Source organism: Triturus cristatus, chromosome 7, assembly GCF_964204655.1.
Source record: "Triturus cristatus chromosome 7, aTriCri1.1, whole genome shotgun sequence".
NCBI lineage: Eukaryota > Metazoa > Chordata > Amphibia > Caudata > Salamandridae > Triturus > Triturus cristatus.
In genome coordinates this window covers 2,563,126-2,635,214 of record NC_140590.1, presented here as the reverse complement: position 1 = coordinate 2,635,214, position 72,089 = coordinate 2,563,126, and the positions used below count along the sequence as shown (strand labels likewise).

General features: G+C 46.2%; 2 long non-coding RNA genes across 2 annotated transcripts; one reads left to right on the top strand and one right to left on the bottom strand.

The window, feature by feature from the left end:
* Nucleotides 1-24,627: 24,627 nt before the first annotated feature.
* Nucleotides 24,628-30,643, bottom strand: LOC146808663 (uncharacterized). Its single transcript, XR_014965479.1, has 3 exons — nt 30,432-30,643; nt 26,983-27,130; nt 24,628-25,289 (listed from the first exon to the last, which is right to left on the bottom strand). It is a non-coding gene; the product is annotated as an uncharacterized LOC146808663 (long non-coding RNA).
* LOC146808662 (uncharacterized) lies at nt 30,275-63,211 on the top strand. The gene is made up of 3 exons (XR_014965480.1): nt 30,275-30,350; nt 32,538-32,679; nt 62,136-63,211. It is a non-coding gene; the product is annotated as an uncharacterized LOC146808662 (long non-coding RNA).
* The last annotated feature ends 8,878 nt before the right edge of the window (nt 63,212-72,089 follow it).

Genomic DNA, 72,089 nt, shown 5'->3' with positions numbered 1-72,089 from the left:
TTTCCTAGCTCCCTGATGGCTTCACTGATTCCTAAGGCGTTTGGTACCAAACATCTTGTCTTAATAAATCCTCACTGATGCCAGTGTAGAATTTCAAAAAGTACAATAACACAAGAGACCTTTTTAGAGGGTCCCCAGAAAATCTACCAAGCATTGGTGTGGTTCTTGGCTTTGTTTTGCCAGCCTGCTACTATCAGACATGTTCCTAACCCCTTGGGGTCAGAGCCAATGCTCTCAGAGGACAGAAAAAATCTTGCTCTGAGTGTAGGTGCTTCACACCGCCTCCATGAAAGGTTGGCCTTCCTAAACAGGAAGCTTCAAAGGCGATGCTGCCTTTGAAATCCAACCCAGGAACCTCCAGATTGTGGGGGAGGCCAAGCCCCCTTTCCTGCTCCACTTTGGTGCAAAGAAAGGTGGGTAAATGAATTTGATTGGGAGAAAGGTCCCCACTTAGCCTGCACCACTTTTAAAGCGGGGCAGGGGATGTGAACCCCACTCCTGAAATTCCACCAACTTGAGATGGTGAGAAAACCTCCTATCAGCCCAGCTATCCGAAAGAGGCGAAGTGAGCTCTCTCCAGGGAGTCTGATCTCTAGGAAGGTCTGAGTCTCCCAGCGGGGTCCCTTTGTTTTAGCCATGCTCTGCAGTACATGTCTATCCCAGTTCCTCAAACTGGTTATAAATACCCTTGGACTTTCGTGATAGCACATGGTGTGTTAATGATACATGCACCGTTTCTTTTCAGAGCGGTGCCCCCTTCCTGAGCGGTTGCCAGGTTGAGGTGTGGTTGGTGCAGATCGGAGCTTCCGAATCCCCTCTACTTCCACGGACGGAGTGATCTCACAGTCACACACGCTTACACACATCACACACTGGTGGGGCCCATTACACCAACATTCATCCTACCACTCTTATCCGTGCCATGTATAAGGGGAAACACTTTCAGATACCTATCCAATCTGCATGTACTTTGAGGTCAATGGCATCTACTAGTTGCTTATAAATCTGACAAAAACATTTCAAATAATACGGAAATAAATTCAATAAACATGACAAGAAATAACCACCCGACACAGAGATTCAAACAGAATTATTTGTTTATCTAAAATTATAAGAAAAGCCAATTAAATGCAAATTCATTTCTCTCATATTTACCTATTCTGTCTAAATGTCAGATCCTAAGTCAGAACCGGTCCTCAGTAATTCCATCAGAGTTTCTATCCGTCATGTAGAGTCACCGTCCTCTCCGTCAGCATAGGAACCTCGGATCATCAGTTCGGGAAGAAGTGGCGCTAGACCTCTCTAGTCTACTAATAATTATACTAAAATTTACATTCTGTAATGTTACAATTTATTGTTCAGAGCGGATGAATGGCGGAAATAATGTCATCTTGGTACATTTACGATACTGTGCAAGATTTTCTCACACTTAGATTGTCCCACATAATGAATAGAAAAATTAGATGTCCATAACTAATTCGATACTTCTACGGATGTCTCTTTTAGATAATTTGTATCCCAGTTGTGGGATCATCAGTTCATAAGTTCAGTATTCGTATTTGTAACAAACTTCATGTTCAGGGGCTCTTGGCATCCGTCCTGGATTTGTCGTCATGATCATGGCTTTTCAGTTTTGTCGAGTGGGCAAGGTCACAGGCAGCGCGAAGCTTCCTTGCAAAAATTTCCATCTACTCGAATGCAGGCTGCGGGTGGTAGCCATCTTTTGGTAGGCCACATTGGTCAACTTAAATGAAATAAGACATAAAACAGAATTACTACACGGAAATGATTATACAGTGTTACTCCCCTGCTAATACCCTTATGTGTATGTATTTATCTAGCCATTTGCGACATCAAAAGCCATTAATGCATATTAATTATATGCACAAAACACAATAACATCACATAAGCAACATCTATTTCTGTCAGTTTGCTCACCAACTTAGTTCATTTATTATTTTAGCCATGCAATAGCATTCCCACATGTAATTCTCTTGTTAATAAGGTTGGTTAGACAAGACTCGACAAACTTTTAATAATTAATAATTAATCAGTAGTACTTTTAATTATAACATGCGAAAATGAAACAGGTATTCGGTTTTAAAGAAAAAACCCTGCTCCATCAATCCCCCCTTTGGTGATATCTTATCACCACAAAGATCAAACACCCAAAATTAATTTAATTCCCCTTTTGGAAGAAATTCAAAATATCTTCTTGTTCATTTTTCAAACCCTTGTTTCCAACTCATCTTCTTTCTTAGTTTCTATATACATGCTTTCTCTTAGCTCTTCTAATTCTATTTCTTGTGGATCTCTTTCTGGTTTCTTTTGTCTCCGTTTAACATTTTCTTTTGTGATTTTCTTTTTATTTCTTCTATATGTACAACACATACACCCTAATCTAAGAATCAATAATGCAACAATTAAAGAGGTTAATGGAAATAATATCTTACCAAAAAAGGTACTACCTATTTTAGCTATAAAATTCTTAATAGCAATCATCTTATTAGCCATTCTAGTCCAGATACTTCCAGCTTCCAGTGGTACTAATTCTTCATGCAAATCAGTAATATTTTTTATATAAACTTTTAGATCTTTACTTTCGTCAGGAATGTAAGTGCAACAATGTTGAACTTTCAGCATTTCACAGACTCCACCCTCTTTTGCCAAAAGAATGTCAAGGGCAAGTCGATTTTGCATCGCCATAGCACGCAAAGCAACCATTTCTGTATTAACCCAAAGAAAGCCTCCAGCGGTGCTTGTTGACAAGCGATCCACCACTGTTGACAGCTTCCGAATGCCAAATGCATTCAAAGTAATTCCCACTGCTGGAATTAAAGCTCCAAAAATATCTCCTACAATTTCTGTCCATGTTTCTCTTCTATAACGTGTTAATGGATTAGTATGTTCAGTATCATCTACTCTATCCATGTGAAAAATCTTTGGAAAGACCTGGCCAACATAACATGTACCAAACCTGTGGTAAATATTTCGTTACCGGTACTATTTTTTATGCGGTAAAGTCTACTAAAAATAACTCAGTAAAATGAGAGGCAGAATCCGTGGTATTAGAGGTTTAAAAAGGCTTTATTCCTATACAAAGGAATACAATTTAAATTGTAGGCGTTCTATTCCATCACCACGAAAGTTCAGGAAGGAAGGGCATATTTTATTGACAGGTAATCATTTTTATAGAAAAGGCATTACAGTACAACAGATGCAGTAGGCGTATCAACTGATAAGAAAAATAAACTATGCATGCGTAACTAGGATAGGCGTAACTAGACAACGTCATCATACATGGTGTCATGAGTGGGTGGATCCACAAGAGAATCCTGCAATGTCAGCAGAAATATTTGGCAGAGATGCGTGCGCAGCCGCATGACGTGTGATTGACGTGCAACTAGAGGGAGAAAGGGACTTGACATTTAGCTCTACATGTGGAGACAGAAGTCTGGGGTTATGTCAACCTAATCCCAAATCATATCTAATATCCTATGTTTAAAGAACTGTGTTATCCAAAAAGAGAGGTCTCTTAGGATAGAATCTTATTCTATACTGACTATACTGACTAGTGCGTGTACAAGCGTCTAAGTGTCTACACTATATGCGAGGGGGTAGGAATATTCCATGGTAACAGGGCTATGAATTACTTGCATGAGGACAGCGAGGCCTGGCCTCTTTGCACGGTAGCTGGAGGAATGTTTACCTAAACTGCTAGACAGGAATGCATCGGATGAGGGGCGGAGGAGATAATCTTGAAGGTGAAATACAGTTCTTGGCAGGCGACGGGCTGGATCAGGCACCGTTAGCCGCGCAGGGAGTGAGACAAAGTTCATGGTCACAGATGCAGGCTCAGACTGGAGCTTTCAGAGGCAGAAGGCAGGAAAAGGCTTGATGACAGAATTCGGGCCTACTCGCCTGAATCTGTAAAAATGTGGAAAGTGAACCACATAAAGTCGGTGGCCTTTCATACTTAGAAAAGGAATATCTGACCCATTCATGGTGGATCTGAAAGAGGACATGTTGACGGTGGACGCACATATATTTGCGTCTTCAAAACTGGAGCAGGAGGGAACATACATGTACGTATAGCATGTACATGGAGCCGTTGGGGTCTACGATAGGGGACATAACTGATCACAAAATTCATATTTCCTCAAACCAATGGTCAGGCAAATGGTAATAAGCCTTGTTCCCACAAATATAATACACTCCCGGGAAAACTGGATCTTCTCCTCCTCTAAATCCCCATCCGGTTGCAATGAAGTATGTATCATGGCACTCACTAGTCCCTATGAAATAATAATCATACTGGGATCTCTTCCTGGTAATGCACAGTTTGCCTTTCTGTGGGGCATCTATAGCCATAGTTGGACTGGCTCCATTTTTCAACTCCTTTTCTTTCTCAATATCCCACATTGTGTCACTCATTTTATGCCCTTCTGCTTTCTTGGGCATGTTCAACCTTCTTCTCTCAACCATGTCTAGAAAATTCTTCTCTTCTCCCTTCAAACTGCAAGTGAAATTGTTTCTAAAAACATATTCTAAGGTTAATTCTTTGGTTTCTAAAAAAATCTCACCTAAAGTGTTAGCTTCTTTTACAGGATTCAGTGCATTATTCATAGGCAGTTGCCCAAGAATATTATCTACATTAGACATATTATAAGCTAATTTCCCCAACTGGTAAAATATACTAATCAACACACTACAGGAAATTCCATACGTAGCCGGAAGATGATGATAAGTCACTCCTTCCGAAACAGAGGCAGGTAATTGCATGCAAACATAGCAATCCCTTACTTCCATTGTCTTTACGTATTCATACAACAATTTTGAAAAAACATTTCTAGAAAAATCATTAATTGACCTATCCTTATGTATATGTACATTGCTAGTTCTAGTCGGTACTATTTTCTGTGAACTTTTCCCTATATTAGTCTTGTTCTCAGTATGACCTTCTAAAGTGTCTATAGTGACTCTAAATGAAGTCAATAGAGCAAGCACGCTCCAAAGCAGCATTAATAAACCTGTACAGCAGCAGCACATTTTGCACCATCTTTTCAGAAAGGTACATCTACTTTTATTATTCTCAGTGTTAGCCATTTTGTTAATTTGACCGTGTCTTTAGACTTAGCCTCTTCTACTCCTCTACCGAACTTAAGGGCAGCAAGTACCCAACAGATTTTTACAATCTACTAATTTTAATATCGCTTCTTTTCTTTTCTTCTCCAAGACTTCCTTGGATTTACTCAATTTGGATTTTCATCACTTTTCACTATCTCTTCATCATCATCAAATTGTATCAGGTCCTGAACATCCGTCTCTTCTCCAATGTCGGACAAGATAACTCTCAGGATTCCCACAGCTTCTTCTTCAGCAACCTCTTTCAATAAAGCCTCCTCTGGACTTCCTTGACTTTCTGCCTCTTCTCCTTGTTCAGGCAGTGCCACATACGTCCATTCCGGTGACTTGTATCTCTGGTTTGGTTTTCTTATTCTTTTAGTTCTCTCAGGTATCTTTGTTTCTTCTTCTTTAGTTGGATTTTGACTTGACACTTCGTTCACTTGTTCAGCTTTCGAAGAGTTAACTCGTGTCAGTCTATACCTTAGTCTCTTTATCTTATTCGGCCAAAGATCTCCTTTAGCATTTCTCTTTTGTTTTCCTTCTTTATTGTTTCTTTCTCCAAGCCAAGTTCTCTTTCTCAGAACTCGTCCTCCATGTATCTCATTGTCGCTTTCATCAGACTCTGTTTCAGTTGCCTCTTGTTCATCAACAGCTTTCTTTTCTCCAACAACTTCCTTTTCTCCAACAGTCTCTTTTTCCACCAATTGAGATTTCCCTACTTTTGTCCCTCCTCGGGTCTCCGACACGCAATCTTCTTGCTGTCTACTTGTCCCTTCACCTAGCTTGTTGTTGATGTTCCCTACACCTCCTCTGGGTTTTTCCGCAATCTGTCCCTCTCTATCTTTGTCTGTCCCTTCTTTTTCTATATTTATCTAAGGCGGAACTTGTCCAATTTCCTCATTTGATTCAGATGTCACTTCTGTTGGAATGTTCTTTTCTTTCCTTTCTTTCTTTTTGTGTTGGTCACTGTTAATTGGAACCTCAGGTACTTCTTCAGAATCTGAACTTGCCTCTGCGATTTGCACTGTTCTTTTCAGAACTTCTTCTGGTGGGATGAAAATTTCTCTTGACTCACTTTCCCCACTTTCAGGATTCTTTTTCCTTCTTACTGTCTCGCTGTCTGCATCATCACTGGAATCCGATTCTTCAAAGTATTCTTTTCCAGTGCCATCTCTTGGATTTGGAACTCTCAGTGTGTGACTTGCATGTATCCAATTTTTCACTCCAGCACACTTCACAGCAGTCGTTGTGGTCGGAATGACTTGTCTTGGCCTTCCCCACCTTGGAACCAGGCAATTCCTTCTTCTGTGGACTTGTATCCTTACCCAGTCCCCTGGGCTCAGATCATGGGCTGGTTTCTTTTCAAGTGTGGTGGCGTCTTCTCCAACCTGGTGAAACACAGAATGAACTGCGTCAGCCAGGCCCTTACAGTAATCCAAAATCATGTCATCAGTTATAGTCATCAGCTTGTTGACTGGTACAAATGCATGTCTCATAGCACGTCCCATGATAATTTCATGTGGACTCAAACCTGTTGTTCTGTCTGGAGTAGACCTAATGGTCATCAGGACTAGAGGCAAGACATCGGGCCATTTCATTCCTGTGGCTAGGCACATTTTTCCAATTCTATTTTTGATGGTACCATTCATTTGTTCAACTACACCAGAAGCCTCTGGTCGGTAAGCACAATGTAGCTTCTGCTGTACACTCAATGCTTCACAAATTAGACCCATGATTTCATTATAAAGATGTCCTCCTCTGTCTGATTCAATGGTTACTGGGAACCCGTACCTTGGGATGAACTCTCTTAACATTAATTTGGCCACTGTTATCCCATCATTTCTTCTTGGTGGATATGCCTCCACCCACCTAGAGAACAAACAGACCACCACCAGGACATACCTCAGTCTGTTGACTGGGGGCATTTCAATGAAGTCTATCTGCATTCTTGTGAAGGGTCCTCCCTCTCTGCCTATTGTTCCTGGGCTCACCACTGTTTTCTTTGCAGGATTGAATTGCTGACATATCAGACATCTCTGACAGAGACTTTCTGCTATCAGCCTGAACTTTGGACTGTACCAGGTTTGCTTAAAGGCCCTTATCATAGCATCCCTCCCCAGGTGTCCCTGGCCATGATACATCCTTGCCATTGTTGATAGCATGCTATTTGGCATGACTGGTCTTCCATCCCTATAGGCCCATACATGATCTTTTTCTCTAGGTGCACAACCTGCTTTCACCAAATCTTTCATTTCCTCATCTCCTGCCTCATCCTGCAACTGTTTCACCTCCTTCCATGTTCCCACCTCATTAGTAAACATCAAGGAACAAGAAGATATTTCTCTCTCTTTACTCCGGTTAATGGAATGATTGTTTCTTGCACAGTATTGTGCTATGTGATTGGCGAATTTATTTCCCACAGTAACAAAATCATCACCTTGACCATGAGCAGCACATTTTACAACTGCTAGTTCTTTAGGCAGCTGTATCGCCTCTAGCAATTTTCCAACCACTTCAGCATTCTTTATGGGAGTTCCACTTGAGGTCAGGAAACCTCTTTGCAGCCATAGCTGGCCAAAATCAAGGACAACTCCGAAGCCATACTGGCTGTCAGTCATCACAGTCACTCTCACATTTCTTCCAATCTTGCAAGCTTTCGTTAGGGCTACCAATTCTGCCACCTGAGCGGATTTAACTCCTTTTAAAGGTGATGCTTCCACAACTTCTGAAACTGTACACACAGCATAAGCAGCACTCAGTGTTCCTTCATCCGTTCTCAAGCAAGATCCATCCACAAACAACACATGATCACTTTCAGGCAGTTGCAGATCTCTTATGTCTGGTCTTGGTTTTGTAATCAAGCACATCCAGGCAGTCATGATCAACTTCATTTCTTATTCCCACACATTCAGCATCAGGCAACAGTGTCGCTGGATTCACATTCACACATCTCTCCAGGCTCACATTGGTTGCACCAAGAATGACTTTCTCATATTTAGTCAGCCGACTATGAGACATGAACTGTGTCCGGCTCCTTGTTAAAAGGATTGCCACATCATGAGGTACGAATACCCGTACAGGATATCCCATTATGGTTCCCTCACTTTGTTCCAGACTTTTACAGGTAGCAGCTACTGCTTTTAGGCAACCTGGTAAACCCACAGCTTCTGGGTCAAGTGTTGATGAGAAGTATGCAATTGGCCTTCTCAGGCGTCCATGTTTCTGGATTAACACTGAAAGTGCACATCCATTTCTCTCACTACAATACAGCTCAAATTCTTTTTCATAATCGGGCATTCCTAGGGCAGGAGCTTCACATAGTCTGTCCTTTAACTCTCTAAATGCAGCCATTTCTTCTGGGTTTAGTTCTAATGGGTCTTTCACCTCACTTTTGGTCAATTTAATCAATGCTTTGGCAATCAGGGAAAAGTTACTTATCCACTGACGACAGTAACCCACCATTCCCAGGAACATTCTCACTTCTCTCTGTGTCATTGGGGCTCTCATCCCTCTAATGATTTTAATCCTGTCAATGGTCACTTTTCTCAGACCTTTCTCAATGTTATGTCCCAAGTACTGGACTTCTTTCTTGCAGAATTGCAATTTGGCTGGAGATACTTTTAATCCTCCATCTGCCAAGTGATTCAGTAATGCAATGGTGTCTACTTCACAGGCTTCACGGGTTTTTGATGCCACAAGCAGGTCATCAATATATTGGACCAAAACTGAATTTTCAGGCACTGTTAGACTTTCCAGAGATTTCTTCAGCAATTGATTAAATATTGAAGGGCTCTCTGTATACCCCTGTGGAATTCGGCACCATGCCAAAATCTGCTCTCCAAATCTAAAAGAAAATATTGGCTGGCTGTCATGATGCAACAGAATTGAAAAGAAAGCATGACACAAATCAATTACAGTATACCTCTCTGCATCATGGGGAATCTGATACAAAATCACTGATGGATTTGGCACAATGGGACAACATGACACAACAATCTTGTTAATTTTTCTCAAATCCTGTACTATTCTGAACTTTACGTTAGGTTTCTTCAGTCCCATTATTGGTGAATTACATGGGCTGCTCAATATTTCTCTCAACACCCCCTGCTGAATCTTCTTCTCAATTATGGGTGTTATTCCTTCAATTATTTCAGGTGTCAGTCTGTATTGCGGTATGTTTGGGTAAACCACTCCCTCTTTTACAGTAATCTTTACTGGATCTACGTTTCTCATCAGACCTACATCTTCTCCAGTAAAATCCCAAACTGCTGCTTTCACTGTCTGTTTCAATTCTGGGGGTAATGCATCTGGATTAAATATAGCATATGTTCCCAAAGCCTCACATTCCCTGTTATCCATGGTCATTCTGTATAGGACATCCTCATCTGGTGTTTCAAAGGTTATTCCATCTGGAGTACAGAAAATAGTGCAATTCATCTTGCACAGCAGGTCCCTGCCTAGCAAGTTCACAGGACTAGTGTCACACACCACAAATCGGTGCATTTCTGAGAATTTCCCTATTTTAACCCTTACTCGTTCAGTAAGTAGAGTTTTAATCTGTGTGTTGGACACACCAACTACTTGGATTGCTTCGTCCGAGAGAGGAAGGTTCTTTATATCAGCTGACCTGACAGTCGATCGCGTGGCTCCTGTGTCAACTAAAAAAGTAACACTTTCACCATTAACTTTCCCATCTACAAAAGGCCCTGCCTGGTCTATTTCTAGAGTTGTGCCAAGTACGCACTCCTCCTCCTCTCTTCGGCACCGTCAGAAGTCTCCCTCAGAGTCGCTGTGAGAAGTTGGCCTGATATGTAGTGCTCACGATTCTAGTGATCACTGTGTATCATTCCAAACGACCCTTATTGATGATTGGTTGTAAGTCAACCTTATAGACCAGCTATCCTAGTAGCGTGGATACGAGCAGTCTTTAGGCTAAACTCTAGAGGGCGTGTTAAGCCAGCTGTTTACCATCACATATACCCCTTGAACACCAAGTGAAAGGACACCACACAAGTTGTTATGAAAATAAAGGATATTTATTTATAACAAGACTACCCTGGCTCTTTATGAGTCAGGGAGCTAAGCACACTACAAAACTCTTATGAAAATACTTCTGGTTGCACAATTTACACAAGGGCCCGAAGGGCACGAAACCATTTACACTGCAAGTGGAATGGGAAAGGTTGGATAGTTTAAAGTTACTGATTCCGGAGGAATCCGATCAGTGGGACTAAACGAAAAAGGAACTGGACACTTGTTGAGCGAACCTGCGATGGAGCACCGAAATGCTCGAGTTACCTAGCCCAGAGGCTGCGGCTGCGTGAAGTTCGGCAAGATGTCGGGAGTCCTTGTTGTAGTCTCAGGAGCCTGAAAGAAGAAGTTGCTGGCAGGCGACCAGTGTCGATGTTCAGCGAGATCCAAGCCTGGATCGGGGATGAAGGAAAACCTGAAAGCAGAGGGGACTCAGTTCTCAACCGCTAGCCAGCGATCGTGTGGGTACCAGGAAGGTACCGGCTGAAGTCACCTCGACCAGGTGGGTGGATGACGTCGGACTCGGCTGTTCCTTGGACCAGGAGGCGCAGCGGCGACCCGGAGGGAGGGCGAGCTGTCCCACGAAGGTGTCTGCTGTCGATGATGCTGGGCCCAGGAATGGGGCAGCAGGTCTTGGCAGTGGCAAGCCCACGTGGGGGAGTCAAGATGACGTCTGGAGTGGACCAGGAGGGTCCGGGGTACTCCTCTGTTGAAGGGGAGCAAGAGCCAGTCTGGAGCAACCAGACCAGTGATGAAAGTCTGTCGTGGTGCGTCGTGAAGAGGGCCACAAGCCGGTCGGCGGGTGGTCGGACAACGCGGTGAGCAGTAAGGAGCAGAAGGGCCCCCACGCAGATCCTGTGGATGCTGGGGAGACAGACTTCGGTGCTGGAGCTGCTCAGGGTTAGGGCTTCTCAAACCCTAGGGGCACTCACTCGAGGGTCCCTCGGTGGGCGTGCTAGATAAGCGTCGTGCAGGTTCTGAAGATGGCCGGTCCCGTAGGTCTCGTCACACCTACGAATCTCAGCTGAGCTGATGATGTAGGTAGAGGTCAGAGATGGCAGGGACTCGGGTCTCGTCGAGCTGGGCAGTCTTGATCCGTAGGAGAGACGTACAGCAAACCGCAAGCGCTTAGGTGGTGCCTGCTGGTGCAGGGTGGCTACTCCTTAGCCACAAGGGAGAGTCTTCAGAAATAGTCAAGAGTTCCTTTCGTGGAAAGTAGTTCAAGATTCAGAATTATCCAATTTGGGAAGGGGACTCGCTCCTACCTTTATTCTAAGAAAAGGGGCTGGCCCGTGACTAGGTCCTACCTATGGGTGGGGCCAGGAGGGGGGTGGTTACACCCCTATCCTTTGTCCGGCTTCGCCCCAGCTCAGGGGCAGGGTTGCCCCCGAAACTGGTTTGAGCCGGGCTATGCACAGTGAGCACCGGGGTGCCACTTGCAATCACCTTCCTTTCAGCCCTGCCTACCTGGGATACACAAACCCTGTCTGGGATGGTGCTAACACCGCCCTCGACAGGAAACCCTTTGTCCAAGCTCCCTCCGCTGGAAGGTCTCCCAGCAGCAGGAGGTCAGACTTGTGTCTGGTGGCAGCATCCATTTTGTGATGCTGAGGCTTGAGTCAACTTCTAACCGGGGTTCAAGGTTACGTCCATGTCGTGCCCCTCTAAAAGGGGGGAATGCTAACCTCGTCGCCAGAATTGGCGAGGGGTTCGTATCCCAATTCGTATGACACCTTACTCGACATGTGTGGGTGATGCGATGCCAAAGTTAGCAAATAACCGCAAGGATTATAATGCATGTTAAAGTAGTTGGCCCGCGTCACCATGGAACGGCTATTAGGACTTGGTTCCGCAAGCCGTCGACGGGCTCAGCTCGCGCCAGAGCACCGTCCCACATGATTCCCAGCACTCTGCCTTCAGGATTGATAAGGCCTGCCATAGGAGTGACTGATAGGAATCCATGTGCCCATTTTAGGGTTAGGTGTAGGAATACTACACCTACAGCAACGGGTGATTACACCACTTTGCCCCAGCTGTCGTGCAGCCAGTTGTGTCAGATTTGGACGGCCATCCAAGGGTGGCATAATACATGCTGCAGCCCCTGGTAGGCCCTGGGTACACCGATGCCCTGGATACCTGTGGTATGCTGAGACAGGGACTGACAAGGCGGCCCAGTTCCAATTAGTGGATGCACCTAACGTACATGTGTGTTAATTTCGAGAGAGAACAGCTAGGCTGTGGGTCTGATTGGCAGGCCCACAGCCAGGGAAAGTCGTAAACCAATGAAGCAAAAGCAAAAATCTGGGTGATCATAGGATTGCAGACCCTACTCTCCTACATGACCCCCCCCCAAACTTTGGGACAATAAGCTAACCTTGACCAGGTGAGTCTTCTTGCTCTAAGTGGAAATACCTGGAGAGCCCATCTGCATTGCCATGATCAGTGCCAGGTCTATGCTCCACTGTGAAGTCCATCCCCTGTAGGGAAATGGACCACCTAAGTAGTTTGGGGTTTTCACCCTTCATTTGATTTAGCCACAAGAGGGGCTTATGGTCGGTCTGAATCTTGAAGTGAGTGCCAAACAAGTATGGCCTCAACTTCTTCAGGGCCCAAACCACAACAAAGGCCTCCCTCTCAATAGCTGACCAATTCTTTTCTCTGGGGGTCAGCCTCCTGCTAATAAAAGCTATGGGCTGGTCATGACCATCAAAATTCAGTTGAGATAGAACAGCTCCCACACCCAACTCCGAAGCGTCTGTTTGGACAATGAATGGTTTGGAGTAGTCTGGACTCTTTAGGATAGGTGCTGTGCACATAGCCTGCTTTAGGTCATCGAATGCCTTCTGACAGCTTGCTGTCCACTGAACTTTTTTTGGCATCTTTTTACTTGTCAGGTCGTTTAGCGGGGTCACAATGGATCCATAATTTCTGACAAATTTCCGGTAATAACCAGTCAGGCCCAAGAAAGCTCGAACCTGAGTCTGGGTGGTTGGAGGAGCCCAGTCCTGGATGGCCTGTATTTTGCTCTCCAATGGCTGAACCTGGCCTCCACCTACAAGGTGGCCCAGGTATACAACCTGTGTCTGCCCTATCTGGCACTTAGTGGCCTTGATAGTGAGGCCTGCCTTTTGCAGGGCCTCTAACACTTTCCTCAGGTGGACCAGGTGATCCTCCCAAGTGGCGCTAAAGACAGCGATATCGTCCAGATACGCCGCACAGAAGTCGTCCAACCCAGTGAGAACTCGATTCACCAGCCTTTGGAAGGTGGCAGGTGCATTTTTCAAACCAAAGGGCATTACCACGAACTGATAATGCCCACCCGGGGTAGAAAATGCTGTTTTGGGCTTGGCCTCCTCAGCTAACCTGATTTGCCAATACCCAGCTGTCAGGTCAAACGTACTTAAGTAGTTGGCCGAAGCCAACCGGTCGATAAGTTCGTCTGCTCTTGGTATCGGGTGGGCGTCAGTCTTAGTGACTGCATTGAGACCTCTGTAGTCCACGCAAATCCTCATCTCTTTCTTACCGCCCTGGGTGTGAGGTTTCGGCACGAGAACTACGGGACTAGCCCAGGGGCTGTCTGAGGGTTCAATGACTCCCAGCTCCAACATTTTCTGCACCTCTGTCTTGATGCAGTCTCTGACATGATCAGGCTGTCGATAGATTTTGCTCTTTACGGGCAGACTGTCCCCAGTGTCGACCTCATGGGTACACCAATTGGTCTGACTGGGTGTCAGAGAGAACATATGTCGAAAGGATTGAAGAACCTGTTTACAATCCTTTTGTTGATGTCCAGAGAGGCTGCCACAAAAGACAACACCATCTACTGACCCATCGTCAGGGTTCTGAGAGAGCAGGTCTGGGAGAGGGTCACTCTCCTCCTCCTGTCCCTCATCTGTGGCCATGAGCAAGCCCATGCCCTCCCTGTCGACATATGCCTTGAGCCTGTTTACATGGAGCACCCGGTGGGGGCTCCGGGGAGTTCCCAGGTCTACCAGGTAGGTGACCTCTCCCTTTTGCTCAATGATCGTGTGGGGCCCAGACCATTTGTCTTTGAGTGCTGCTGGGGCCACTGGCTCCAGCACCCACACCTTCTGTCCAGGCTGGTACACAGTCAGGACAGCCTTTTGGTCGTGCCAAGTTTTTTGTAATTCTTGGCTCGCCTCAAGGTTTTTAGATGCCTTTTCCATGTACTCCGCCATCCGCGAGCGGAGACCGAGCACATAGTCCACAATGTTTGATGCCGGCTTTCTGAGAGGTCTCTCCCATCCTTCCTTTACCAAACAAAGGGGTCCCCTTACAGGATGTCCGAACAGAAGCTCAAAAGGGCTGTAGCCAACCCCTTTCTGCGGGACTTCTCTGTAGGCGAACAAGAGGCAGGGTATCAGGGCATCCCATCTCCGCCGAAGCTTTTCAGGTAGTCCGTGAATCATCCCTTTTAGGGTCCTGTTGAATCTCTCAACAAGCCCATTGCATTGTGGGTGATAGGGTGTGGTGAACTTGTAGTTGACACCACACTCCTTCCACATTGCAGTCAGATATCCCGACATAAAGTTTGCACCTCTGTCTGAGACGACCTCCTTAGGGAAGCCCACTCTGGAGAACACTCCAACTAGGGCCCGAGCCACCACAGGTGCTGTAGTGGTCCTAAGGGGAATAGCTTCAGGATACCTGGTGGCGTGGTCCACCACCACCAGTATAAACTTGTGCCCTGATGCTGTCTGGGGTTCCATTGGTCCGACAATGTCGATCCCCACTCGTTCAAAGGGTACCCCCACCACGGGTAGTGGTATGAGGGGGGCCTTTGTCGTGCCACCTGACTTACCACTGGCTTGGCAAGTGACACAGGAGCGGCAAAACTCCTTCGTATCTTCGGACATGTGGGGCCAGTGAAAGTGTGGAACAATTATGTCCCAAGTCTTATTCTGGCCTAAGTGACCTGCAAGGGGAATCTCGTGGGCCAAGGTAAGAAGGAAACCTCTCAGAGACAAGGGGATGACCAGCCTCCTGGTCGCGCCAGGTTTGGGGTCTCTTGCCTCGGAGTACAGGAGTCCATCGTCCCAGTACACTTTGTGGGTACCTGTGGCGTTCCCTGCAGCCTCAGCAGCAGCCTGCTGTCTGAGGGGTTCAAGGGAGGGGCAGTCTAACTGTGCCTTCCCCAGGTCTTCCCTGGAGGGTCCCCCTGAGCCCAGAAACTCAACCTGACCAGGTTCAAGCTCTTTCGGCTCAGTTTCCCTCAGTTCTTTAAGGTCAGCCTCCTCAGAGACTTGATCCACGACCTGGGGCAAGGGGGAAGGCGAAGCCTTACCCTTACTGCTCCTTTTCTTGGAAGGTGTCTGGTCCATTCTTCCAGGATCCAGCACCTGTTCAGTGGGGCATCTTTTGGCCTGTGACCTAGTCACAGCAAGGACATGTGCTGGCAAGCCTAACATTTCCATGTGAGTCCTCTGCTCCACTTCTGACCATTGTGACGTTTCCAAATCATTGCCCAACAGACATTCTACGGGGAGGTCTGAACTAACCACAACCTTTTTCGGGCACTTACCCCTCCCCAGGAGAAATCAACAACTGCCATACTGTGATTGGTAGTGACGTTGCTGGCTTTGGTCACTAGGTAATCGGTACCTAGCATGATCTGTCCAGGGTCCACAAAGTTAGGCGTCACCATGGTGACACTGGCATAAGTGTCCCTGTAGGCCTGAGCCACTTTTCCATTGATCAAAGGTGTCTGTCTGTATTTGCCCAAAGTATTGGGACTGGCATCAGGGGACATATCCATATCCCCTGTACAGACAAGGACGGCCTGAGTGAGCGTGCTGACTAAGTCGTCACTCCCCTCGGTTCCCAAGGTTAACCCAACTAATGCCTTGGGAGGCGCACTACCACTGCTGACTGTACTAGGGGGTGCAGGTGCCTTAGGGGCTGCAGTGGCAGGAGTTTGCCCTCCTTTCTTGGTGCACTCACTAAACCAGTGAGTCTTACTTTTACAGTATTTGCACCACCTTTTTGACTGGCCTTCTTGAGTCTTCTTCTTCTGTGAAGCCTGACCCCCACCCTCTTTGGTTTGTTGGGGACCTGTCGAAGACTTCTGGTCATTTTGTTCGTTCTTGTTACTACCCTTTTGGTCTGCTTTCTTCTGACCACCCTGGTTCTGATTCTGGTTCTGCTTGACCCTTGTTCTGACCCATCTGTCTGCCTTCTTTCCCAATTCTTGGGGAGAGGTCAGATCCGAGTCGACAAGGTGCTGATGCAACAGTTGGTTCTGACAGTTGTTTAAAATCTGTTCTCTCATGATAAGATTGTACAATCCTGTGTAATCAGTAACCTTGCTACCCAGCAACCAGCCTTCCAAAGCCTTAGTGGCACAATCGACAAAGTCAGTCCAATCCTGAGACTGAATTTTCTGGGTGTCCCGGAACAGCAACCTGTACTGTTCCGTGGTTAAGCCGAACCCATCAATCAGTGTGTTCTTCAGGACTTGGTAGTTGTTCGCATCCTCAGCTCTAGTAGTGAGGAGCTTGTCTCGCCCTTTACCTTCAAAGGAGAGCCACAGTATAGCTGCCCACTGACTTGGGGGGACGCACTGGACAGTGCAGGCCCTCTCCAAGGCAGTTATCCACTTGTGGATGTCGTCCCCTTGTTTAAAGGGGGGCACTATTTTACTCAGGTGTCTAGTATCTATACCCCTGTCTTTCTCTCTAATGAGAATGCTGCCACCAGTGGGATCTAACCCACTTAATTTCTGCTCTCGGGCTAAGGCAAGTCTTTCTTTGGCGAGGGCAAGTTCTTCCCGCTCGATCCTTAGATTGACTTCCCTCATCTTCGCTTCATGCTCCCTTCTCTGAGGGGACGTCATTCCTCTCTGAGAAGATGCCTGAGAGACATGTGTACGAACAGATCTGTTAGAGCCTCTGGAGAGAGACCTAGCTCGTTCGTTCCCAATGTTAGGCCTGCTTGAGCGTGGGGCCGGGGCTCCCCCGGTTCCATTCTCATGCCTGCTTAAGTTGGTCCTCGTAAGCCTGCCGACTACCACTGGACCTTTGTTTGCCTCGTCTCCTGATAACTCCTCCTCGTCTTCCTCCTCTGTATGGAGGTCGAGGTCTGGGTCACCAAGGGTTCCCTCTAAGGGAGGCATGTTCCCATCAGCATTGGGGGGACCTGTGTTAGAGGACCTCCTAGCATTGTACGTCTCTAAGAGACCTATCAGAAATGCGATGGTAGGGTTAGAACCCTGGTTTAGCTTCCTGGAGGCACACAGTTGTCTCATCTCCTTGAAGCTAAGAGCTGCATATCGTGACACGACCTGTGGAGGGTCACTGACCACTAAGGGAGTCTCCGCACACTCTCCGTGGACCGACATGCTTCTAGTGAGGTTTAAGCGATGCACCTACCTATACTAGTTGTTTACCTACTGATCCCTTGCTAAGAGTTGTAGTCAGGGTGTGCTAAGCCCTGTTACACTACAACAGCTGGTTCAGTAGAACTCAGAGTATTCTAAGTTAAGTTATATGTACCTGGGTACTTATGTGATCTTTCACTTCGATATTCTTAGGATACGTGTGTGGTAAAACAACAGCAAGCTCAAATCCCAACCGCTGCTCACCAATGTGAGAAGTTGGCCTGATATGTAGTGCTCACTATTCTAGTGATCACTGTGTATCATTCCAAACGACCCTTATTGATGATTGGTTGTAAGTCAACCTTATAGACCAGCTATCCTAGTAGCGTGGATACGAGCAGTCTTTAGGATAAACTCTAGAGGGCGTGTTAAGCCAGCTGTTTACCATCACATATACCCCTTGAATACCAAGTGAAAGGACACCACACAAGTTGTTATGAAAATAAAGGATATTTATTTATAACAAGACTACCCTGGCTCTTTATGAGTCAGGGAGCTAAGCACACTACAAAACTCTTATGAAAATACTTCTGGTTGCACAATTTACACAAGGGCCCGAAGGGCACGAAACCATTTACACTGCAAGTGGAATGGGAAAGGTTGGATAGTTTAAAGTTACTGATTCCGGAGGAATCCGATCAGTGGGACTAAACGAAAAAGGAACTGGACACTTGTTGAGCGAACCTGCGATGGAGCACCGAAATGCTCGAGTTACCTAGCCCAGAGGCTGCGGCTGCGTGAAGTTCGGCAAGATGTCGGGAGTCCTCGTTGTAGTCTCAGGAGCCTGAAAGAAGAAGTTGCTGGCAGGCGACCAGTGTCGATGTTCAGCGAGATCCAAGCCTGGATCGGGGATGAAGGAAAACCTGAAAGCAGAGGGGACTCAGTTCTCAACCGCTAGCCAGCGATCGTGTGGGTACCAGGAAGGTACCGGCTGAAGTCACCTCGACCAGGTGGGTGGATGACGTCGGACTCGGCTGTTCCTTGGACCAGGAGGCGCGGCGGCGACCCGGAGGGATGGCGAGCTGTCCCACGAAGGTGTCTGCTGTCGATGATGCTGGGCCCAGGAATGGGGCAGCAGGTCTTGGCAGTGGCAAGCCCACGTGGGGGAGTCAAGATGACGTCTGGAGTGGACCAGGAGGGTCCGGGGTACTCCTCTGTTGAAGGGGAGCAAGAGCCAGTCTGGAGCAACCAGACCAGTGATGAAAGTCTGTCGTGGTGCGTCGTGAAGAGGGCCACAAGCCGGTCGGCGGGTGGTCGGACAACGCGGTGAGCAGTAAGGAGCAGAAGGGCCCCCACGCAGATCCTGTGGATGCTGGGGAGACAGACTTCGGTGCTGGAGCTGCTCAGGGTTAGGGCTTCTCAAACCCTAGGGGCACTCACTCGAGGGTCCCTCGGTGGGCGTGCTAGATAAGCGTCGTGCAGGTTCTGAAGATGGCCGGTCCCGCAGGTCTCGTCACACCTACGAATCTCAGCTGAGCTGATGATGTAGGTAGAGGTCAGAGATGGCAGGGACTCGGGTCTCGTCGAGCTGGGCAGTCTTGATCCGTTGGAGAGACGTACAGCAAACCGCAAGCGCTTAGGTGGTGCCTGCTGGTGCAGGGTGGCTACTCCTTAGCCACAAGGGAGAGTCTTCAGAAATAGTCAAGAGTTCCTTTCGTGGAAAGTAGTTCAAGATTCAGAATTATCCAATTTGGGAAGGGGACTCGCTCCTACCTTTATTCTAAGAAAAGGGGCTGGCCCGTGACTAGGTCTACCTATGGGTGGGGCCAGGAGGGGGGTGGTTACACCCCTATCCTTTGTCCGGCTTCGCCCCAGCTCAGGGGCAGGGTTGCCCCCGAAACTGGTTTGAGCCGGGCTATGCACAGTGAGCACCGGGGTGCCACTTGCAATCACCTTCCTTTCAGCCCTGCCTACCTGGGATACACAAACCCTGTCTGGGATGGTGCTAACACCGCCCTCGACAGGAAACCCTTTGTCCAAGCTCCCTCAGCTGGAAGGTCTCCCAGCAGCAGGAGGTCAGACTTGTGTCTGGTGGCAGCATCCATTTTGTGATGCTGAGGCTTGAGTCAACTTCTAACCGGGGTTCAAGGTTACGTCCATGTCGTGCCCCTCTAAAAGGGGGGAATGCTAACCTCGTCGCCAGAATTGGCGAGGGGTTCGTATCCCAATTCGTATGACACCTTACTCGACATGTGTGGGTGATGCGATGCCAAAGTTAGCAAATAACCGCAAGGATTATAATGCATGTTAAAGTAGTTGGCCCGCGTCACCATGGAACGGCTATTAGGACTTGGTTCCGCAAGCCGTCGACGGGCTCAGCTCGCGCCAGAGCACCGTCCCACATGATTCCCAGCACTCTGCCTTCAGGATTGATAAGGCCTGCCATAGGAGTGACTGATAGGAATCCATGTGCCCATTTTAGGGTTAGATGTAGGAATACTACACCTACAGCAACGGGTGATTACACCACTTTGCCCCAGCTGTTGTGCAGCCAGTTGTGTCAGATTTGGACGGCCATCCAAGGGTGGCATAATACATGCTGCAGCCCCTGGTAGGCCCTGGGTACACCGATGCCCTGGATACCTGTGGTATGCTGAGACAGGGACTGACAAGGCGGCCCAGTTCCAATTAGTGGATGCACCTAACGTACATGTGTGTTAATTTCGAGAGAGAACAGCTAGGCTGTGGGTCTGATTGGCAGGCCCACAGCCAGGGAAAGTCGTAAACCAATGAAGCAAAAGCAAAAATCTGGGTGATCATAGGATTGCAGACCCTACTCTCCTACAGTCGCTTACCTCATTTTTCAGCAAGTACTGAGAAACAGCGCTTGCGCGTTTTGGCTTGATTACCTGCTCTTCATCGTAGAACCCCGACTCTTGACTGTACTTCTGGGATCCTCTTCTCTGCAGCAAGGGTGGTTTTGGCACCTGATTCTGCTGTTTAGCAGCCTTCTGCTGTTGCTGATGCTGACCACACCCCTCACTCTGCACCTGTGAATTCAATGATGGATTGTCATCATTAGTAGACGGTGGATTCTTACACTCGGATTTCCAGTGCCCTAATTTTCCACAGTTGTGACATGGGAACTTCTTCTTCGCTTCCTCTATGTTTCCTTTCCCTTTTCCTGGACCAAACCTGGATTTATTTCCTGGGTTATTTGCTTGTTCAACCAACTGAGCTTCCTGTCTTTCTGCAACTTTCACCTGTGCCCACATTGCCTTTTCTTTCATTTTCCTCTGCTTTGCCTCAATCTCATCACTGAAGTATTTTGCATGTCTCAAAATCTCATCAATCTTCTTGCTCTGCCAGTCTACGGTATGCTGCCTTATCATTTCACTGATTTCCGGCCGCAAACCATACACAAATCTATATACAAAATGGCTCAGGTCCTTGTCACCCAGATGTTCATCTCCACTGAACTGTTTGAAAGCTAAGATTAGTCTTTCATAATATGCATGGACTGATTCCTTCAATTCTTGATGTGTTCGATCTATTTTAACCCAGTCTGTTTCCTTGGGGGGTACCTTATTTTTCAAAAAGGCCATAACCTGTTCGTACTTCTTCATGACCTCCTGATCTGGAGCTCCTGTCTTTGGATCTCTTGAGTATTCCTTAGTGGGCCAGTCTGTGACTATTTCACATTCTGCCCACAGGTCTGCTGGTACAATTATATCAAACAGACTATTCAGGTCGATCCACAGCACTTTTGCCAACTTCACAAATCTATCGACCTGTCTATACCACTCGACGGGCTTCTCCCTTAGTCGAGGGAAATCATTTGTAAATGACAAAATATCCTGTCTGGTCCATGGGACATGTACATACCCACCTCCTGGAATCTCCCTCATGGGGTAAGCTGTCACTGCTTTCTCTTTTTCTTTCAGAGGAAATGTCGAGTAAGTTCTATCTGCCCCATCCTCTCGCTTTCGGTACCATCTGTCTTTCCATCTTTCTACGTCTCCCCATTTTCTCAGCAAGGCAATCATCTCCTTAATCTGCCCTGTTCGGCCTGCATTGTTCAGATTCTCAATGTCCTTATCTGTAAAATCCACTCTGTAAGGCTTTTGTAAAGCTTTTACCTTGTCCATGTCAATTCCCAATTCACTGGCTATTCCTTTCAACCTGTCATGTATGTTCTTTGCTCTCCATGTGATGCTTTTGCACAGGAAGAGGATCTCCCCTTCCTGATAATTTTTCAGCGTTTCTGTAGGGATTGTTCCTACAATCATCTCCTCCATTTTCATATGTAGCCTAGCTACATCAATTCCCTGGAATTCTTTTTCTTTTCTCTGCAAAGTTTTCAGCCAATCATTCAAATCTTCAGCAGTTATTCCCACAGATTTTTCCGCACCCCCTGGTTCTGTCACTCTTTGTGGTTCTAAGATTGATCCTCTGTTCCCTTCCACACATCCAGAATTCAAAATTGAATTAGTCTGCACACTCAATTCTCCTCCACATATGGTATGTCTCCACTGATTTTCTCCCATTCTCCACGGTGTTTCTCCTGCTCTCATTTCTGCCTGCTCCGGAGGAACAATCAACCTATTGCCCACATATGGTACTGTCAAACCACTTTCACCCGTCCTCTGCTTGTCAAAAATCGGCATAACCGGGCCTATTGTCACAGGCACTGTAACTGCCTCAAGATTCTTAGTCAGTTCTCTGATTTTCTCTGTCAGTTCAAAGGTAGTTCTTGCTAGTTCTCTGGTCTTTTCTTCCTCAAGTTCATTCTCCCTTTCTATCTCTCTTTCTCTCTCTCTTTCTCTCTCTTTCTCTCTTTCTTTCTCTCTATCTTTCTCTCTCTCCTTCTCTCTCTCTATCTCTCTCACTTTCTCTCTCTCTATCTCTCTCTCTTTCTCTTTCCGCCAGAGAACAACTGCTTTTCAATCCAGGGGTGGTACCCTCTGTCTTAATAATCCGCAAGGTGTCTCTCATTGGGGTCACTGCTGTTCCTACCTCTGGTTCTCGTCTATACGGGGGTGGTCTTTTATAGAGCATGTCTTCTAAGACATCGTCATCAGACTCATTCGCCCCATATCTCCTGGGGTCTATATTATGTTCTTTCTCTGTACACTTTCTCCCTTCTGACTCCTCTGCTGTTCTTACAGGATATAATCCTTCGGTCATACTGGCGTCACGCCATCGTCTCATCCGGTCATGATGGGTTTCGCGATCATACTTGCGCCCAAACATATACCGGTAGCTACCCCCACCCCTCTGTTTTTCTCGCTCATGCATTTCATCTTCCCATTCAGTTAATGCCTCGAATTGCATCGGCCTAGGCCGAGTCTCTAGACACATCATCCGCTCCCGTAAGTTTCTTAGTATGGCCAGATTAAATGAGCCATGTTCCGGGAAAGCTAAAACCCCATCCTCTTTCGTATACTTTACCCAGTTATCTAACCAGATACAGGTATGATACCCATACTTTGCAACCATGAAGGATGCGGGGGTTCTTATCGGAGGAAGTAACTGTCCTTCCCTAGTCACAATATCTTTATCCTTGTCAAACCAGTTCTTTACTTTATTAAGCAAGGATTTCTTTTTCTTTTCTTCTGCGTGGTAGTACTTTTTCTTATTTTTCCCCAGCTGTTTGTCCTTTCTACAACTGTACAATCTCCTGTCCAATTGCAGCGCGACTTACACTAACGCACCAATCCTGGAACGTCTACGTCACTGACTCAGTCCACGAATCCCAGCGCGACTCACACCAACGCACCAATCCTGGAGCGACTACGTCACCCTGTATGTCTCCCAATCCTAGCGCGGCGTACACTAGCACACCAATCACCGGGCTTTCACCGTTCCAACCCACTGTCCAATCACAGCGCGGTCTCCCTGACGTCAGCAGTCGCTGCAGCAGCTTCTGCTCCTGTCTCCTGTCTCTCTCGTCTACCCCTCCTTTACAAAACTACTCGATAGACTTTGTTTCAACTTCTACAAGTCTGTTAGTTACAACATACAAACATCTCCATTGTCTGCTTCGCTAGCCACATAACAGCAAAAGACCTTTCCCACGAGAATTCTGCCTTTCCCGAGAGCAGCGCTTACCTCTGCCCTACTACAGAATCGTTACTTCCGTTGATAAAGTAGCACATCCCTCTACTATACCCTTCTAACAAGCACCAATTAACTGTTTTCTCCGGAATGCTCCTAAGAGTTTCACAATTATCCAGAATGCCTTCTCATTCACGCACTTTCACACCAGAAAATGTAGTACATTCACACAGAATTCTGTCTTTCCCGAGAACAGCGAACAGTCTGTCCTACTACAGAATTAAATCACACGTTAACAAAGCAGCGCTTACCTCTGCTCCGTCCTTCTATCAAGCTCAGTAAATACCTATTACCTTTCTTAGTGATAAGCTTTTACGGAATGCCATACGGATCCCTGTGACCTAAGACCAGAACCTCACAGATAACCTTCGCTATCATATACACTTCTCTCACACAGAAAATACGTTTCTAATGGCAACACATGGCGATGCTACCTCATCGAACCCAGACAATGCGACGCGCAACTTCAATTGTCACACGTTTTCCCCTGTCTGCATACAGGGCCAACAATCCCGGCTTTTTTTGAGAGCAGCACTCCCTCTGCTCTACAACGGAACTGTCACTGACTCCCTACATCCCAGAAGCCGTACACAATACATAAAACTCAATACAACTTCGACATATAGTGTTAGTACAAATATCAATCAATAATCAACAAGCCTAAATACATGCAAATTCGCCAGATCAAGACAATAGTAAACCATCATTCTGCTACCAAAAAACTGGTGCAGATCGGAGCTTCCGAATCCCCTCTACTTCCACGGACGGAGTGATCTCACAGTCACACACGCATACACACATCACACGCTGGTGGGGCCCATTACACCAACATTCATCCTACCACTCTTATCCGTGCCATGTATAAGGGGAAACACTTTCAGATACCTATCCAATCTGCATGTACTTTGAGGTCAATGGCATCTACTAGTTGCTTATAAATCTGACAAAAACATTTCAAATAATACGGACATAAATTCAATAAACATGACAAGAAATAACCACCCGACACAGAGATTCAAACAGAATTATTTGTTTATCTAAAATTATAAGAAAAGCCAATTAAATGCAAATTCATTTCTCTCATATTTACCTATTCTGTCTAAATGTCAGATCCTAAGTCAGAACCGGTCCTCAGTAATTCCATCAGAGTTTCTATCCGTCATGTAGAGTCACCGTTCTCTCCATCAGCATAGGGACCTCGGATCATCAGTTCGGGAAGAAGTGGCGCTAGACCTCTCTAGTCTACTAATATTTATACTAAAATTTACATTCTGTAATGTTACAATTTATTGTTCAGAGCGGATGAATGGCGGAAATATGTCATCTTGGTACATTTACGATACTGTGCAAGATTTTCTCACACTTAGATTGTCCCACATAATGAATAGAAAAATTAGATGTCCATAACTAATTCGATACTTCTACGGATGTCTCTTTTAGATAATTTGTATCCCAGTTGTGGGATCATCAGTTCATAAGTTCAGTATTCGTATTTGTAACAAACTTCATGTTCAGGGGCTCTTGGCATCCATCCTGGATTTGTCGTCATGATCATGGCTTTTCAGTTTTGTCGAGTGGGCAAGGTCACAGGCAGCGCGAAGCTTCCTTGCAAAAATTTCCATCTACTCGAATGCAGGCTGCGGGTGGTAGCCATCTTTTGGTAGGCCACATTGGTCAACTTAAATGAAATAAGACATAAAACAGAATTACTACACGGAAATGATTATACAGTGTTACTCCCCTGCTAATACCCTTATGTGTATGTATTTATATAGCCATTTGCGACATCAAAAGCCATTAATGCATATTAATTATATGCGCAAAACACAATAACATCACATAAGCAACATCTATTTCTGTCAGTTTGCTCACCAACTTAGTTCATTTATTATTTTAGCCATGCAATAGCATTCCCACGTGTAATTCTCTTGTTAATAAGGTTGGTTAGACAAGACTCGACAAACTTTTAATAATTAATAATTAATCAGTAGTACTTTTAATTATAACATGCGAAAATGAAACAGGTATTCGGTTTTAAAGAAAAAACCCTGCTCCATCATGGTCTCCTACCCAGCAGTTGCGGGTGAGGAAGTTTTATTTCTTTATCTTCACAGAATCATCAATATGTTACGCTTCCTAGGAATGTGTATATAAAATGTGACTTTTGGCTTTTTTCCTCACTGTAGGTAGTTATTCCACATGGAACAGACGAACTTGGAATAGCGTCTGTTTTCTGTATCCATTGTGTTCTCATCATTTGAGCACTTTAGCAGCAGCAGCACTATAGGTCCTGACGTAAGCCCCGCCCACGCCTGGGCAGTAAGGCTGAAACATGTTGAACATCTTTTTCCACCACATGAATGCGGTTTAAATCCATACCGCTGGTGCACTGTTTTTATAACAATTTGTATGCTCACTAGTTAGTTTTAGTCTCACTTTCCTCACATTATTTCTTTTTTTTGCGCTGTGCCCTCGCTCACACTGTTTCTCTTCATATGTGGATTTAGAATATCCCATCAGGGTAGGTACTAAAAACATCCGTGATCTCCTCCCTCTCAGAGAGGGGGTTGTAGCCCTCAAAGGAACTAGGTGTTTCCTTTGAGAGGAGAATCCCATATGATGAAGCATGTCACCTTTGGTGAGTGAGGGATTTCTCCCTTTAAAGGGAATTGCCCACGGTTAGCTCTGTGGTCTTTCGCCAGTGGTACTGTGTTGATTGTTTCAGTGACTATCTGTTAGTGGCATGCCGCACACATTTTCTCTAACATTTTTTGCGTAGACCCAAGGATTTCGTATTAATTTGTTTGCAATTATTGGGGATGTAATCCTCTGCGGGTCTTTAAATTTCCCTAGGACCCTCCTGCTATGAACCTTTTTGTTTGGTAGTGAAAGTATCACTCCCCGGCATACCGCATGCACTGATCCCGTGTAGTCTGTTTTGTTGACTTACTGCTCCCCGACGACCTTGATGCAGCACCAAAGCAAGAAAAAGTACAACATGTCTGGAGGGTCAGATCTACCTCCGTACCAAGTTTGTAGGTACCAAGTCCTACTGGAGCCGCAGCATATCAATATCCGGGGTACCAGCAAACAATGAGAACAAAAGACCATTCAGGACCCAGGAAATACCAGAAGCAAGCACCCAGTAAGGGACGTCAAGACACCTGAGTCCCACTTCCTGAGTGGCCCAGCTGTCCCGAGATTGCCTCTCCAAGTTGCCTCCCCGTGAGAACCTCAAGACTCTCGCAACCCGGCTGACCTGTTCGCTCTGCACCCGGCCCCACAAGCCCCAGCACCAACAGATAAGCCCCACTCTCGTGGTACCCAGGCCTTGGTGACCTCCTCCCGCTAAGAAGACCTTCCGGCCTTACCTGTTACTCCCAGTGTGCAGTGCATTTTCAAGTGGCACCCTTAGTCTTTGCGCACCAGCTTCCAAGACCTCAGAACTCTGCTCCCAGCCAATCCGGGATGCTCCCGAACTTCTCCTGCTAGAATCTTGGTCCAGGTCCCGACATTGACCTAAAATGAGAAGGTGAGTCCGGTGATAGCATTGCCTGAATTTCTATGTATTTCTCTGCTTTTCCCCTATTGTTTCCATGGTGTGTAATTGTGCAAAGAATGTATATATTAATGGGACTTTGAAAATTCCTAACTCTGAAAGTATCTACCTTAGAATTGTGTTTATGGTCTTAAAATTGATATAAAAATCAATGTTATTTTTACAACTTGGTCTTGGATTTATTCTTGAGTGTGTGTCTCATTTATTGCCTCTGTGAGTACAACAAATGCTGAGCACGACTCTCTGATAAGCCTAACTGTTCGCCCACACTACCACAAAAAGAGAGTTAGTATTATCTACTTTACCCTCTGCCTGCCCTCTGGAGATTTCTCGAACTCTCTACAGAGTGTACTTAATTTTAGTTCACTGTGGAAAGAGGCGCTTTCCTACAGGCACCGTGTTTGGCAGCAGATAAGGGTCTTCAGGTGTGGGGGATGCACCACATAGTGCTGGGCAACCTTGTCTGTGCCACTTCCTCACTAGGGGAGGTACCTGAGTGGCACCAGATCTTGGTAATCCCGGGGGCGCACACAGCCTGTCACGACCATTACCCCATGCGCCTCAGTGGGCAGGCACATGTCAAGGTCCCAGATCTCTTGTTCCATGTGTACCTTACTGACTAACAACTTCCTCGTTCTTTTGGTAGTTTCCACAAAGAGATGGCGTGCGCGGCATGCCCAGCTGTAAGCTAATTTGCATAACTCGAAGACATTTTCCATAATTTCCAGGACGGCCCCCACGAAGGGTGTCAGGCTGGTCAGAGGCTACCTTGACTGGCATCCATGTAGAGTAGGGGTGTCTCGCGGGTTTGTGCTCTGAGGAGAGAGCTCCAGGGGAGGAACGGGCTATAGTCCCATTCTCAGCAAATTCGATGGACATTTTCAGTTTGATGTTGTCCTGAGATATTAGTCAGGCTTGAAGGAGAGAACAACTGTTCCTTCACCCTTTTATCCCCTATCTCTAGCTTGAGGGGTTCTGTGAAGGGGATGCCTGCAACCGAGCCTGAGACCCCGTGTATGGTTGAAGTGCTCTTTGATAGGGGGACTGTCCCCTCACATAGGTACAACCTCGTTGTCCCTGTATCTAGTAGAAAAAGGTAAGGCATCCCGTAGATCAACATCGTGACCACAGAGTCCTCCTCAGGGCAGCCTAGGGCGGACGGTAGTGGTTATGTGCCTTTGGGCCCCCAGTCACTCCCTGGTGTGACTATCACTGGACCCTCACCCTTGCTGTCGCATCCTAGGGGACTGGTGTATTCTTCCTCGCTGTTGCTAGTCGGGTTATTCTTTAGACCCTATATGATGTTCCCGGCCACTCTTAGAGTGTATATTTTTTTGTGGGCTGAACATGATGGCTGGGGGTCGAGCTTTCGGAGACTCTCGCACCGAACTGGGATGAGACCAAATTTGTCTGAGTGTGCCAATCTGGCAACCTCTTTGTTCTAAGATCTGGTTGTTTGCTGCCTGGTGTCGGGGCCCTTCGGCCCCCTCGACCAGCATACTGGAGTAACCCCTTTCAGGAACATCAGTGATGGCAGGCATTAGAGAGTGTACCTCTGTACCTGTGTACAAGCGATGCTCCTCCGTAATGGCAAAGGAGCAACGCCCCACAGCCCACGCCAGCAGACGATAAAGAAAATAACAATCACACAGTTATTTTCATTTTATTTATGCTGTCTGTGCGAGCCCGAGCCCCGCAATGACTATAGGACGGGGCAGGCCGCGTATGTCAGGGAGGAGTAGAGTGTGCGCATGAGTGCGCATGTGTGCTTGGCTGACCAGCCTAGGCCGGCCAAACACACATGCATTCATTCATTTCTTTAAAAAAATTCAAACATACATTACAACAATAATACATACATTTAACACATATACTAACACTTAAAACACTAAAAAAAATTGGATATTTTTAACAAACTATATTATTACTGTCGATATTAATAACTTCCATATTATTCAAAACAATATTTCTTACCCGCATTTCGATATTCTGCACCACTATATTTTTGTAAGCCGATATTTTGGCAACTCGATATTTAAAATTCGATATTTAGACTGTTCCCCCATGCAACCACCTAAGGTTTCTCACTCTATATAATAATGTAGATTGGGGTTAGCGTTAGAAAACTGCGCCCTTTACAACAAGGCGCAAGGAAGGAGAATTGTTTTTATTTCTAGTTCCTTTTCCGACTTTGCAGGCGTACTGCACTGGGCCGCACGTATGCAAAGTCGGAAAAGCTTTGCATTGTGCCAAGCATAGTATTTTGTACCGGAAGGGGACCCTTCCTGTTCAAAATATGCTGCACTTATGCACACACCCTAGCGCTGTGGCGCTAAGGTGTGTGCATGGTGCACAGCAGCGGTAATCAGCGCCGGCGCAAGGTGAAGGGGAGGAGAGAGACATATATTTCAAGATATGGTGCTCTCCTGCTCTTTCCTTGTCGCGCAGCGCAGCCTAGCAGGGGGCTGAGCTGCGTTGCGTGGAAATTTTGTAAATCTCCCCCTTAGTACATAAAACAACACACACGGGGGCAGATTTATGACGACTGGCGCATCCCTGCATATCAGCAGGGATGCGCCAGTTATTATGCGCCACAGCTGCGCCACCATGGATGCGCTGCATTTATAATGCGGCGCACCATGGGGCAAAAACGGCACAGATGCGTGACGCATCTGTGCCGAAAAGTGGCGCATTGCTGGAGTTGCGTCGCAAGCGCGACGCAGCTCCAGCAATGATCTGGGGGGCCCTATCTTTAAAATGCTGCGTCAATCCTTACGCCTGCTTCAAGCAGGCGCAGGGTTTTGACGCAGCATGGGCCTAAAAGTGACTGAGTGAAATCTTGTAGATTTCACTCAGCCACTTTTAGGAGGCGTTCCTGCGCCGGAACGCCCCCACCTGCTCTGGAACGCCTACATGTGGCGCAGGGCTTTACAACGTGACGCATCTCCCAGATGCGTCACGTTGTAAATACCCCGCACCATGGCGCAGGATTTGCGCCGCTGCTGCGTCACAAAAGTGACGCAACGGCGGCGCAAAAGTGGCGCAAGTACAACATAAATCTGCCCCACGGAGAATAGCAACCTGTGAAAAAGTGCAATTGTTGGGGGCGTGGCTTGAGTGCCGAAGAAGATGGCGGCCAGCTGATTCTGCTCCGGGGCGACTTCGAGGGAGCCGACAAAGGTGACTGATGAGGGGGCTCCAAGGAGGGCCTTAATTGAAGTTTTGGCCGTCGGAACCTCCACTGTGTCCGAAAATACCTACACTGTCCCGTGCCTCGGATATGCGGCGTGCTGTGTGAGGAGTCCGCAACCGCCATCTTGTGCTCTCTGTGCCTTTTACCTCGCGCAGCGGTCACCACCTCAGGGAAATGCCGTTTTTCTCAAAACATTTAAAGCATCAGCAAGATACCTTTTCTTTATCTCTCTAAGACCCAGTTTACTTCACAGAGCAGTTTCTATCCACAGTGTGCCACTGCAAAGGAAATACGTGCTACATGGAATGACACCTTCTATTTTGCTTTAATTATTCATTTTTAACTTTAAAAATGTGAAACTCGTTCTGACATGCAATGAGCTTTCTAACTGATCTGTGACTGCCATCTTGTGGTTCTTTTCAGCATTTACGTATTGCTACATTTTCTCTTCACTAAAATGCCATTTTTCATGTACATACCTTATTTTTGTTATCCTGGAAGAGAGTGACTGCCAATTTATGGTTCTTCCTAGCGTTCATCTAGTACTGCTATTTCTCTTCATATAAATGCAATTTTTCATAGAAATGCTTTATTTATTTATTGGAAAAGGGTTTTCCTTCTATTCGATGGTTATTTCATAGTGAATTCATCTCTGTGTCATTCCTTTCACCTTGTGATCTACAATAACTGTTTTCTCAATTGCTGGAAGATATTTTACAATTCGGCCACTAATTCTTATACAGTATTACTGTTTCTTTTGTGATCGATCTGAAATATCTGCGCTATCCCATTGGGAACTTTCAACTCTCTGCTCTACAAACATGTGCCTGCTTTTTCTCTCATGTCTATGGGGAGAACCAGAGGGGGGACGAGGCACCATTTCACCCAGTTTATCTACCTCCCGTCCAAAACCTACCATACTGCCTACCTCTAATCCCTTTTCTGTCCTACAAGACGTCATGGATAACCCTACGCAAACAAATGTGCCTCTTCTCACTGAAGCATCGTCCACCATGTCCTCTCCTATGCCTGTTTCCGGACCTCCTTCCTCTCAAGTCAATAGTAAGACTACACCCAAAACAAATGCTTCCTCGTCACTGTCCTCCATTAAAAAAGTAAAACCAGATCCTCCTCCACCTACTGTTTCTCCTCCACCTCCCACAATCGAATTGCTTCTTGATGAAACACATGCTCTTAAGCCGTATATGGAAGAAACAAATACTCGTCTACAAAGCTTGGAGGATAATTGGTTTTCACTTCAAAATAAACTTACTTCTGTGGAAGGTCAAATCGAGTCGTTGCACGTCTCTTCGCGACAAATCTCCCCTATGAAAGCTGAAATCTTACAACTTCAGAAGCAGGTTGAAAACCTCAAAAATTGAAGTAGATGTAATAATCTACGTATTTATGACTTACCTGAAGGATTGGAAGGAGCCAATCATTTAGCCTTCTTCAGTCTTTTATACCACAATTGCTTGAAATTCCAGCTTCTCCCCTTTTGAACATACAAAGGGCTCACAGGCTGGTTCGTCCTCCCTCAGCTTCTTCAACTCAACATAAACCAAGAGGTGTCATACTCTATTTCCTGGAATATACTGACTTGTTCAAAGTTCTACAGGCAGTCAAAATCAAACTTCGCATCTCCTAGAAAGGTTCACAGCTATATTTCTCACAGGATTACTCCAAAACCACTGCAGATAAAAGGAAAAGCTTTCTTGCTATTCGACCAGCACTACGAGATTTAAATGCCAGATTCGGTTGGATACACCCCTGCTTCTTCAAAGTAACTTATAAAAAACAACAACCACATACGAAGATCTAGCTTTACTTCATCATTTTCTTGAAAACTGCAGAGAGGATTCTATGGATTTTGCAGGAACATCTTCTTCCTGAGAGTTTTATTATTTTTTCGATGTCAAGTTGTAGTCATGTATTTATCTTGTATTTTCCTTGTCCACAATATTTGAATTAATTATCTTATTTTTCCATGTCTTCCATTTCAGGTGTCATTTTCCTCTTGTTTTTATCATCCGTTGTTCTTTACCGTCTAACATATTTCAAGTTTTTTCGTTTCTTATCTTGTTGTTATATTTGTAGTTAGGTATTTCTTTCATGCCTTCCTTGTTCATGGCAAATGAACTAACTTTCTCTTTTTCCCATGTCCTTCCTTTTAGGTGTCATCTTCCTACGGTTGTTATCCTTCATTGTTTACTATTATTTAGAATATTCCTCCCTCGTGGTCTCCCCCAGAGACGCTAAGCTGGTTCGTCTTCTCATCCTGTGGCCTCAACACCTCCACCCATGTTTGAGTCTTTGGTATGTTTCAATGTTTTTCTTCTATCTCTGTCCTATATTTACCCCTTTTACCCTTCCTTTTCTTTCTTCTGTGCCCCCTTTTCCTTTTTCCTTTATTTGGTTCTACTTCAATATCTCTCTTCCTTCTTTTCGTATATCCCAAGTCAATCTTTACCTCACTATCATTTTCTTGCCTTCTTTCATATTTCAATTCAAAAGCTGATTACCGTTCTTCTCTCTTTAATTATTACGGTTTGTTTATTACATTTGTATTTATGCTGTAATATTGTAAGTGTTCTACTTTATGGTTGATGTTAGACCTGGCACCGGGCCCCCTCAATGTTATAAATGTGGTGAACTAGGTCACTTTGCCAGTGATCCCAAGTGTCGCCAGTATGTGAAACCAGCACCCACTGGTGCTCTACCGAAGCAAGTGGCTACAGTAGCCTTTGGGGAGGAGGTAGAAGTCCCAGAGCTGAACCATTGGCAGCAAGAAGGAGGCCCCACCAGGGAGGAATTCTGCAGGGAGCAGAAAGAGTGCCCCTCTCTATTGGGGATGCGGCAGCAGGCTGCAGCCCAGGCCAATGGTGATCAGTCCGGTACTCACTTAATCTACTGGGAGAACGACCTCCTGTACTCAGAGCCTAAGGTTGCTGACCCTGGGTCAGCCCGTGCGCTGGTGGTACGCCAGAAGTTCAGAGCCTTCCTACTGTGGCTGGCTCACGACGTTCCGTTAGCAGGGCATTTGGGGCAGGACAAGACCTTCGAAAGGCTTGTCACCCACTTTTATTGGCCCCAAATGCGCAGGAGTTCTGACACTCACTGCAGGACATGCCAGACTTGCCAGGCAAGTGGCAAGAGTGGAAGGAAGCTGAAGGCTCCACACCAACCTTTCCCTGTGGTAAGTACCGCATTCCAGTGAGTGGGGATTGACATTGTGGGGCCACTGGACCCCAAGACCGCCATGGGCAACAGGTTTATCCTGGTCTTGGTGGACCATGCCACCCGGTACCCTAAAGCCATCCCTTTGAGGACAGTGATGACCCCCGTGGTGGTTCGGGCACTGATGGGAATTTTCTCACGAGTAGGATTCCCTCTAGAGGTGGTGTCTGACAGGGGAACCAATTTCATATCGAAATATATGAAATCCCTTTGGCAAGAGTGTGGTGTGACGTACAAGTTCACCACCCCTTACCATCCCCAAGGAAACGGGTTGGTTGAGAGATTCAACCGAACCCTAAAGGGCATGATTATGGGTCTTGAGGAACCCATGAGGCGTAAGTGGGACGTCCTCTTACCATGCCTTCTCTTTGCGTACCGTGAGGTGCCACAGAAGTCTCTGGGGTTCAGTCCCTTTGAGCTTCTGTATGGCCACCCAGTACGAGAACCTCTTAGTCTGGTCAAGGAAGGCTGGGAGCAATCTCCCAGGAAACCTCCCCAGAATGTATATAGTTACATGCTGGCCTTTTGGAACCAGACTAGGCGTTTCAGGCAACTTGCTGAGGCAAATCTGGAAGCCAGCCAGGAGGAAATGAAGCGGTGGTACAACCAGAATGCCACTCTGGTTGAGTTTCAACCTGGTCAAAAGGTATGGGTCCTGGCCCCTGTGGAGCCTTGTGCACTCCAGGACAAGTGGACAGGACCCTTTGAGATTGTGGAGCGCAAGAGTTCTGTCACCTACTTGGTGGACTTGCAGTCTCCTAGGAACCCCTTGAGGGTCCTCCATGTCAATCGACTGAAGCCCCACTTGGAGAGGTCCGAAGTGGGCATGCTCTTGGCCACAGATGATGGGACGGAGGAGGAGTCTGAGCCTCATCCTGACCTCCTGGTAGCGTCAGAGCGAGACGGGTCAGTGGATGGAGTTAACCTCTCACCCACCCTGACCCCTGAGCAACAGGATGACTGTCGCCAGCTGCTGGGGCAGTTTCCTGACCTGTTCTCCCTGGTTCCTGGTATCACAGATTGGTGCGTCCATGATGTGGATACAGGAGACAGCTTACCTGTGAAGCACAAAGCTTACAGAGTAACTGACAGGGTCAGAGCCTGCATCAAAGAGGAGGTCTCAAAGATGCTTGCTCTAGGGGTGGTTGAGTCCTCCAGCAGTCCTTCGGCCAGCCCAGTGGTCTTGGTCCCAAAGGCTGCAGCGCCGGGTGCCACACCTGAACTCCGGTTCTGTGTGGACTACAGAGGACTCAATTCAGTCACGAAGACTGACGCGCACCCCATCCCCAGAGCTGATGAGCTCATCGATCGGTTAGGGGCTGCACGGTACCTCAGCACGTTTGATTTAACGTCTGGGTACTGGCAGATCGCCTTGACTGATGGGGCCAAAGAGAGGTCCGCATTCTCCACACCAGATGGGCATTTCCAGTTCCGGGTTATGCCATTTGGGATGAAGAATGCCCCTGCCACCTTCCAGAGGTTAGTCAACCAGGTGTTGGCTGGGCTGACCGAGTTCAGCGCCGCCTACCTGGATGACATCACAGTGTTCAGTGGCACATGGGAAGAACACCTGCGACATCTCTGGGAAGTGTTGATGGCACTGCACAAGGCAGGCCTCACGATCAAGGCAAGCAAGTGTCAGATCGGGCAGGGTTCCGTGGTGTACTTGGGACACCAAGTAGGGAGCGGCCAGGTGGCGCATCGTGGCACCTTGACAGAGCTGACTTCGAAGAAGCAGCCCAGAAAAGTGATATGGACTGACACATGTCAGAAGGCCTTTGACACCCTGAAGACTGCCATGTGCACGGCGCCCGTGCTCTTGCCTCCTGACTTCTCCAAAGAATTCCTAGTGCAGACAGACGCATCAGAGCATGGTGTAGGGGCTGTTCTTTCACAGATGACTGAGGAGGGCTGGGACCATCCTGTAGCCTTCATTAGTAGGAGGTTACTTCCACGGGAACAAAGGTGGAGTGCAAACGAGCGAGAAGCATTTGCTGTGGTCTGGGCGCTGAAGAAGCTAAGACCCTACTTGTTTGGGTCTCACTTCTTGGTTCAGACCGACCACAGGCCCCTCAGATGGTTGATGCAAATGAGGGGTGAGAACCCAAAACTGTTGAGGTGGTCCATCTCCCTACAGGGTATGGACTTTACGGTGTAGCATCGCCCTGGCACAGATCACGCCAATGCTGACGGTCTGTCCAGGTTTTTCCACCTTAGTGAAAAGGAACTCCCTGGGGTAGGGTAGTTCCCCCCACATTTCAGCTGGAGGGGACACGTGTTAGACCTGGCACCTTGGCGTGAGTTTCCCTTCCACTTTTTGCTGATGTGCCTCATTGTGTTTTGTTGGTGTTAGCTGCTCAGGGCACTGTGCCACTGCTAATCAGTGCCACAGTGCAAGTGCTCCCTTTTGAAAAGTGTATACATTGATTAGTGTCCATGTTTGGCTTATTTGGTTTACTATCAGCCCCTAGTAAAGTGCACCAGGAGTGCCAGGGCTTCTAAATGCAAATGCTGCTGGTGGGACTGCAGCACTGGTTGTGCCACCCACAGACGCGGCCTGGTAAAATGTGTCTAAGGTCTGCCACTGCAGAACCTGCGCGCGGTCTGGTACTGTCGCGCTGACTGCGCAAGTGCACCCACTTGCCAGTCCCTAAACCTTCCCTTAACTACATATTAGTCACCCCTCTGGTAGGCCCAAGGGCAGGGTGCATTGTAGGCATAAGGTAGGACATGCCCTGATGTGTGTGGCATGTCTTAATAGTGAATTACAGCCATTTTTGTTTTTCACTATTGAAGGCTACCTGCTCTCCATAGGCCAGAATGGGCTGCTGGAATTACTACACGCTGTAATCCCAAGGGACTCAGAGAGCAAGGTAGAAAGTCAAGTTTAGTATGCCTGAACGCAGAATAATAAAATACTTCTTTTAGTAAAGTTTATCTTAATATCCTGTGTTTGTAAATGCTACTTTTAGAAAGTTAGTATTTACTGACCTGGCCATTTCAGTCCGCCTCTGCTGTGTGTGTGTGTTCTGCCTAGCAACAGTAAAGGAGCAGGGCTGGGGAATTCCAAGAGACAGGCTGGCTGCCAGGTGGTGGGTAGAGAGATTACACCAGGATTGGTGGGAGGAGTACACCTTTGACTCTGAATAGAGCTGTGCTCTTCCACCACAATTCTGGCTCCGCCCCCTGTGGAGCGGCTGATGTCTCTGCCCTGCTGCTGAATGGAAAGAGCAGAGTCACCACAACAAAGTGCTCCAAAACTGGACTGAGCCAGGCCCAGGCCCCCTGGTGACAAATAACAAAAGAAACTTGCTATAAAAGAAGGAGCCCTGCTCCTAAGAAATCAGATCCTGTTTGCGCCAAGAAGAAACTCTGCCTGAAGAGAAGGACCTGGAAAAGCTGTATGGAGGAGTACTGTCTCTAAGCCTGAGAGACTGGCCTGCGGTGGGTGCCTTGCTGCTGGAAGGAGAGGGAGAAAAAGACTGGAAAAGACTTTTATTCAACTTGTGCTCTTAAACAATCTCCAAGGGCTTGCTGGTGAACTTGCCCCCTGAACTGCGCCCCAGGAACAGTGGGTGCTACCTTTACCCAAGAAGAAGAGAAGCTGCTGGAGGCGATCCTGTAACGCTGACCCCAGAGGACCTGTGTGCCCCTCATCTGAGCACCGCGACGTCTGCCACCGGGGCTACTGTAAGCACCGCAAAGGCCTGCCTGCCTGGCCCGAGCACCGCAAGCAACTATCCCCCGAGCCGTAGCTCGCACCGCAAAGAAGACTGATCAGGCTCCAAGTGCCGAGCCTCTGCGACCCTGCGCCGCCGAGATCACTGCAAGGACCTGCGCACCGTTCATCCCCTGAGTAAAGCCGACAGCACGGCGCGCTGAAGAAATTGCCCCCAAGCTGCCCCTCCTGCTTCTGAACTTGGTCGTGTGTCTGGGACCATCCGGAAGCGCCCTACGAAGCATCGCCGCCCGCTGACCAGGAGGGACGACAACGCGATGTGGGACGCCCCTCTAAGGACCCCTGAGGCTGCTGCGACCATCTTTGCCCAAGAACAAAGGTACTGTGAGCTGCGCGCTGGAGTACGACCTGTCCGTTGCTTTGGTCGGGCCGTACTGGTGCTTTCGTCCCGCTACGCTTTTCCGGCGTAAAGCATGAACTTTGGCAACCTTCGTAGCAGCTGTGCGAGGCGACCCGTGAAGGTACGGTCCGTACTCCATTTAAAGTATAGGACGGTGCTCATGCGAGAAGCGTGAGGCTTGGACAGAGGCGTACCGAACGTGTACGACACGTACCTACGAGGGTACGGTCCGTACGGTTCATGTCCCGAGTACGCGTGCTCACGCGAGAAGCGTGAGAAACGGCAAGACACGTTAAAAACCTCGTACGAAGCGTACCGAAGGCGCTAAGAAGCGCACAGACACATAAAGAAGCCTATTTTGAGTGGAAAAGTGTCATTTTAAGAACTGTGGACTGCCTAAAAGCATTGAAAGCAACTGGAACCTCATTTAAGTGAAGAACTGTATTTTAACAAGCCTGCGTAAAGAAATCTTATATATAAAGAACTTTATTTTGATATAAATACAGCCTTGTGTCTTTGTGTGGTGGGGTGGTGATTATTGTGTGGGACATCTTGAACGCTTAACCTAATGCCCTCTGGAATTTAGCCTGACTGCTCACGCCACGTTACCTAGAGGGTGAGCAGGGGTTATTTTTAAAGAGGTAATCCTACGCCCTGACTTAGATGAAAAGGGTCCCTGCTTGTCGCAAGTGTATACCTGCGCCAACCAGAGACCCCGGATTCTAACAGTTGATTAATGACTTTACGTGTTATCTCTTGGAACATTAAAGGTTTGGGTACACATATTAAAAGACAAAGGGTACTCTCCCATTTATATAATCTTAAATCAGATATTGCTTTCCTACAAGAATCCCATTTAATCAAATCAAATCATATCAAATCAAATTTATAAAGCGCATGGCTGCACTAGCTAGTGCGTCCCAGTGCTACGACAAGGACAAAGAACCCGATTTAGACAGCGATTAGAAACAGCACAGAGAGAGAGAGCTCAGACGGAGTGGTCAGATGGGAAAAGCCACGTTTTGAGCTTTTTACGAAAAGCAATCTCTGACGATTCCAACCGGAGTTCTGTAGGAAGCATATTCCAGTGGGTGGCTGCTAGAAAGCGAAAAGAGCGTCCGCCCATCCTGGCTTTCCTAATCCTAGGGATGCTGACCAGACCCGTCCCACTGGATCTTAGGTCCCGTGTGGGAGCATACGGAGTAAGGAGGTCATGCAGATAAGAAGGGCCCTTCTTCTGTATAATACGATGGCTAATACACATGGCTTTAAACAAAACCCGTTCCCTCACCGGGAGCCAATGCATGGAAGCCAGGGCCATGCTAGATGACGCTCTTCTAGGGAGCATTAGTACGAGGCGTGCAGCCACATTCTGGATGCGTTGAAGTCTCTGAACACATTTAATATTGGCACCCAAGTACAGAACATTACCGTAGTCAAGACGGGACGTCACAAGAGCATGAACCATCGTTTTTCTGGCTGACACGGGGAGTATATCTAATTTAACACTTTCAGAAGTTCTTAAACTTAAGCGACAAAGGGTAGGACATGTTTTTTCTTCCCCAGGCACTAGTAAACGTAATGGTACTGTAATTCTTATTCATAAAAAACGTAACGTTTATTTTCTTTCTCAGGACTTAGATGACAATGGTCGAAGGCTAATTATTCATCTTAAAATTAATGATACACCTATTACTTTAATTTACATATACACACCTACTAAACCAGACAACACCTTCTGGCCACACATTTCCTCTCTTTTGATGTCTATTGATACACCATATGTTATTTTCGGTGGAGACTGTAATCTAATTGTGAACCCTTATATTGACCGTACATCTAAAACACCTTTTATTTCTTCACCAATGCACCAGCAATTCACCGATCTCATTGCTCACAGATCCCTCGTTGACACTTGAAGACTTTGCCACCCACAACTCTTTGAATATACTTTCTTCTCCCCCACCCACATTTCAAAATCACGAATAGATTATTTATGTGTTTCAAAAGCACTAACTCAATCTATTTTAAACGCAGACATTGGATCCATTTTGATCTCTGATCATACTCCTGTAATACTAGACCAAGAATTACTCCCAGTCACCACTTCTTAAAAGAGATGGCGTTTTAATACTTTGTTATTAGCTGACCAATCTTTCACTTCCTCCTTTGAAGATTTCATTACTGAATTTTTTAAACATAATTTATTTTCTGTTTCATCCTTTCTATTGTTTGGGATTCTTTTAAAGCTTTCTTATGTTGCTACAAAGAAATGGGGAGAGAAGTTGGCCTGACGGCTAGGGCGCTCGACCTCGGACCTGGGGAACTGGGTTTGATTCTCGGGAATGACGCTGAACATCCTGTGATTCACTTAATCACTTAATCTCCCCGTGCCTAACAAAAATGAATGTGTGTCCTCATGTCATGTAACGTAACTGGTGCTATGTAAAGCGCTCTGATACCTGATTGGATTCGGGTCAAGTTCGCGCTATATAAAACTCTGCAAAACTAAAAATAAAAATAAAAAATTTGCCTCAGATGTTAATTTTTCTCCATTGTAAAAAGATATCTCCATAAAAGGTATTTCTCAGACCCTAAAACTTCTTCCCTATCTCCTCTCTTTGTTTTCATATTTTATCTCTTGTAAGGCTTCGTCCGGCACTTTTCAGGATGCTCTTATTTGCTTAATCCCTAAAGGTGGGAAAGACCCTCCCCTCTGTAAAAATTATAGACCAATATCATTAATCAATTCTGATTATAAAATCTTTGCTAAAATTCTTGCTCTCTGATTAGAGCCTGTTCTACAGTCTAGAATATCTCGGACAATACTTGGACCTTCTTTTATATATTACATAAAGCTAACAAATATCCCCATTCTCTTGCAGCCATCTCCTTAGATGTTGAGAAGGCTTTTGACCAAATGGATTGGTCCTTTATTTTTCATACTCTATCCTGGTTCGGTTTTGGTCCCAAATTCATTTCGTATATTTCTTTACTGTACACCTCACCCAAAGCCACCATTTTTGCTAATGGTTCGTTCTCTGACTCCTTTATCTTACAAAGAGGTGTTCGCCAAGGTTGTCCCCTTTCCCCTCTCCTTTTCATTCTAGCTTTACAACCATTTCTAGCCAAAATCAAGCAAAACTCTCAAATACATGGTTTCCTGCATGATAAACTTCAAGTCAAAATGAGTGTCTATACAGATGGCATTCTTTTATTTTTATCTAAACCACAACCCTCTGTTCCAGCCCTTTTAGCGAAGGTCAAGGCTTTCTCTTTACTTTGTGGTTACAAACTAAACCACGACAAATGCGAAATCCTACCCTTGAATATTTTTTGTTTTAAGATCTATATTTTCTCTACTAATTTTTCATGGAATCCCCAACAAATTAAATATTTAGGTCTTTTGTTTCCTCCCTCTATTAAGAAAACGCGTTCTCTAAATATGTCCCGTCTCTACTCTACTCTGTCTACTTCTACTGCTAAATGGCACCTTTTATATTTGTCCTGGTGGGGCAGACTTGATACCATCAAAATGATGCTGGCTCCCATCATTTTCTACATGATCTCAGCTATCTCTCTCAATATTCCTGCATACCTTTTCAAAAAAATTAATTCTATTCTATCAATATTTTTATGGAACAAGAAAAAACCACGCATGTCTTTAATTAAGTTAAAGTGCCCTAAATTTCAAGGTGGAGTTAATTTTCCAGATTTTCAACTTTATCATAACGCCTTCCTTCTTAAGCAACTCTCTAAATCATTGAAGGACTCTAGTCCTAATCCCTCTCCATTATGGAAGGACTTCGAACATTCCTTTTAAACTCCTTTTCCCTTGATGAATCCCTCACTTTCACTCATAAAGTTCATATTCTATCTTCACTTATACATAACACTACTCATAAATTATTTCACTCCTTTATGCTATCACACCTCTCACCTAAAGATCAATTTCTTAACTCTTCTATTTGGCATAATACATTTCTTAAAATTAAAATGAAACCAATTTTTTGGAAGACTTGGCGAGACAGAGGTTTACTTTGGATCCATCAGTTATTCTCAAACGATGCTTTCCTTACCTTCTCTGATGCACTAATACTTTCTGAATTACCAAAATCCTTTTCTGTCAAATGTAATTTGTTGATCAAACATTCATGGGCGTCCGCAGAAATTTTTCCAGGGGGGGGCGAACCTGGCAAATGAAGGGGCGTGGCTAATGTTAATGGGGGCGGCGCTAAAATGGCAGACAATCCGGATCGGGTAATGTTCAGGCCAACCTGAGAAAAACAAGCATTGGCATAGCCAATAGGTCTCGCCTTTGGGACCTTATGACTGACTCACTGACTGAAGAACTTATATAGCGCACTTCTGCCAAGGCGTCTTGGCGCTGGGTAAGTATGATGCCGGCAGTATAAGTATTTAGTTCTGCAGCAGGTCCCAAAGGCGAGACCAATTGGCTATGCCAATGCTTGTTGTTATATCTGGGCATGTTGAGAGGCTAGAGGACTGGGTCTCGATGTCGGGTTGGGAGCACAGCAATGACCTACTCAATTTGAATGTGTAGGTAATACAACCGGAGGCGTGAAATGAAAGGTTCACTACCAGGAATAACAGGAAGGTAGAAAGTTAGGCTGGTTAGAAAGGTAAGGAGGGGTAGAGGCAGGCATGGTGGTGAGGGGAGAAACAGATGCATGCTAGGAGAGCGCTGTGAGGGAAGGAGGCGAAATGGGAAGAGGCACTGAAGGTGGGTCGGGTAAAGACCGTAGTGAGGCAAACAGAAGGGTAGCGAGGGGTGAAGGGTAGACAAAGAAGTGAGGTGTAGGAGTAAAAGATTCAGGAGCAGAGACAGGTAAATCAAAGCTGGAGAGGGGAGAATAACGCAGTCGTAGAACCAGAGAGGGCCAGGTAGAGAGAGGGAGAGGTGTGTCAGAGACAGGTAGAGACAGCTGAGGAAGAGGGTATAATAAAGATTGAGGTAGACTGGTGAGGTAGAGGGGTGCGTTGATATAAAGGAAGTGCAGAGATGTGTCACAGATGTTACTGAAGAGGAAAAGAAGTAGAGATATTGAGAAAGATGTAAGGCACTAAAAGAAGTAAGGGGTGAACAGAGGTAGAACGAGTGGAAGGGGAGAGAACACGTAGAAGATGAATGGCAGGGTAAAATGAGCGATCAGGCAGTGAGTGTGAGGAGTGGGATACAGAGGCATATGTGGCAGTGAGCGCGAAGTGCGGGGTACAGAGGGATATGTTGTGGCAGTTAGCGCAAGGTGTGGGGTACAGAGGGATATGTTGTGGCAGTTAGCGCGAGGTGTGGGGTACAGAGGGATATAAGGCAGTGAGCGTGGGCAGGGCCGACTTTAGCGCTCGTGGGGCCCAGTGCGATAATGCTTTTTGGCACCCCCAATGACCACCTCCACTACAGGTTCTTCATAACCATCCTTTCACAGCGCCCCTCAAGCCTCCGTAACCCTTCAGTCTCAGGTGCATTTAATTCATTTTATAGCGCCGCTCCTATCAGTGTAAGGTGTCACAACACTTTACATCACACAGATTACATAGAGACAATCAATCATATGTGTGTAAATCAGTGCATAGGAAATGTTACATAAGAGAGAGGACAAGAAGGTGTAGGAGTCACAGGTCATCCGTACAGGTAGGCAGGATAGTTTAAGAGTGCTTGGTCAGGAGAATCAGAAGCCTAGAATTTAAAACCTAGCACCATGGATGGGGGGTTCTCTTTATTAATAAGAATTGATTTCTACCCAAATTAACCCATTTTGCCACATTAGGATAATGAAAAACTGGGGGGAAATCATAACGCTCTAGCCCATACCCTACAGTTTGCGTGCATCTTTGATAACAGTCACTTGCTCACTGTTCCACATTAGGATTTTAACTCATAAAGAGTTATCAACAATATGGTCTCTCTGACAAAAGTGTGACCCACTGACCTATTTACATTACATTATACGCACTTTGTGAGCTGCACGTTCTTTGCAGCAAGCATAGTAACCCTCTGCGCTACCTTAGGATGAGTAGAAACTTCCATTACACAAAACTTTGATCTCTCCCTCTCTCTAAGGAAGTGCATTAATCACTGCAGTCATTTAGACATTTTTATAGGTGGCTGAAAGTTTCTAGGAGTCCAGGAAAGAAGCAGGTGCTTTTAAAATCATCATATTAGGGCCCCCTACACGAAGTCAGCAGCCGGTGCGGTGGCACCGGTCGCACCGCCCTAGAGCCGGCCCTGAGCACGGGGAGTGGGATACAGGGGGATATGAGGCAGTGAGCGTGGGGAGTGGGGTGCAGGGGGATATGAGGCAGTGAAACAGAGGGTCGGGACGTCCTGCCAGACATGATAGGGTGCATACTGGCAGATAGATATGTTATTGACACGAGTCTGTGTACGTTTTGGTGGGATCTGAAATCCGGGCTATGCTGCAACCTCAATTTTTGACTTCGGAGAATAATGCATCGACCCCCCCCCCCCCCCCCCCGTACTTCATTCAGAAGACCCCTTGCTCTCAGGCTACAGAGTGTTCAGGGCCGGCTTTAGCGCTGGTGGCGCCCTGTGCGACAAAGTTTGTTGGCGCCCCCCACGGGCGCTGCCCACAGACTCCCACACTACTACCCTTTAACAGTACAGTACCCCCTCAAGTCTCCATAACCACTCTCTCTCAGATGTATTTAATAGTGCCACCTGTACCAGTTTAGGGTGTCAGAGCACTTTACATCGCAAACACTACTCGGATGCAATCAATCATAGGTGTGTAAATCAGTGTATAGGAAATGTTACATAATACAGAGGACTACAAGGTGTAGGAGTTGCATGTCATCCATACTGGTAGGCAGTATAGTTTAAGAGTGCTTGGTCTGGAGAAGCACAGACTCAGAAAGTAAATCAGAACCCGATGGTTGGAGGTTACATTTCATAATGATGATTTTTTTTTACCGAAAGGATCTCTCTGACAAAAGCACTGACCTATTTAAACTATGTGCATTTTGTGATCTGCATGGTACACATTCTTTGCAGCACACACATTAACCCTCTGTGATACATAAAATGAGTTAAAACTTCCACTTCACAAACTCCTTTTCTCTCCAGGAAGAACATTAATCACCAAGTTATCTTGACATTTTTATTTTTGAATGACAATTTCGGAGGCCGGCAATGCAGCAGGTGCTTTTAAAACCATAAAATACTTCCAAATAGGCGCCCCCTCGAAGAGTCAGCACCCAGTGCGGTGGCACCAGTTGCACCGCCCTAAAGCCGGCCCTGAGAGTGTTAAAAGGAGGTCTTTGTGTCTAGACCTAACCACTCGTGCTTGTGGCGCGCAGCTCAAACCGGCCATTGTCATTCTGTTTGTGGCAATCAGCCGCAGACAGAATGACAATGGGCGGGAGGGGCTGCGAGGAGGAGTGCGAGGCGCCCCATCAGGGAGTTGAGGCCTCTGACAGGGAACACCTCTGCTCCCTGCAGGGCCCGTAATCCCGGACAAAAGGCGTCCGTAAAAGCATAAGTGGCCACAGGGGGGGCAAGGAGGAGCAGTCCAGGGGGGGGGCAAGCGCCCCTCCTTGCCCCCCCCCCTGCGGACGCCCATGCAAACATTTAACAGATACTCTACCTCTTCTAGCCTCTACACCACACTCCTCATCACCTCAACGCAATATTCTTCCCATTTTAAGTGCCCAAACTAGTGCCTCGTCCATTTATAAATTCCTCAGTACACCCATTATGCACAGATCTAAGTTCCACACGGAACTCCAATGGGAATCTGATTTCCACTCCTCATGGCCTATTATATTTTGGGATAAGTTATGGTTGAAACTCCACAAGACCTCAAGATCAGCCAGCACTACTCAAACACTTTTCTTTATATACAATCAACTTTTGTATACTCCACTATCCTTACATAAATTCCAGCCCACACTTTCTTCAGATTGCTGGTCTTGTAATGCTTCTCAAGCAGACTTATTTCATATGCTCTTTTCCTGTCCCTCTACACATCAGTTTTGGTTAAAAGTATGGTCTCAAATTAATAACATTTGTCATACCTGTTTCCCTTTCTCTCCTGAAGCTGTATTTCTAGGCACACTATCTGATCATTGGCAAACCCTCTCCCATAACATGGACATTGTGGATCTATTGATTGCTATTGCTCTCAAGCAAATAACAAAAAATTGGAAAAACTCCACACAGCTCTCCTTTCAAGCTTGGTGGTACAGTGTATGTTATAGCCATCGACTAGATCGTGCCTATGTTTCTCTCATGTCTCTTCTCCTGAAAATAGAACGTATAGGGTCTCCTGTGACTATTTTCCTAGATGCTTCTTTAAAAGATCTATTCGTCATCACCCTTCGTTGGAAGAAGTCCCCAAACCACCGTGAATTGTTAATAATGACAAATTGTTGTTTTACACTTGTAATTATATATTTTCTCTTTTTCTCTCGTTTTAAGTCGCTATCATACTCTAATAGACAGCTATTTTCTTTCTTAACTTGTTTGATACCTTTTAAAGTACATTAAGATTTTGTCTCTTTATATGTACTTATTTAATTACAACACAAGTGTTTTCTTCACCCGTATTTCTCCTTTCCCTCCTTCCCCCTCCCCCTTTTTTCCTTCTTATTTCCCTCATACGTTTTATAATATTAGTTCCATATGCAACTATTTTCGATTCATTACCTCTTGTTTCCATATTTTGTAAGTTTTAACTCAATTAATGTTTCTATCTGTTATTTGATATCTATTGCATTGCTTTTACTTGGTTGCATTTTTTCAAAATAAAATCTATGGGCCTCATTTATGAAAAGTGACGCATCACTGCGTGAAAACAGTGATGCGTCACTTTTCACTGCGCCCTCCCTGCGACTCCAATGATGCGTCATATTTACAGTATGACGCATCATGTCGCAAGGAGTCACAGATACGTCAGTATTTCTGACGTATCTGTAGGCGCAAAAATGACGCATTGCTGGAGTGTGTCACGAAAGTGACGCAACTCCAGCAATGTGTCCTTTCACATGGGGCAAGCCCCATGTGAAAGGGCCTGCGTCAGTCTTACGCCTGCTGTGAGGCAGGCGCAAGATATTGACGCATTTGCACCCTAGAAGTGGCGCAGTGAAATCTCGTAGATTTCACTGCGTCACTTCTACGATGCTTACTTACGTGGGAACGCCCACCCTGCATACATTATACCTGACGCAGGTATAATGTAGCGCAGGGGTTTACAAAGTGACGCATCTAGGTAGATGCGTCACTTTGTAAATATGGCGCATCGTGGCGCATGTTTTACACCACTGGTGCGTCACAAAAAGTGACGCACCGGCGGCGCAAAAGTGACGCAGGGGCTCATAAATGAGCCCCTATGTTTTAAACTTTAAAAAAACAGAAAGTGCAATTGTTATATTTCAAACAATGTGAATTTCTAGTGGCAGAATACCAGATGTGGTACAACAGTTCAGCGGGAATGGCAACATGTACATTAAGCCCTTAACAAGACACAATGTTTAACATAAAACACAGTTGCAATCATTTACCAACACCACAACATCAAGAATATCCAAAACATCGTGAAGGTAACATCTGAACACTGCAATGAGGAGAGAGAGAGAGCCAGTGGGTACATGTCCAAATGTCCAGCAGAGGGAGCGCGTTGTCCCTGTGTGTAATATGCATGTTGTGTTCTGTGTAGGGGCCGATTACAATGGTGGTCGGAAAACCATCGCGACCGCCATGGTAGCAGGAAAAGACCGGCAATCGGAACAGCGGGAAAAACGCCGGTCAAATTATGATAAACTGCAGAAAAATTCCAACCGTGGCACTGGGAGGCTTTGAAAATCCTCCAATAATCGGCGGAGCTGGTGAAAGTCTGACCGCGACAGTCGGATTCGCAGGGGAAAATAAACAAACCGCCACCAGGCACGCTGAGTAACTGCCCGTGACATTATGATATCCCCGATTCCACAGTGTTACGTTCCGCTGTATCCGACCGCCGAGGTCGTTAACAGTAATGAACGTGATAGCCAGCGGAAGGGCTGCAGCATAGCCATCGCTGCGGAGGCTCTGTGAAAAAAATGGCATCCAATTACAAAAACACACAATAAGGCCACCAAATGCACATAGGAAACTAGCCCTGCCCCCAAATTAACATAAAACAGCACAATGACACACCCCATGGCAAATTCAAACCAACAAATCACAGGACAACCCACACAACACACCTGACAGCAATACACTAGCTTGCCACACCCACACAGCTGAGCATAAAACCAGCCCCTTCCCTGACCACAATCCTTTGCAAAACTAAACAACTGAAGGACCCAACACCAGAGCATAAAGGAGAGGCAAACCTGCACACATCACACCACCACCACAACACACATACACACCACCTACACCACCCACACCACCCTCACAACTGCACCCCAATACATCAGCACAGCACACACCATGGCACCACACAAAATGCCAAAATTCACAGAAACAGTCATGGTAGGTGAGATAATCAGAGTTGAACCACAACTCTTTGGTAACATGGTCCAATAGACACGATTAGCCACCAGAACCCAAATTTGGGTGAGGATAGTGAACAAGGCCAATGCAGTAAGGACCACCCCCTGCAACAAGCAGGAAATACAGAAGCGGTGGCATGACCTGAAGAGTGTTGTCAAGAAGAAGAGGGCCAAGAACCGTGAGCTGGCTGAGGGGACTGGCGGAGCCCTCCCATTCCACCAAAACCATACTCTCTGCGTGGGAGAAGAAGGTGCTTGCCATACTGCATCCAGAGAGTCTCATAGGAATAGCCGGGGGAGTGGAGGTTGGTAAGTGCTAACAATTGTATACCATCACACTGCTATGTACTGTCTTGCACAACTACAAACCTACACCTCCTAGGCCCAAGTCCATTATTGTACACCACAATACCCAACACGGGTCTCACAGATGTAACCTCCACTCAACCTGATTCACCACAAAGGTACCCAACATCAACTGCGTTGTATGTGTCCAGACATTAAGCACTGAAAGTCCCATCAGGCCCCCCTGTCCCACCCCTGAGCAGGATGGAGCACTCCACCCCACCCAGAAGCATGTGTTAGCCATTTTCTGGTTCACCCTCACCTAACAGATAGGTAGCCATCTTCACAGGGAGGGCTGTTTGGGGTAGGGAGGCCTGCTCCACAACTCACACCAGCCACCCCTGTCCCCCCTCAGCAGTAGGCCTGGGCGAAAATTTCGTTCCGTTCGCGGAAATTGCGATAATTTGACATTTTCGCGTTCCGCGGAGAGCGCGAAAATGTCAAAAATTCCGGTTTCCGCAGCTTGCCGATAATTTGTTTCTTGCTCGCGCTGTAAAATAATACATTCTCGCGCGCGCGATCGCCTTACCTGAATCCCTGCGTTCGCCGACAAGTTTTCTTGATCCGGTCGCGTTCTCCATGAGATGTTGTATTGTTTTTAGCCATTTGTGCTGTCTCGCGACAGTTCGCGCCCGCAGTGACGTCATGCGTCGCACGATCACGTCTTTCTTCTCGCGATCATGCACCGCGAGACAACTCAAAACAAGATGGCCGCGCCCGCAAGCAACCACATGAGTAAGTTGGCGACCCGCAACCATGCAGAAAATCTCACGAACATGCCGGAAAAAAAATTCCGCATCTTCGCGATATTTCCGCTTGTTTGCGATAATTTTAAACATTTTCGCGATAATTTGCGAAAGTTAATTTCGCAAATTCCGCCCACCCCTAGCAGGATGGAGCATTCCATACCCACCCAGAAGCATGTCAGCCATTGTCTGCTTCACCCTCACCTAACACGTAGGTAGCTATCTTCACAGGGAGAGGGAATGTGTCTTGGGACCCAGAACTACAAATCCCACCAGCCACCCCTGTCCCACCCCTGAGCAGGATGAAGCACTACACCCCACCCAGAAGCATGTGTTAGCCATTGTCTGCGTTACCCTCACCTAACAGGAAGGTAGCTATCTTCACAGGGAGGGCTCTTTGGGGTAGGGAGGCCTGCTCCACAACTCACACCAGCCACCCCTGACCCCCCTCAGCAGGATGGAGCATTCCATACCCACCCAGAAGCATGTCAGCCATTGTCTGCTTCACCCTCACCTAACACGTAGGTAGCCATCTTCACAGGGAGAGGGAATGTGTCTTGGGACCCAGAACTACAAATCCCACCAGCCACCCCTGTCCCACCCCTGAGCAGGATGGAGCACTACACCCCACCCAGAAGCATGTGTTAGCCATTGTCTGCTTTACCCTCACCTAACAGGAAGGTAGCTATCTTCACAGGGAGGGCTCTTTGGGGTAGGGAGGCCTGCTCCACAACTCACACCAGCCACCCCTGACCCCCCCTCAGCAGGATGGAGCACTCCATCCCCCCCTTAGCATGTGTCAGAAAGTCCCCCCAAAAATGACAACTGGACAGGTAAGCAGACAGTGCATGCACCCCACCATCCTTCAACAAAAGCATGAGCCATATGACAACACAAGGCCTCACTTCACACCAAAATAGAACCAAACAATATATCTATTGACAGTATGCAGACAGCTAAGCGTATGTAACTGTGACAGAAACAAAACTGTTGTGGTAAATAATTTAATTACCGGGACTTAATTTGATACGGAAACATAATAAAAATAGCTCAGTAAAATAAGAGGCAGAATCCGTGGTATTAGAGGTTCGGAATGGGCTTTATTCCAATGGACGATTCGAATCGGTGACTCCAAGTTCCATCACCACGGAGGTTCAGGAAGTGAAGTACGTACTTTATCGATAAGTAAACACTTTTATACAATAGGCATTACAGTGAAACAAATGCAGGAGGCGTAACAATTGACAGTGAAGATAAAAGATACATGCATAGCAAAAGTAGGCGTAACTGGGTGTAACTAAAGAACGTCATCAGGTGTGACGTCATAATGGGGTGGTTCCATGAAGGAATTTCGCAATGTCAGCAGAAATACTTGGCAGGAATGCGCGCACAGCAGCATGACGTGTGATTGACGTGCAACTAGGGGGTGAAGGGGACTTGACATTTAGCTCTACATGTGGCGACAGATGTCTGGAGGGTCAAGTCAACCTAATCCCAAATCATATCTAACATCCTATGTTTAAAGAACTATGTTATCCAAAAGAGAGGTCTCTTAGAGTAGAATCTTATTCTATACTGACTATACTGACTGTTAGTGCGTGTACAAGCGTCTAAGTGTCTACACTAGATGCGAGGGCAGAAGTCTTCCATAATAATAGGGCTATGAATTACTTGCATAAAGACAGAGAAGCCGGGCCTTTGCTCGGTAGCTGGAAGAATGTTTACTTAAACTACTAGACAGGAATGCATAGGGCAGGGAACGGAGCAGATAATTTCGAAGGTGAAATACAGTTTTTGGCAGGCAACAGGCTGATGTCAGGCATCGTGAGCCGCGCAGAGAATGAGACAAAGTTCATGGTCACAGATGCAGGCTCAGACTGGAGCTTCAGAGGCAGAAAGCAAAAAAAGCTTGATGACAGAATCAGGGCCTACTTGCCTGGACTGTAAAATGGCATAAGTGAACCATATAAAGCCGGTGGCCTTTCATACTTGGGAATGGAATATCCAGCCTATTCATGGCGGATCTGAAAGAGGACATGTCGACGGTGGACGCACATGTGTTTGCGTCTTCATAACTGGAACTGGAGGGAACATACATGTACTTGTGATTCATACATGAAACCGTTGGGGTCCAAGATAGGGGACATAACTGATCAGAAAAATCCATATTTCCACATTCCCTCCTTGTCCCCTACTTGCCCGTTAAGAGATATCAATCTTCATCAATCCATTGATCTGTTCATATAACATCATTTGTTCTTCTTTTTTCTTCTGGGATGAATGAAATCCTGGTGGTGGAATACACGATGTGGCACACAGACCACAGATCGCTGGTCCACATTGTAGACATAGACAGCAACTGAATAGTATGAGAAAGCCAATACCTAGGAAGGATAGGACCTTCCATCCAAAGGTAGATAATACACTCCAAAACCAACCGGACCAAGTCCAGGTGCCTGGATTCTGGTGTATCTGGCTTACAATCTTATGAAGGCGAGTTATGGCTTTATACACAGATGGCGAATTTTCTGGTATGAAAATGCAACAACTTGATCCGATGACCCTACAAGCTCCGCCCCTATCGGCCAGGATGACGTCAAGGACAAGACGATTTTGAAGCACAACAATCCGCATAGCAGACTGCTCTTCTGTTAAATTGCCTAAGGCGGAAATAGTTTCGTTCACTACTGCTTCAAGGGTTCTAGTTAATCTACGTATCAGCTTACTATTAGTAACGGTACCTATATAGGGAAAAAGACCTTTATTGAAATCTATGTATTTTTCCCATGCTGTTTCAGTGTAATCGACTATTGGGAGATCTCTCCTTTCTCTATTGTGTACTAAATGAGTATTTCTGTGATAATCAGGAGGAGCTAGGAAAACAGGTGGCAAAAGGAATCCGATGTAGCAGGTACCATCCCAATCTAGAGGTAAACGTACATATGCCGTCTGACCACATATGAAATAGGAATGGCGGGAAGCTCTAAATGTAGACTTGCCTTGATCACTAAATTCTATTACAGTAGTGCATCTACTATGGCCCATATGTATGGAACCATTTTTCCTTACACATAATTCACCTTTTACTGGGAATATTGACATAGCGGGCAAAATTGGAGTAACTTCGGATTCGACATTTAAAATCATAAGATTAAGTGTAAAATTACCTAATCCATACACTTCATTTTCTAGATCAGTTCCTGTTCTTTTGGGAAGTCCCTCCTTTTTAGGGTAGCAGACTTTAAGTAAAACTAAGTTCAAATTTCCCCATACCCCGTTGTCTTGATGAACTGCAGAATTCGAATCTAGGGAATTAATTAAACTAGACCATGCTCCACAGGAGCCGTTGTGTGTGAACGGGTATGGAAAGAGAGGTAGAATTCCTTTATAATTCTGATAGGGAGGGAGTCGGCCACATATCCAACAATTTGTAGCATTGTTAACCTGATGGGAATGATGTAACATACTAATAAACGTGTTATTGCGCAGCGCAAATCTATAAGACAACTCATGCGGAGGTAATTCACTAAAAGAATGTTCAGCAGTAATATTATAAACATGTCTAGAAATAGGATAATATATGTGCAACAATATACTTGCAGTAATTATTAAAAGACTTAAGAAAAACAAAATTAATAACGTCACTGTGCAATGACTACGCAGTGATTTACAGTACGCATGTCGTTTCAACATTTTTCGGGTTTTTCCTCTATTCAGGTCTAAGGGATACATGTCAGAGACAAATTCAACCGCTTCACCTTGGAGAGGACTTAAACAATCAAATTGCCTGACTGGTTAGACCTGAGCTTTAGTCTGTATTGTTCGTGATTACTTGATTCAACCAAAGGAAGTTTTGAGTCAATGGGTGAAAACACACGAGGTGTGGTATTTACATCCGATGGTAGTCCATGAAATTTCTTGATATGACTTGAATGCACCCAGCCTTTCCTGCCTTCGATCTTCACGGCTGTCCTTGTGGTGAGCAGTACGAGCTGAGGCGACCTCCACCTAGGATCCAGCTGAGACTTCCGATCAAAGTTCCTCACTAAGACCAGGTCCCCCGGAACTACGTCATGGGGTTTCACCTCAGTGTTGTCGGGAAAAGCTGCAGCTACCTGTGAACGACAAGATTGTAGTGCAGACATCAAGGAAGCCAAGTAATCTGTCAGCATATTACAGTCAACATCAGTTATTTTGCGTGGTATAGGCGTCCCCCACATATTTGGTGGTCTGCCAAAGATCACCTCATACGGGGATAGCCCTGTTCGAGAGTGTGCTACCATTCTCATGTAAAAGAGTGCAACTGGTAACGCTACTACCCAGTCGACACCTTTCTCCCTGCATATTTTAGACAATCTAATTTTCAGGGTCTGATTATGTCTTTCCACGAGACCTGCTGCCTCGGGGTGTCGGACACAGTGGAATTTCCACTGATAGCCTAACAAAAGTGAAACGTGTTTCATTAGTTCGGATGAAAACGGCTGGCCGTTATCTGAGTAGACAACACGTGGTAAACCGTATCGTGGGAAGAATTCTCGAACCAACTGTTTGGCAGTAGTCGGGGCAGTGTAATCTGAAACCGGGTATGCCTCTGTCCAACGGGAAAGAGCACAGACAACTACGAGAACATATTTGAATCCTCGACATCGTTCCATCTGGATATAATCCATCTGGAGGACTTCAAAAGGGTGATCAGGAGGCTGAAATCCACCCTGTTCTACGGGAATGCTTTTTCCTGGGTTAAACTGACAACAGATCATACAGGTACGGACCTTTTGTTTAGCTGCTGCTCGTAAATGTTTGTTGAACCAAATGTGTTGAATGCTGTCTAGCATAGCTTTTTCTCCTAGATGCGCTGGACTATGTACAGTGTTAATAATGACTTGGACCATTGAATCAGGGAGGAACCACACAGATTTTTCCTTCGTCATCCATCCTTGATCCGTTTGGATCCCTCCTAATTCAGTCCATTTCCCTATTTCGTCTGGTGTAGCATGTGTCTGTATGTCAATTACGTCAAGAGCGGGATCTTTAACCGCCATACAATGTGTTGGCGTCGGGACTATTGTCTTTGTCATGTCGGATGTTTGAGTTTGAGCAGTCTGTTTAGCTGTTCTGTCAGCTAGATCATTGCCTTGAGAAATGATATCAGTAACTTTCGTATGAGCTTTACATTTCATAATTGATATTGCAGTGGGTAGGTGTATTGCATCTAATAAGGCATGAATGAGGGGTCCGTGCTGAATGTGGGCACCGTGAGAAGTTAAATAACCTCTCTCTCGCCACAGCACGCCGAAGTCATGTACAACTCCGAATGCATAACGTGAATCAGTGTATATGTTGACTTTTTTATATGTGGCTTGAATACAGGCTTGTGTCAGAGCGATGAGCTCTGCTGCTTGAGCTGACAAGGTATTTATGCAATTTGTTTCAATGATTTCAGTGTCTGTTGTGACTGTGTAAGCGGCCACTAACTCTCCTGTACTTGTTCTCATACATGAACCATCTACATACAACGTCAGGTCTGGGTCTGACAATGGGACATCTGTCAAGTCTTGTCTGGGTTTCGTCGTGATTGTAATAACTTCAATACAATTATGAGCTAGTGGGTCTGTTCCGCTTACAGGTAAAAGTGTGGCAGGATTCAATGTATTACAACGTCTTATTTCTATATGTGGCTGAAACAATGTTAATTCGTAACCAGTGAGTCGTGCTATAGTCAAGTGTTGTGTTTGCGTTCGATTCACAAGAACCTCTACTGTATGTGGTACTTGAACCGTCAACGGATGTCCTAACACTATGGCATCGCTTTGTCTGATTGCTAAAGCTGTTGCTGCCACTGATTTTAGGCATGCAGGCAAAGCCTGAGCTACGGGATCTAGTGTACTAGAGAAATAAGCACATGGTTTGTGTGATCCTGCTTGTTCCTGTGTGAGTACTGACAAGGCAGTACCTTCGCGTTCTGTAACAAAGAGTGTAAACTGTTTACTGTAACATGGTGTTGCTAAAACCGGTGCTTGGCATAAGGCTTTCTTTAGGCTTTCAAAAGCTTGTGCATGTTCCTGAGTCCAAGGGAGAACAGTCGATGTGGCTGCCTCCTGTGTTGTCAATTGAATGAGTGGTTTTGCTAGAAATGCATACTGAGGGATCCACTGCCTACAATATGAAGTGAGGCCTATGAAAGCCCGCACCTCCTTCTGTGTCTTGGGTATTGGCATATTAGCTATTAACTGAATGCGGTCGGGTGTAAGCTGCCTTCCCTCCTTGGACAGCGAGTGTCCAAGATAAACAACTCGCTGGACACAGAATTGCAGCTTGGAAGGGGACACCTTGTGCCCCTTTTCGGCTAAAAATTGTAAAACTGTCAATGATGCTTTCTCACATTCAGGTTCGCTTCTAGCGGTGATCAGCAGATCATCGACATACTGAAGCAGTGCAGTGTTTACTGGCATGTGGATACTGTCGAGTTCTCGTTTCAGTGCTTGGCTATAGATGCTGGGGCTTTCTGTAAATCCTTGAGGTGCGCGTGTGAATTTAAAACTACGTCCATTTAAACTAAATCCGAACAAGTATTGGCTTTCCGGATCTATAGGGACGCTGAAGAAGGCATTCTTGAGATCAATTACAGTGAAGAATGTTGCCTCGGAATCAATAGCTGTCAGTAATGACGAGATATCTGGGACCACAGGGAATTGTGGCACAATGCATTTGTTCAATTCGCGCAGATCAATAACCAATCAATATACTGGCGGGGCTTTTGGATCTGTTCGTTTAAGAATCGGAATTATCGGGGAATTACATACATTGGAGTCTGTTTCCACAACCACTCCTTGGGCAATGAGCTCGTCAATGATTTGTAGTAAAGCCACTACAGCATCTGGTGGTAACTTGTATTGTCGCATTCGTGGTAGTACCACTCCTGCCTTTAGCGTAACTCGATATGGTGTAATATTCATGCAACCAACATCAGTAGGGCCTTGTGCCCATAAATGTGTAGGTAAAGTCTGCAGTCGGGAATCCATGTCTCGAGACACATAGTGACCTTTGAAATCACGTAAAAACAATCTTACTCCTTCCGGAGAACAACATATTATAGCTCCTAGAGCTTTCAGTGTTTTTATACCAAACAAGTTTTCTGGACATGATTTGGTAAGCAATAAATCTGTAGTTCTGGTCAAAGGTCCTATCGTAAGTGGAAGAGGCTGTGATACTTCATTAACAATAGGTTTTCCTGAAAAACCAAGGGAAATATTCTGTAAGCCTGAGAGGGGTGCCCCTGGAACTTCACTACGTTTTATAGTTGTTCGACTTGCCCCTGTATCAAGTAAAAATTTTCTATCTTGGCCTAATAATTCACTATGTACATAAGGTCCTTCTTGGTCTACAGGGACCTCGATAAGGGGTAAGTCAACTTCCCTCTCTAGGCTGCTTCATGCGTATCGTTGATAGTCAGGATAGTCGTACTGTGCGGTCTGGTACAGCTGTCGTGTCGTGGTTTGTGTGGCAGCAACCGGCAGCGCTGGTGCAGCTGGCACAAACTGTATAGACTGTTGTGGAGCTGGCATGGATTGTGCATGCTGCGGGGCTCCTTGTTCATTCTGATCCTGTCTAGGTGGCCGTGGTCTTTCCTGTGTTTTACCTGTGGCAATATTACGCTTCAGGACTGGGCAATCGTGTATGTAATGACCTGGTTGTTTACAATAGTTGCATGTCCCTTTTACAGGTCCTGCTGAATCACTGGACTGTGTCGTACCCTTTTTATGACCTTCAGCTGGAACTGTCTGGGAGACTAGCATTTTCATTTTTGTGTCTTTCATGCGTCTTTGTTCATGTTCTTGTTCCTCTCTAATTCTATTGTGATGATACTGTAACATTTGTAACATTTGTGATGGGGTGTTACCTTGCCAGGTACTCTCGAATTTTAATACTCTATTCTTCACTTGGGGCAAGGAATTTTCAACTAATTTTGTCACAAACAGATGTGGATACGATTCGCTACTTGCCTTTATGCCACTATTTATACCAAAACATTTTTCAAATCGGGCATAGAAATCACTAGTGTCTTCATCTTGCTTTTGTTTACAGGCTGAGATTGCACCCCAGTCTTCCTTTTTCGTAGTTAATAAACGTGGCAATACCTGTACTAATAAACCTGGTAGCGCTTTAGTTTTATCCCCAAGCCCTGAACCTGGACCTCGAGCTTTTTCTTCGTTTTCTAATGCTGTCCAGTCTATCTTTTGGTCTCCCACCTCCCACTCTTTTTCCTTAAGTTTTTCATAAATGCCAGCAGGCATTAATACCTTTAATATGGTCATAATGTCGGGATAGGTATACTCTCCCATGAGTAACATGTCTTTAATTTCACGGTGAAAACCCGCTGGGTCTTTGTCATGACTGGGTACCACTTTCTTCATTTCTAACAATTCTATTTTTGATATGGGTGTATATACAAATACACGTTTAAACTGATTGTCCTCGCCCTTTATTGGGTGTACTTCTCGTAAGGGATTCTGTCTGTCCATGTAATACGTCGTTCTTTCCTTAATGGGCAGTGAGACATGTTCTGGGCATACAGAAAGAATGTACTGCTTTCTTGATTCTAGTATTTCTCTAATTAACTTAGTACCTGAACCTCTCCATCTATTCGTGAGTAGTTCAGTCAATATATCAGGTAAGGGACCAGGATCTGAATGTTGGCTTTTATATAGTATAAGAAGTTGTTGAATCATATAAATCCCAGCTAAACGCTGTTCATCTGGGGTGAGATTCAGAAATGTGTGTGCTACTGTATCATCACCATATTTTCCGGGACTGTCAACCCAATGAACGGCTGACCTGGCTAATTCTTGTTCATCCATAGAATCGAGTAAATGGTAACCCCTTCGTTCTCGGAGTAATTTGTCAGCGGCTTGGAACGAATGCTCGGGTGACCTTATATTTATTATAGGTGTTTGGAAATTCCTGTTATTATCTGGACATATCGGACGTGTCGGGTCAGTAGAACATCTAATACTATTACAGGATCTTCCTCTACCTACATAGGCTATGGTTTCTGACTGTCCTGTGGGCAGTCCTGATCCTTCCTCCTCCTCGTTTTGTTCAAACTGGTCTACCGCTAATCTCTCTTCGTGTAGGCGTTCTATTTCTTTACGGATCTTTCGACACATGGCTATTATACATTTTTGCCTATCATGTCTCCCTTCTGATATATTCTGGCTCCATCTGGTAAGAGTTTCCATTGTTTCCGGATCTACCCCCGGTCGGTCTTGATTTCTGATCACACAATTTATGAGGAAACGTAACAATTCCCCCTGTATCTCCACCTTCTGGTATTCCATAGCTCTGTTAATACATTCAGAATCTCGCCCTGTTTGGACAAAATGGTATATATTATCTAGATGCATAGTCATTCCTGGTAACTTCCCTAAATACACCGCAGCTCGTCTGATACGTAATGATGCCAGGATCATTTCGTCCTCTTTGCCGGGCACAGGGTCATATCTACAATCTACAAGAAGTTCCTTAAGCGTGCGGGAATTTATGAGTTTGGGGATACGTGGATGCGCTGATTCTTGAAAAGTAAGTTTATTTATTCTGGGTGGCGTAGAAAAAGTGTTAATAGCACCTCCGGTAGCCCCGTCTGGGGTATCGGGCGTGAAAGGATTCGTTGAACGTGATACAGCAACTATAGGTGTGGACACAGCTGTAGAAGTAGCTGTAGGAACAGATGTGGAAACAGATGTGCTTGCCGGAACTTGTGTCAGGATCTGTTGTTGTAGAGATACAGATACAGGATCTTGGCGTTGAACTTCCGCGGCAGACGGTCTATGGGGGGCGGTGTTAGCATACTCGGGAGCTGCGTCATCTAAATATGAGGAGAGAAAAACATCTTCTGCGGTTCTAGGATGCCCCTTAGGATGCACTTTTATTGGAAATAATGGGGGTGGCAAGTCTTTTGGTATCTCCGGAGTAGCCTTAGGTAATCCTTCGGCCAGAAGGGGATACATACCATTCATAAGGGCATTTCTTTGTCTGTCTACTTGTTCTGATTTCACTCTTGTACCTTCTTCAATTAATAGATTTTCTCGGACTTTATTTGAATTCTCCTTATTTTTCTCCTCCTGTCGGAGTGCTTTTTCTGTACGTCTATGAGATTCTTTGCGCCATAACTCAACGGCGTCTTTCTGTGACTGTCTGGCTTTCCTTTTCCATAACTCTTCCTCTACTTTCATGATGCACTCTGCATCCCAGGTCCCCGCTGCGGGCCACCTCTGACTTTCTGGTAATTCCTTGGTGTAGTCTACCCATAAATTAAGAAATAATATAGCGTCTAAGCCGTGTTTATGATACATGAAGTACCCTGGAGTGTCCCTAGGAGGAATAGGAACAGCTTCTTCGAGTACCCCTTTTCTAGTTGTGATCTGTCTTAATTTCGAAAAGAGCGGCATATTGAGAACTGATCTGATACTGGATTTTGAACAAACTTAATACAATAAACACAATAATGAACAGTCATTCATACCACAATATGCAGGACGTTATTAACACATTTAACATTTAACATATAAATGAGCAACAATGATGATGACGATCTAAGGAAACTTAATCACTAAACATAATACTCAGCATTAACTGAAATATTCGGACTTTATATACTTGATATACTAGATATACTGCTAAACAGTACAGATACACTGCTAAAACAGTGCAGACCGGATTTGTGTACCCAAACCCGTCTTGACCGGCACAGTTTATGTGCACGTCAGAACGCCTCCCCAGTAATGGTACTCACCGGGTAGCTCGGAACGGAAGGCCTCGGAACGGAACTGAACTGGACTGGACCGGACTGGACTCGACTCGACAACTTCGGAAACTTCGGAACATCGGAAACTTCGGAACTTCGGAACTTCGGAACTTGGTGGGCCTCTGTATACCTCGGATCTTGCTCTCTCAGCTAGGCTCTGGTCGGGATACTTCGCACTTCTCACCGCCTCGTCTGGGTGTTGATCGCAGCCTCAGTCGCCCCCGCTTGACCGGAGGGAGATACAGGAAATCCTGCTGGTACGCGTTGTTGTCCGTCCAGCTGTGGCAGGAGACCGGGCCTGCAACGCACCGCCGGCGCGTGAGATGAGAAAGTGTCCCTGTTCGGGCGCCATTCATGTGGTAAATAATTTAATTACCGGGACTTAATTTGATACGGAAACATAATAAAAATAGCTCAGTAAAATAAGAGGCAGAATCCGTGGTATTAGAGGTTCGGAATGGGCTTTATTCCAATGGACGATTCGAATCGGTGACTCCAAGTTCCATCACCACGGAGGTTCAGGAAGTGAAGTACGTACTTTATCGATAAGTAAACACTTTTATACAATAGGCATTACAGTGAAACAAATGCAGGAGGCGTAACAATTGACAGTGAAGATAAAAGATACATGCATAGCAAAAGTAGGCGTAACTGGGTGTAACTAAAGAACGTCATCAGGTGTGACGTCATAATGGGGTGGTTCCATGAAGGAATTTCGCAATGTCAGCAGAAATACTTGGCAGGAATGCGCGCACAGCAGCATGACGTGTGATTGACGTGCAACTAGGGGGTGAAGGGGACTTGACATTTAGCTCTACATGTGGCGACAGATGTCTGGAGGGTCAAGTCAACCTAATCCCAAATCATATCTAACATCCTATGTTTAAAGAACTATGTTATCCAAAAGAGAGGTCTCTTAGAGTAGAATCTTATTCTATACTGACTATACTGACTGTTAGTGCGTGTACAAGCGTCTAAGTGTCTACACTAGATGCGAGGGCAGAAGTCTTCCATAATAATAGGGCTATGAATTACTTGCATAAAGACAGAGAAGCCGGGCCTTTGCTCGGTAGCTGGAAGAATGTTTACTTAAACTACTAGACAGGAATGCATAGGGCAGGGAACGGAGCAGATAATTTCGAAGGTGAAATACAGTTTTTGGCAGGCAACAGGCTGATGTCAGGCATCGTGAGCCGCGCAGAGAATGAGACAAAGTTCATGGTCACAGATGCAGGCTCAGACTGGAGCTTCAGAGGCAGAAAGCAAAAAAAGCTTGATGACAGAATCAGGGCCTACTTGCCTGGACTGTAAAATGGCATAAGTGAACCATATAAAGCCGGTGGCCTTTCATACTTGGGAATGGAATATCCAGCCTATTCATGGCGGATCTGAAAGAGGACATGTCGACGGTGGACGCACATGTGTTTGCGTCTTCATAACTGGAACTGGAGGGAACATACATGTACTTGTGATTCATACATGAAACCGTTGGGGTCCAAGGTAGGGGACATAACTGATCAGAAAAATCCATATTTCCACACTGTGACTCACCAAAAAGTATCTGTAATCAAATCCGGGATAATACATGCACTGCCCCGAATGTCATCAGTAACTTCCATGGGTGCTGTGCATGAAGGACCATAGGAAAAACAAACAAGCATGGTCTGTTGTACAAAGAAATCCAAGCACAGGACATGAGCAAGGTATGCATGACATGACAAGGGCTAGTTCATGCGCACATGTAATGGCTGCCAGGCAGAGTAATCAGCAAAGATAATTCACATCAAGTTGTATTTACGCCAGTTGTCAGATGACAACCTTTCATCGTAATAAGAAATCCTACATGTGGGGCATGGTATCCAATTACATGTCACACCATGGAAAATAATGAATGTAACTGCACATCATGTCATGAAGCACATCACTGTGCAGACATACAATCTGTGGAATACTTAACTGTGTGTAGCATAACATGTAAATAAGAGACATCAAACACAGCAAGCTTGAGGGGCGTAAGTCAATGACCATCTACCCTCTATCCCACAGGTGATCAACAACTGACTGCAGAGGACGACAACCGCAACCTGCAGAGCCAGTCTCCTCCTCCGGAACATGGACACTCTGATGCAGACTCCCAGGATACTGAGGATGTGGAGGACCAAGCCGACCCATCTGGTGTGCCAGGGCGCAATCTGTCCCAGGCCCCCACTGCCCTCTCCCCCCGGCAACAACATCAACGCTGACCCCTGCTGGAACGACCTGTGCCACCGCCACCATCACCACCACCACCACTACCACTGCTGCCTGCAACACTCGCCCTGCCCCAGAGGATAGCCAGCCCACCCCAACAACTGTGGATGTCAGGGAGAGTAGGCGGGTGCCAACAGTGGTGAGGCAACAGGTCCGTGACAGCAGGCCAGTTGGGAGGCCAAGCGTCACTCAAAGCCAACAGGATACTGGGTCAGAAGCCCTGGCAAACATCACCAGAGGCGATGGGGCCTATGAACGGGCCCAGGGACAAATGGGCCAGGCTCAGCAAGATGCCCATGAGCAACAACAGATGCTGAGGTCCATAGACAACCGCATGGGCCAACTTGTGGACCGCATGGGCCAAATCGTGGACCGCATGGGCCAAATCGTGGACCGCATTGGCCAGCTAGTGGCGGTACTGAGGGACAGGCCTGCGGCACAACCAACCCCTCCACCTCCCTCCGGTGGCCCGCAGGATGATAGTTCCACATCCTCCCCTGCAGTCACGGAGAAGGCGGACTCCTCAGACTCCTATAAGCCTGCACCTGTGTCCCCCCCTGCCAAAAGATCAAGGGGCCGTCTGAAGAAATCCTTGAGAGTATCCCGTGACAAAGCACCTGCCAAGTGCCAGTCAAGGAGCCAGCCATGATGGCACCCCTCTTCACCCTGCCATTGATTTTGTATACTGTCCTTAACCACACTGCCATGGAAATGGCATCCGTCCGTTGGACCGTGTCACCAAATCAATGTGGTACTTACTCGATTGTCTCATCTATCATCCCTGCCAAATCATTGATTCACCATTCACATTTATGTAAATATCCACTTCTCTCTCACAGATACCCATTGTAAATAAACACTAATCATGCACCAACGTAGTTGTCTCTGCTCCATGTTTATCACAGTGTGTGCAGTGTTACCCATGATTACAATGTCACAGGAGCAGGGATTCTCTGCAGACAAGTAGAGGCTGAAGGGACCTAGGAAAACACAACAGAACACTAGTCGCTACTAGGTGGTGGCCTACAAGTAGCAACAGTACCAACATAGACATCAAGTAGCTGTGCCAAACTACCCTGTTCCCAACGCATCTGCAACCAGCACTGACTCAACAACAGGCTGCAGTCACAAAGCTCACATAGACCTTTTCAACAAGTACAACATCAGCAGACAACGGCCCCGTTGTACATTGTCACTCACCTTCAATTGAAGTAGTTGTTGATGAGCTGCTGACACAGGTCGACACCTTCCTCCTCTCCACTATCCTCCTCTCCACTATCCTCGTCACTCGACATTTGTGGGTTTGCAGGTGGGGGCTGCAGCTGTTCATCATCATCCAGGATCAAGGGGATTCCTTTCCACAAGGCCAGGTTGTGTAGCATGCAGCATGCTACTACTATCTGACACCATTTTTGATGAGTATTGCAGAGCCCCTCCAGTCTTGTCCAGGCAACGAAAACACAATTTCAGGAGTCCAAATGTTCGCTCCACCACCCGATGTGTCCTCCCATGGGCATTGTTGTAGCAGACTTCAGCTGGTGTCCTGGAATTGTTTAGTGGGCTCAGCAACCTAGGGCTGTTGAGATATGTAGAGTCACCTAAGTGTGAAATACACATGCAGATTGAGTGTCAAAACTGTGGCCAAGGACAGCATAGCACACACACAGCACACGACTTGACTCTGCGTACTCACCCACAATCCATGCCCGCTCCGGAAGCAGATTGGCTATCAGCTGGGGCACAATGCTATTGCGCATGATGTAGGAATCGTGGGCTGATCCTGGAAACTTGGCACAGACGTGTGAGATGATTATATCGGCCTGGCACACTACCTGCACATTGATGGAATGGAAATGTTTCCTATTCCTGTATATGTGCTTCCGTGCCTGTGTTGTAATCAGGCCAACATGAGTGCAGTCTATTGCACCAACAACATTAGGTATGCGTCCACGTGCATAAAAATCAGACTTTACATTCCCCAATTCCTGCCTCCTGGGGAAATGTATGATTTGGTCCTTGTGTTGCATCATATCCAACAGGACATCCCGTAGCACCATGCTGAAGGTTGGTTGTGACATACCCCCTGCAATGCCCACCGTGTTCTGGAATGACCCAGTAGCCAAGAAACGCAGGAACGCCATCACCTTCGCCGCTGATGTGAGTGCTGTTGGATATGTCCTGCGAGGACGCAGGTGTGGCTCCAACATTGCACATAGGTCTTGTAGGTCTGTTCTGTCCATACACAATCGGCGTATTACGTCATTATCCTCCCTGTCAGCCAGCAGGGCGAAGGGATGATGCACATTAGGTCGCCTCCTAGGTGAGATGAAAGGGGACACGTCATTGCAACACACAATTAGTTGTGCCCAAAATCAAAAATGTTTCCAGTCACAGCGCTAACATTGACTGGCATCACTTAAAGCATACAGCGCAAGTAAGATGCTGTGCCACCTTGAGACAAAATAGTCGTACACTTGTTATGTATTCGCACAGCGAGTACAACCAATACGGAAACTGTCTCTGTGAATGCCAATAGTTACATTTCAAGCTCTTCTGTACCCAGCCCTGAGAGAACATGATACAGGACACGTGGGAAGCAGAGACACTGCTGGCTTCCACGTGGCTGCTGTGGTTGCCACACCTTCTTGTGCAATCATGACAGGGGACACATTAACAACACACTGTGGCTAGTTTAGTAGGACTGTTTTTGGATTCAGTGCCACTTAAAATCGACACAATTTCAGAGACGTTCACATACATATTCACAAGCATGTGCCAATATCCACTGTCATCATTAGACAGGCCATATCTGCGGCTAATTACAATTTAAAGTTTGACAGTGACATATAATGCAAAGCATTTGCAGAGTATGTGTACCCGTGAAACAAGCCACCATTACAACGCTGTCCAATACTCTCAACAAGCAGACAGATTGTCAATGTGGCACACAAAATGTAGATAATGTCCTGCTCTATGGCGCTCAAGGGCTCGGGTTTCCTGTAGAACATGTGGGTAGCCTGGTTCCCTGCCGGGGAGTATAGTAATACCCCACTGCTTGAAGGTTTCCGTGTGCCCTAAGATTTTGTTCATTGCCTCAACCGATCGCCAGGAGACCTTTGTGGTTTCAATTATTTGACCCTGGCCTGGTGCAATAAATTCTTTCGAGGTGATGTCTTGTGATGTTACAGCGTTTGACAGGCCTATAGCTTCTATCAGTTTCATGATGTTTCCGCGTTTTAATATGTCGCAACTTCCTTTGGACTTATACTCCGGATAGAAGAGCGTGGAAGTTGTAGCTCCATGAGAGAGGACCTCAGGAGGCTCGGATAGTGTCTCCGGCCCTGGCATACAGTCCATTGGGACAATTCCTGCAGAGGGTCCGAGGGTTGCCTCCTTCGTTACTTTGTGCATCAGTGTGGAGGTCAACGTGTTCAGTATTCTAGGGCTTTTTTAACTCTTTTGATTTGCACCGCTGCTAGTTGGCGCTTCGCCTCCCTTGCCCTGCACAAGTATAGTAGAGTTGCCCAGATAATCTTTATGCAATCGGCTGGCCTGGGCCTGATTTGGTATTTTAGTGCTACCAGGCAGATCTATAGGCCTGTTGTTCCTATGGCCCTCTGCCCTTGGCGAAGACTTGGGGTCCAAATGATCCAATTGAATGTTAATAGTTGGCTCTATTTTCCCCCCTTTTCTCATATGCTCAGGGTCAACCCTGGCAGCATCCTTTTCCTTCTCAAGGGTTGGGGAGCCAGTCTGATTTTGTTTGGCCTTGCCAGATGAAGTTGTTCCGATCTCTGTTTCCTTGGTTGCCTCGTCTGGTCTTATTTGATCTTTATGCCCGGTTGAGGCTGCTCGTCTATGGATATTGAATAGTGGGTAGAGACTCAGATCTTGCTTAGACCGGCAAATCTTATTGCGACCTTTCCCTTTTCTTTGTTTTTTCCCCTTGCCATAGGGATCTTCCATATCCTGATCTAATTGGGATGATGAAATGAGCTCTGCATTACCCGCAGCAGAGGATTTTTGTAAGTTGTTCATAGTTTTGCCAGTGGCTGATGTTTCCGGGGATAAGCACGTGGTCCTGCTTCTGTCCCCCCTAACCCTTAAGTTTGCCGCCACCATATCTTTGTTGGCGGGGCCTGTGGCGCCTTCTTTTATGCTTGGGAGGAGAGGCTTTGCAATTGTGATTTCTTTTAGATCCACCATCAAGTTTGCCATCATCTCTGGAAGCGTGCTCAGTTTCTCAATTATTGGTGAGCAGTCGCATCTTTGTGGCGGGAGGTCGGCGTCTGCTTGAGCCCGTCTAATCAAGTTATTTAGGTTGGTGATTTTATCGTCTATATTGGCGACATTCACCGCCAGTGTGTTCAAAAGGCTAATTTGTATGTCCATTTTGTTGGCTTGGTACATCATGGCATCAGCTGACCTTTGTAAAATGTCCAGAGCTGTGGCTCATGCCGTCTCCTGCATGGGATCCTCCTTCGTCCTCTCATTAGGGGCCGGTGAGGGCCTGGGTTGGTCGGGAGCATCTTTGCCATATGATGAGAGCATATTTTCCCATTCTTTTGATTCTAAAAAGGAGAGATCCCTCTCCACGGCACAAGCGTCCTCATCGCATCGCAAAGGCCTAGTCCAGCTCTGCCCATGATGTAAATGCTGGGCAAGATCTCTTCCACCGTCCCCCCAAAGTGGTGGATACTCTTGTGAAGAAGATGGTGTAATAGCGGAAGTGGCCGCTCCCCCTTCCGTTGTATCACTTGGGCTGCCCTTTATGCCTGTCTTTGTTGGTGAGTCAATGTGCTTGGGCGTAAAGTCTGGACTGAGGTGGGGGAAGGCTGCAGAATTGGCTGCAGAGTCACTCATTATCTCTAGGTGTGTTAATGCAGTCGTAATATGAGTACTCCCAACAGCAGCCAAGACTGGAGGTGGAACCCCTAGACTGCTCAGCGTAGTTGTACTAGGGTCGCCTCCCCCCTGTGATGGTTCCAGTGCATCAAACTTACTTATGTCTATGGCTTTGCTGATTTGTGGCTTGCCGATCTCAAGGTTGCCGCCTGAGCTGCCCTTGCAAATGGTCACTGTGGGGCTCAAAGGGATAGGTAGTCCCTTGATTTTTGTGTTACTCGAGAAGACGGCTGACCCTGCGTCTTTTAGGAAGGCAAATTTTGACGTTATTTTTGGTTGAATGCTAAATAATTTGTAGTGAGCGAAGCCAGCTTCCTGCGAGTGCAGATGGGAGGTGCTGGTGATGGAGCGGGTAAAATGTTTTCTATACCCAATCCATTTATATAAGTTAATATTAAAATGATTAATAATTAATTCTAATAACTAATTGATTGATGTGAAGGTACTAAATCAACCTTATTAACCAAGAGAATACACGTGGGAATGCATTTGCTTGGCTAAAGTTAATAAGTGAACTAAGTTGTATGCATATTAAAACGATAAGTGTTGCTTGAGCAGTGTTAATGTGATTTGCGCTTAAATAAACCAGCATTAACGGCTTTGAATGTTGCGTATGGCTAGATAAATGCATACACATAAGGGTATTAGCAAGGGAATAACATTGTTTTAATCGTTTCTATGTATTAATTACGATTTTGTGTTTCTTTGCTTAAAGTTGACTATTCTGGCCTACCAAAAGATGGCCGCCGACTGAAACCTAACTAAAGTACATGACTTCATCATTTGAACAATGGAGAAAGGCGCCTGCACTGACTTCGTTCTTGTCCTTTCCATGACCCGACAGACCAGGCCCATGAAGACTACCCTGGGCGAGGTGCCAATGTCCCTGAACGTGAAGCAATTGTTGCCAATGGGAAAAGTGAACCACCGAAGTCAACCTATTTCCAACAAACTGATACATTTTTGACCTGGGAGTGGTCTTTCCCATACATCTACTGTGACACTTCTTCCACATGAGAAAAATTTGAAAATGTTTCCTAATGTATTGAGATGTATTGGAATTTAGCCAATCATTTGCCTGGGAATTGAGAAAATGTTACTGTTATATGTAAATTTTAGTATAAATATTAGGAGTCTAGAGAGGGAAGGGCACACACTCTATGCTGCTGCTCTTCGCTAGAGACCACTTTGTGCCGAGCTTTGACGGAGAATCGATGATCAGAGATCCTTATGCTGACGGAAGAGGACGGAGACTTTAGAACTCTGATGAATTTTCTGAGGACCAGTTCTGACTTAGAAAACGACAATTAGCCAGAATAGGTGAATATGACAAAAGATGATATTGCATTATTAGGATTTAACCTGCATTTAAATTAGATGAAGAAAATCATTATTTGAATTACTGTGTCGGGTGATTATTTCTTTGAAATGTTTATTGATTAATTTGAGAGTTAGAAGTCGTTAAACCAAATATCAACTAAATGATCCAATTGACCTCCTGATGGAGGAATTGTTAGGGTGATTCAATAGAAGTGGTTTCCTCTATCAAAACGAACAGCTGTAGTTTGGGATTTGATATCCCTCTGTATGCACGGATAGTTTGAGAGAATGAATGTTGGTGTTATGGGCCCTACCAGCGCGTGATGTGTGTATGTGCGTGTGACTGAGAAATCATTCTGTCCGCGGAAGCAGAGGAAGATTTAGTAACCCGAACTGCACCAGTATTCTTGGTAGCTAGAGATGGTTTTTATTGTTTTGGTTTGAAGATTTTGGCATGTATATAGCTTATCGATTATTGATTGGTATTGATATATGTACTAACACTATATGTTGAAGTCGTCTTGAGTTTTATGTCGTTTGTACGGCTTCTGGGAGGTAGGAAGTCGGGAATTGGTAACAGTTCCGTAGCAGAGCAGAAGTAAGTGCTGCTCTGGGGAAAGACGGAATTGTGGTTGCCCGTAGGTACACGGGAGAAACGCGTGACAATTGAAGTTGCACGACGCATTGTCTGGGTTCGATTCGGTAGCATTGCCGAGTGTTACCATTAGTGATATTTTCAGTGTGAGAGAAGTGTGAATGATAGCAAAGGGTTACCTGTGAAATTTTGGTCTTAGGTACCAGGAAACTAATTGGCATACCGATAACGCTTATCACTGAAAAGGTAGCAGTTATTCTCTGAGCTTGTTAGAAGTACAAGGTAGAGGTAAGCGCTGCTTTGTTAACGTATGTTATAATTCTGTAGTAAGACAGACTGTTCGCTGTTCTCGGAAAAGACAGGATTCTGTGTGAATGGACTATATTTTCTTGCGTGAAAGTGCGTGAATAAAATAGCATTCAGATTAATTGCGGAACTCTGGATTTATTTCTCAGGAGCATTGCGTTTCCAACTATGGTGCACATGCATCAACATTCAGAAAAGCGATTCCTTATTAGCGATAAATAAGGAATCGTAATTAAGGAATCGCTTTTCAGAATGCATCAACAGATTCGCTGAAAAATAGCGATTTTTTAAAAATCGCTATTATTTACCGAATACACATTAGTGAGTAGTGTAAACACCGATTAGCAATTACCGAAATCGGTAATAGCGAAATCGGTAATAGCGATATCGCAATTACTGAAATCGGTAATAGCGAATTCGGTAATAGCGATTTTGCTATAAAACGGGTCGCTCTGGAACGTTCTGATGACATCACCACCAGGAAGTACAGCTGCCCCACCCTCATTCACACGCCAGAGGAGCACACAGGAGGAGCAACAGGAGCAAGCCTGATCCCATAGATTGACCACTGACAGGACTGTGACCCCATCCTCACCAGGATGGAGAAAGATGCACCATCCAGCGCAGAAGCTGCACGCAAGTTTTCCGACCGGGAGCTGGAGCACCTGATCGAGGGGGTGAGCAGCAAGCACGATCGGCTGTTTGGGAAGCTGTCCCTAAAGGTGCCCGAGTCTGAGAAGCGGCGCATATGGCTGCGCATCCGAGAAAGGGTAAATGCAGTTGGAGTGACGCCCCGCAGCATTGACGATCTTAAAAAGCGGTGGTACGACCTGAGGAAGCGTGCGAAGGAGAGGATTGCGGAGAGGCTCTGGGAGGCATCCAGAACGGGAGGCGGACCTTCCACAGTGCAAGCTAACACCGCCCTGGAGGAGCTGGTGGAAGGGACCATCGAGCCTGAGGCCGTCATGGGAGTGACCCAGATGGATACCTCCGGCGCAGCCACGAGTCCCCAAGGTAAGTTGCATGCCTGTGCCCATACCCAGCATTGCGTTAATCCATTCCCAAGCTCCCAGCATGTTCAGAGTGTGCATGCAGCTTTGCCCCACACAACTTTACTCATAACACTAGTGCATCATGGGAGTTGTAGTCAAGTCAGCCCGGTGTGCATGCACAGGATAAAATAGATGTAAAAATCACCACATCAGTACAAGCTGGATATAGACTGTTTATTTAGTGGATCACAGAGGGACATGTATGTTAAGAATACTACGTAGGTGTAACAATCCCACTAACCATGCACTGTTTCACACACAGATGCATCTCCTGGGGATTCGGACGACAGCGGGCGGCTGATCATTTCGGAGACACCAGCCGATTCGGATGTGGATACCACGCAAGATACGCATTCACCACCTCCACCAGCAACCACACCACCACCACCACCACCAGCACCAGCAACACCTGCTGCCGCAACAACTGCAACTAAAGATCGGAGGCGCAGGTCACAAGTTCCACCCATGCAGGTGATGGAAACATGCCAAACACCTGCTACACCATCGGGCCAAAGTCTGCGAAGCATCCCACCGCCTGCTGCACCACCAGCACGTGTCAGACCCCGACAGCGCCGCAGGTCTCTGCGCAGTTCACAATCCTCAGGCGACGTTGCAATCTCCCCAAATGGTGGCATTGAGGAAAGGATGCTGCGTGTCCAGCGCCTGCAGGGGAGACACATGGCTACAATTAGCTCAAACATAGCGCGCCTTGCAAAAGATATGCGTGCCATGACAGCGGCAGTGAGGGACATGACCACTGTGGTGGCAGAGGGCAATGGGTACCTGAGGGAGGACATACATGAGCTCACCCGTGCCATGAGGGAAGGCCATGAGAGCGAGAGGAGGAGGCACCGGCAGAACTCGGTCAGGTCCGCAGCCTCTACAAAGGCCATCACCAGGCTGAGCAACAGCACCGCAGTGTTGGCACGCCGCTCGGTGTCACTGCAGGTGGACCTTGGACACTTTTGCGGGGATGTAGCCAGGGCTCTAGGACAGGTCACCACTGCAGTAGAACACCTACAGAGCGGCACATTCAGTGCTGGAGCATTGGAAGGGGAGGACGGCAGTGAGGCTGCCTCAAGTGTGAGCAGTGTTTCGGTAGCAGAGGCCAGCACCAGGCGGCGCAGTTCCCGTTGCTCCACAGGGACAGGCCGTGGTGAGGTGGAGGAGACACCTGAGAGGAGGCTTGACGTTCGTGGCAAGCGCCACTAGACTAACTGACAGTCATACTTGACCGTGGTGGGGCAACCATGGTCCTCCCCTATTTGACGCTGCACAGCCGTGACAAAAACGGCCTTTTGTTGTAACAGTTTATTTGGGGATATATTATTTTATTGCTTGTTTGGTCGCACATGCCTCAGTGCTCCTGTGCATTAAACAGTAGCACCACCAATAATTTGTCATCTTTCATTCTTACCTGGTTCAGAAATGATGTTGCATGATGTATGTCCGCCTCCTATGGCCCTCTGCTGTGTTAGGGACGTGTGCCTGTCGGTGTTGGGCGGGTGGTTGGTCATCCCGGTAAATGTGATTCCTGTCCACCTCTATGGGTATCCCCCTTCTGGTCGCAAT